Below are 72,089 nucleotides of genomic sequence, written 5' to 3'. Positions count from 1 at the left end.
CTTAATTAACTGTCCTCCCTCCATTATTGTTTAGCCACCACCAGAAATTGACTGCTTTACTTTAATTGAACCTGATAACTTTGTCACTGCAGTTGATGCACTTCACTGGACCATTCCACTCAAATGTCAAACCTTCCACTAAGAATCTTGGGATCATCTTTGACCACTATATGACTTTTGACTTTTGATTGCTAAACTTGTTCAATCCTGGTTTGTTCAGCTAACAAGCATTGCAAAAATCAGATGTTTCTTCCACAGATATACTTTAATTTTCTATGGTATAGAATATTGTAATCCTTGCTTTAAATTCCTTACAGTTGGCCCCAAATGCAACTGCCAGACTATTAACTAGAACTAGCTGTACATTACCTCGGATTTTGCATCCCTCAACAGCTTCCTGTAAAATTGAAAAACAACTTTAAGATCCGGCTAATCACATATACTGTAAGACACTGCATGGCCTGGCCCCATTTCTGAATAACCTCATTTGAATAACTAATTTTTTGAATTAAGTCTTCATTCTTTTGGCCAAACCCATCAGGAATAATCTTCCCTAATTGTTTATCTGAGGCTGTCAAACGTGAGGAAAAGGTCTCTTGTCACCATGCCTCTGGACAAACTCTGTAATATGATGAAGCCACATGTCAGTAAAATATCAATTTCCAGTCAAAATGCATTGACTCTTTCTTTTTCTATTAAAATTCAGCACAGATCTTAGGCCTGGAGAAATTCAGGTCATGCCTGAGTTGGAACCAGTCTTGGGTTTTGGGGGTATGATGCTGGTTGCCATTTGCTATCTCCGCCTTAACTTCATCCAGGTCTCCAAGTGTTGAGTTAAATTGGATTTCACAGCTCCAAACAACTGTCAATATTGCAGCAAATTAAATAAAAAGAACCTCCAGAAAGATATGATTCATGTTATATTATATATATATATATATATATATATATATATATATATCCATATTTTTCAACATTTTACAGGCAAGACAAACTGTGTGTGTAAACTGCAAGAGCTTATAATTACACTGCTTGAAGTCCTTACTTGTAGGATTTCTGTAAATAACAGTAGTTCCTAAGGTCTTTCAAAGTGACAACATATCCAAAATAAGTCCAACAGTGACAGCTAACAGTTTAGCTGCTTTGGTAATGATGCCTTATTATATCAAGAAAACTATGAGTGCACATAACCAAGGTGAGTACGGTAGATCAAAGTTGAACTAGGGAAGTTGGCATTACAGTTTTACCATTTGTCTTTATTTTCTCTTCCAGATAAGTTTGGTTACCTTGGGAACTAAAGCTGTAAAGGAAAATCAAAAAGTTATGCTTTGTTTGAAAGACAACGTTCCTATAGATAGAGGCTTTAAATATCACATGATGAAAGAACACAAACATAAAAAATAATTATGGAAGAATGAAAAGAACAACAGTAAAAGTCAACGCCACTAGAGATACTCAAGTTACAGGTATTAAAAATATATCCTCCAGAGCCTGGTGAACGTGTTCCTCAGATGGAAGCCCATATCTCCAACCTTCCACCTTATATAATTTGCTCGCCCTTACTGACTGTCACACGACGATCAAGGACCTTAATGCTGCTTGATGACACACTAATCCGGATGACAGCGTTAAGCTGCTATAGTCATCAGCTGCTCGCTGTGAAACCACCGGACATTTTCAGTTTTCCAGCAGGAAGGTAAAGTCATAAATTTGATTCAGTGCTGAGTTTTGACCTCTGCTCTCCTGCCTGTGAGTCACACATGAAGAGAGAGTAATCTGTATTACCTGCTATACAGCACAATAACACATTCGTTTGTGTGTGTGTGTGTGTGTTATTCTCTATTATGAATGTGATTCCAGGGCTTCATAGTGAACACTCTGGCTCACTAAATTCAGATTTAGCAATTGTTCACCAGCTAGTTGCTAATTTTTCGATTATGTTCGATTATTGTTATGTGATGATTCTCTGTGGGTCCATCATGAGGGATTTCTTTCACACGTGAGTAGTTATGTGATTCATTTGTGCTTAAAAAAATGCATTATATTTGTTTATTTGTTGTGTGTGTGTTTGTGCTTCTTTGCTACCTGCTTGATGGCATTTATCTGGACAGGTGTGTGTATGCTTGTGTGTGTGTGTGTTTGTGTGTTGTTCAGCTGTACTGGCTGTAAGCGGGTGCTCAGGTGTCCTTGGCTTGAACTTGACACCCGCCTCATGAATCAATCTCCACTCTAGGGTTATCTGGCAGTAGGCAAAGGTGTGTATGTGACTGAGAGTGTATAAGGTGCAGGTTAAGACTGGCCAGGAAGGTATTAACTTCTGATTGATTCATTTGGCTTTAATCCACCTCTCAGTGAAAGGTGCAGCACGACTCCCTCCTATTTGAAACATCATTTACTCAATATTCTCGCACCTCTCAGGAGTGGACATGAAGGTGCTCAAAATTCGTTTGCCGTTTTTGTCCCCCATGATTTATTTTCCAGCATGAGTCATTCATTATAATCCCTCTAGCCCACGTATTATATTGTTCCTGCAACCTGTCATATTTATTTAAAAAATCAAAAATAAACCTCTCAAGATGAACTATTTCTGTTCTTAAGGTGGTCCTTAGACACATATGACAAGGCAGTGCCCAGCAGCTGTTGGTCAATAAATAGCAAAGTAAGTGAGAATGCCTTGTTTTTATATTTCTATTTCTGCTAACTCTACGTATGACTGTTGGCACGTAGTTGGTCTTTATAAGCATATTGAGTTATCATGCCTGATTGTAACCCCTCCTTGTGTGTTGGCAATTCAATTGGTCATGTTCAATTCTATTTAATGGTTGAAGAGGCTGTAAAAACGTCACTCTGGATATTTTTGTAAATAATTCACATTATAGTTGAGTTGTACAGAAGCGTATTGCACTTGAAAAAAAAAAAACCTCATTTTTTTCTGAGTAATATATTTTTTGGGTTGTTTTTCGGGGTAATTATTTAAATTTTTTTCATGGTAATTTTTCCCCCCTGTTTTTCGTGGTAATTTTTTTTCCTGAATTATTGAGATACTTCAAAATCCCTTGAGAACATCCAACCTGCAAGTGACTCCCGTGGATCTATGGTGACTCCTGCCCCGCACATACATGCTCCATCTTCAACTTTCTACCATACTGGGTCAATAAAGGTAAGGCATGTAATCAGTTACAGTTACACACAAGGTATGATACTCTTGTTATGTTTTAGACTTTATACTTCTATTATAAGCCTATTGCTCAATGTAACAGGTAAGGGATAGACGAACATGTCTATTTCAGTTGTCAGGTAGGCTAACAGTTTTGTTTCCCTCATGCTGGACATTGTTGCTCATCAAAAATTAATCGCCTTTCAACAACAAACAACTTCTATGTTAGTATGCTCATGTTATGTCTCTATAGTGTTAACGTACTATTAGCATATAACTATAATAACATTATAACAAAACAAAAAAAATAAAAAAAATAAAACAAAAAAAACTTTTTTACAGATGCAGCAAACCAGTCTGACAAAGTGAAAGGAGCTAAACAGATTACGTTGAAAATGCAGGTTGCACTTTTCTCATCTTGACTTAAAAGCAATTAGTAAGCAGAAGAGAGAAAGATGAGATGGAGAGAAAGGGAGAACGAATTTTGATTAATTATCTGGCACTCGTCTGCATACAGAAGTGTTTGTGCGTGTTTCACACATACACTGGATTTAATTTGTGCACCAGCCTCTGTATGTTGTGCAGGCTTGTTGGTCTATAGAAGCAGCTGGCTGACACGTCATGTTTAACCTCTCAAATCATTTGTGACATTTTTTTCTCCATGCATTCATTTTCTTTGTTTTGATGATTAATAATTTGTCTATTTATGTCTCAAACAGAAGTCAAGCAAGCAAAGAAAGCATATATAACTCTGAAGCGTTTTGCTCATTCATTTTCTGTTCTGGGTTAATATTTATTGTTAACGAGTGAACAGGTTGGGATAAAAAAAATCAGCCCTTCCACAATGTGGTTGCTTGCCAGCCTGTGGACTAATTCATATGTAAAGGACAGATTTTCCAGGAAAATCCAAAGGATGTGATGTTTGTGCCAAGCGGCAACCTCCATACCTGGAAAATAAAGCCAACACAGAGTTGTACAGAAAATGGTTTTGGTCTCTATAGGTCATTTTCCCATTGATGAAAACTGTACTGACTCACCTGTTCAAACTATATTAACTTAAAGCTATGCATAATTGAGAGCATGCCATCAAACATGGCTTGTTTGAGCAACCAGTCTTTATTCAGCCCGCCTCAGCTGCACTCACGCTCCATGGCTTTGCCCACTTTTGGATTAGTGGGGAGCCGGCGGAGGCAGGACTGCCAAGATGGTGACGGCCAGAGCCACCATACTGAGCTTCACAATGGCTATTCAGAAACCTGCGGGTGACGAGACCAAGTCCATTTTTATTCATGCAGTCTATGATTCATAGCAACAGCTGACGTAGCTAGTAAATTGGTTAGTGGGCGACAGCTTATTATTCTTTTTGCTGATTTAATACCTGATAACCTATGTGTGTGTATGCATGTGTGTGTGTGGGGACAGGCGATTATAACTAAATTACATTTCGATGTGCGCTCATGTGAGCAGGAGATAAACTGATGCAGAGAATGAGGCTGGATGGAAGTTATAGAAGAGGAGCTGATGAAGAGATTCCCACTGATGACTTCATCTCTGTCGACAAAGGAGGAGAAGAAAGAGAGGAGGTGAGAGGGAGCGATGCTAACGAACAGAGTGAACAAGAGAGTCTGACAGAGAGCATGCCATGAGTCATTTGACTGACAGGTGTGGGCCAAGATTGTTAATACTGTCTGTGTGTGTGGTCCAGGGGAAGGTTATGACACTGACGCCTTCTTTAGATTCAAACAAGGTTTCTTTCTGAGAACACTGACAGGAAGTCACAACAGAGAAGGTGAGAGAAAGGGAAAGAGTAGAACATGACCCAAAAGGACCTTACCAGAGATAAAAATAAATAAATAAATAATGAAAAAACTTTGGGAAGACATACCCGACATGCTATTGGCTGAAGTGACAGCTGAGAGGAGACTGCATGGCCAAAACACCCTGGAGGGATTATATATATCCAATCAGGTGTGGGAATCCTTCAGGATTAGGAAACTCTGAACAACACACGACTGCCACACACATCTGCAAAGGAGAGGAGATGTGTTAACATTCAGAGTTTTACAAGCAGCATTTTTATTTATTTAAAATCGGCGGCGGTGTCATTATAATGACGCGGGTACAGATACCTTGTGGGCCTCAGACATTTTAATGACCATCCTAGCTGTGCGTTTTGAAGTTGGTTGGCCAGACTAAAATATCTCAACCATGGCATGATGCCACATTCCCCCAGAAGATGAATCCTCATGACTTTTTGATCCTCTGACTGCGTTTAGTGCCACCAACAGGTGAACATTTCAGTTTGTGCAATGCTTTTACTCATGGATGTGCAAAGACAATTCAACCACAGCTGTTCTTTGTTCTAGTTAACATCATCATGCATACATGCAAACTCTTCTTGGGGTTGTTTTCTTTCATGTTGAAATGCAGCAGATTTGAGAAATTGCCCATTTTGTCTTGGAAATCCTTTAGTTGATTTTTTTCTGATAACACTTTATTTATTTTACCATTAAGAGACTTAGACTGGGCTCTGTCTTGAATGTCACACCACTTTAGACAAAGCCAAAATCAATAATGTCCTTTAAAAGTTAAAGCATCACTTTAATATTCAACCTCACCTTGAAGTACATCACCGGAAAAACACAACGCAGGTTCATGTGGTGTGACTAAGGTTATGAATCATACTAACTATATGTTAGTTAAATGGGAAATTATTTTATTCACTCCAACTGATTTTCTTTATATTCATAAATTGCTGGTTTGCCAGGCGGCTGACTGTGTTTCCATTTGCATTTACCATAAATCTGCTCAATTAATGTTCATGCCATAAATTTTCTCGTGATTATCCATAATTTGAATGAAATGGGATCTTTTTCAAACTTAGTAATTATTCATTAACCTCCTGATAAGTGTTCCTGAACACGTATCAGTTATTTTCCTGACTGTAGCTTGACTGGCAGTATTATATAAAACATACCCCATTTGCTGCTCTCCAGGATACGAGGCAATTAAAGAACAGTATTTCCCCCTCTCATGAAGTAGGTCGCGGCTAATTGCATTTGACGATAAAGAGTGGGAACATACTGCAGCAGAAATTACATGCAAGGCTTGTCACAACAGCTGTATTAATAAACATGAAGATAAAATGCCTGTGGAGTTTGTCTTCGGATGGCTTTTGACAGGCTGCACATTTATATGGCTATTCACAAATTAAAAATACGGTTGATACTTTCTTGAATGTAGAACTTTGCATATTGTTACATAACTTGCACTAAAGCTAATTTATGTAGGGCCAACCTAATATTTCTCCATGTTAAGACCATCGGCAATCAGCTGCTGTCATTTTAATTTCCTGTTTAAGAAAGCATGTTGCACCACTGTGTGATTAAAAAAATTAATAATGTGATGTTTTAATTCTTTAATTGAGCAATGAAAAAATAAGATATCTCCTTTCATAAATGTCTGCTTGCTAAGCAGACATCAGCTCTGTTCTCAGATTGCAGTTTATTGTTTTTTTCACCCGTAACAGACCCTGGATGCAAACAAGTTTTGGCTCACAGGCAATGAAGTTGATATAAATGTTATTACGGTTGAATTTATTTAACTCTGTAATTAGGTTATAAAAATTAGTTTGGTCTGTAGCTGAAGAGATATTAGAGCGTCTTTGTTTATAATGAATTAACGGGTAAGACAGGTATTGACTCTCACCCACAGTCACCACTGGCTCCTTCTCATGGATACCTTTTTCTTCTTTTATTTTCCTTTTATTTAAAGTTTCATTAGAGATACAAATCTCTTTTTCAAGAGAGAGATCTGGCCAAGAAGACAACATTAAATCAAGGTTACAACAATGATACAATACGACTTAAACTGACAATGACAAATGTAACATGCTGCAAAAAAGCTTACAAATCACCACTTAAGATGCGAGTATTTGGATTATCCTCATAAAGTAAACCCAATAAAGTTATGAGCATAGGTGCATATATTGCAGATTCAAAGAGTAATAACCTGACATCTTTACAATACATTGTTAACTGTTGTTCCCCAATGCACGCCATACTTTTCAATTTCTGCACGTATACTCTGCATACATACTGAGGAACCAGCCCAAGTGGGGAGTTTATATATAGAACAAAATGATCGCAAGATCTGATGGGGTTGAAGGTCATACGTCGATTAGGAAAAAGTTCAGATTTTGCAGCACAAAAAAGTAATCCTTGTTTGTTTTAGTGTGAAATACTGGATAGTTTGCAGTTCTCTAGAAAACTACCTGCTCATAAGTCATAGGCATATGCAAACTTGGAGGACATGCCGCTTTGTTCATTAGGATCATCAGCCACAAAGATTGGAAACCGCTGGTATGTGTTATCCAATATTTAGAGCATTATATGTGTTCATGAAGAGCAAAAAATGCCAAGACAAAGAACTGGTACCAGGAAAAATTGTTCACAAGACACACAAACATGTTGTCAAAAACAGCAGCTTGCCAGTGTTGTGGCACTTGAGATGAGTCTCCACTTTTTTTTAAAGGTCTCAGTCTAGTCAAGGAATCGACCACATTTACTTGGTTTTATCCTGGTCTACAGTCTGTTTAGACACTGCACCCCATGCTTCAAACCGATAACAGTATAAACTATGGACAGAGCATAAGTGACATCATCTGTAGATTTCCAAAGTCCGGTTTTGAAGCAGAAAATATGGGCTGCTGGTCCGCACCGTGTTAGATTAGAAAACAGGCTGATAAACCATTCAGTGACCAAAGAAAAATGAGTTGTTTCCCTAATTGATAATGTTTTTTTGTAGTTTTGTTCTGTGTCATGTTGATGTGTAGTGTCTGTCACACATAGGCAGATGTTGCTAAGATACGTTGCTCCTGTTGTCTGTCCTCTGACTGTCATTCTGCAATTGTCCAACACAGGTTATGGCAATGGTGAGAGAATGATGGTGAGCAGCAGGTGGCTACATGGGTCCATTATTTGGTCTTTGACCCACAGAACAAAGTAATGGCACAAACACAGTTTGTTTCCAGGCAACATTTTCACAGCCCTTGCAGCACACAATTCTCAAAGAGGCAGACAGTGAAAGACATCAAAGTCTTGTACAAAGAAGCATTCTCAAGGTCCATGATTTGCTTGCTCACCTCTGATGTCTCATGACTCATTGCTCAGTCGGGCTTCAGCAGAAAAAAAAGCACACAAACTGTTTCATTGAGTCTAAAACATCAACCCTCGGGTTTTGGTGTCATTCCCTCAGCAATGCAGGGCAGCAAAGTGCGCCTTTTGTGGAGCATTCATTCTAAACTGATATTCAACTTTCATATAATAATAGTAATTGACGTCAGCGGCAGAAATAACCAGAACGAAATGTAGACGTAAGAATGGTATGACTAGTTTTGTTTGCTTCTTAAAATAACTAGTTTTAAAGAGGACACATTTTAGCATCAATAAAAAAACACATATTTCATTGCTTGTTAAATGGATTGGTAAGAAACAGTCTGCTCAGTTGTTTTCTCTGCTGCTTCCTAAATGTACATATGTGTGTTCATGTCAAAATGCAGATGACTGAAAATAAAGCAAAAAATCCGAGGCCCTGCCAGCTTTGCCTAGAGGCTACAGTGACTTAACTTAATTAAGACTTAAGTATAAAAAATGGTAAATGGTTTATTCCTGAATAAACCATTTACTTTTTGAAGTACGTGTGCTCCTTGACGAGAAATGAATACAGCTTTGGTGGATGGCTTATTGTTGCTATGGTTACCTGTAGTTCAACATACCTTGTTCATTGGGTCTTTGTTTTTGGTGACCTGTTCAGCCATTCAGCTAGTCAGGAACAAATATTTACCAGCGACCATAAACCCACAGGGTCTGCTGATCGGTGGGTTCTGTTTTTTTTTGAAGATTTCCATACTTCATACTGAATTTCTGTGCATTGAAAGAACTGAATGTCCTTTGGGCTTTCGGAAACTCTGCAAAGCACAAACGGGTGGTTTGCTGTGCAGTTGTAAGAAGCTAACGTGCTCTGGTCTTGTGAAGACCAGACCATCTGACTTCACTGGGGAAGGTCTCATTAGAGATCTGTCTGTCTTCTGGGTAGATCTCACACTCCCTCTTTCACATTTTGTCACATTGCCTCAATCTCTTCTGTCGCTGTGTTTTGAATATCTCAATCTTGCCTCTCAGGAATCAGCATAACACATTTTTGGGGGGAGGGACATGGGGATTTTGTCCTTGTGTCATCCTTTGATTCTTCTTTCTGCTTTAACAGTTTGTTCCCAATTGTAAGTCAACGTTATTTAAATAAAATATTAAAATGTAATATTTTAAAGTGCTCTCAGAGTGGTAAATTCAATAAAACACATGGTGGTGACTCACACTTCATACCATTTCGATTAGTGGTCGGCAACCTATGGCTCACGAGCAAGATGTGGCTCTTTTGATGACTGCATCCGGCTCGCAGACAGGGGAGAAAATAAGCCGGTACGGTCCGTAACTGCCAGTCAGTCATTCCGAATTGTTTCTTCTACTTCCGAACACAGCAGTTGCTATGGGGATCGGTGCGTAATCGGGACCATGCAGCACCAGAAGTCGCATTAATGTTAAGAAGTATTTTATTGGTTTATTGGTTAGCTTCAGTATAACAACGTTATTAAAAAGAATAAATTCAGAGACTCATTATACTCAAATTATTGGTCTTACTTAAATCATTGATTTGTATTCAGTGTTAAAAAATATTATATGGCTCTCGCAGAAATACATTTTAAAATATGTGGCTTTCATGGCTCTTTCAGCCAATAAGAAAATGTAATTGACTTGTCATGGCTTAAAACCAATGCACTGCCAATCTGAGTGCTAAAAATCTATTTTTAATAGAATATTGAATAGAATCATGGATTTGAAGAATCATGGCAGCTCTAATAATTAGTGTGTATGATTTTAATGAAATTCACCAAAGAAACTTGGAACTCAAGGATCTGAAATTTCAACAGCTGAACCTCTCCAGTATGGCTGTCACTGTGTTTGTTATATCACCTCAGATCCCTTCGTGAGGCTCTACAAGGCTCTCTCCTGTCAGCCCGTTTTGCTCTTCCTGTCTGTCTCTCTCTCCTTTTTAGCCTCTTTGTTCTCCATCGATCCTCATCGGACCGCTCGTCCACTTCAAGTAAATCTCCATTTGAAACCCACCTGTTAATCACAGACCTGAAGGGGCCGTGAACTCACAGCTGCTCTCACCAGAAAAAAAAAGCTCAACTGCTTTTCTTCTGGATTCACCAAGTGAACTGGAGGCTAACTCGAGTCATTACTAATGCAGTCTGTAATGCAGTTTAAAACTGAACAGATGGGGTTAACACAACACCCTAGTGAGAAAAAGAGCTGCTCAAAAGAGGTAAACTTTGTGAAAATGAAGGGCTCTGATGATTGACTTTTTCAGAACCTAATTATGATGATCATCAGGAAACTTTTTTTTAATTATACTGAAATGTAGACAACAAGGATGCATTGCGAGGCAATAAGTGAAAACAAACATGCTGCTAATCAATTTTCTAAGTTGAATCTAAATTGTTTTCTCTGTTTTTCTGTGTTCATGACTTAAAAAAGGAGAAAATCTAATTTCACCAGGATGATCTGTCTAAGTGTCTTCATTTTTATTTTGATCTGTGAAACAGGTGGGGAATAAAGTTTTGCCATGATCATATTTGGTGAGTGTTAATTTCTCCATGAACTCCAAAACCTGTTATGAAGTAATAAACTTAGAAAAGACTCACTCGCTTCACAAGGCTCCTGTAGAATAAAACTGCAAATTAACATTGACATTAATACACTTGAATGTTTGATCTCTTTCATCAACACAACCACATATAGCATTCAGTGTTAGATATACAGAGGCATAGAAGGATATTTATATCACAGGACAATACAGAAAAAAACATGTCTAAGTGAATTCTCATTACAGATACTAAGTCGTGAGGTAACATGGCCTTTGTTAAAGCAGTCTTCAAGTTTTAGATTATTAGATATTGTCAGCAGCTTTGATATTAAAATATCAATAGTATATGTTGAATTAAATAATCTTGTTTGATATCACAGCTGGCTCGATCTGCTCTGCATCTATGTACTACATGCTGACTAATTACCCATTAAATGAGTTTAGTATTTGTGTTAAACAATCAGCCTATTGATCAATGTGTTTTTATAGAAAACAGCTTGGTCGAGCAGCTTTTACTTTCAGGATGAAAGATTATAAATCTGCTTCCTGTGAAGAAATGAAAACCCCCCTCCGGGAAATGATTCTGCTTCTTTAACTCCACTCATTAAGGTTCCACTAAACCAATGAGATTGTTTTCGCCTCCAGCAGCTCTCCCTCTGAGAAATAAAAGTTATCAATCCTAAACATTTTTTAGAAGATTGTGTGAATAGATGAGCTGCACATATAATACAGCTGACATGAGTTTGCAGGTTTAGGTTCAACACGGTGGGCTGCCGATCCAGAGGGAAACTGTTATGCAGCAGTTGCATATTATAATATCCATCCACCCATGATGTGTAATCACTTATCCTCATCAGGGTCACGGTGGGGTTGGAGATATACACATATACAGTAACAGCTCAAGAGATGATAATGGTTGTTGGCATGAGTCTGCCATCGGGCGACTATTTTAGTCGGAACTCTGCTCCCCATCCGCTACCTGTGTGTTGTTGTTTTCGAAGTCCCTATATGAAAGAACAACAATCTCTGAGTTGGCAACCTACGTATATGCTTAAAAGGGAAATTTACCCTGACTCTAGCCTCATCACTAACAGTACAAGCACAAAGTAGTAGTCGCTGTTGCCTTTTAATGTAGCCATTCTAATGCCAGGGTGTGTTTTTTTTCTCACCTCAGCACTATGTGGAGATTGAATACTTAGAAAGTTTTTCAAACTTTTTTTTTTTAATTTTCCATTAGCCTATTACTATATTTATCATCTATCCAATAATTTTGGTTCTTAGTGTATACTGATTACAGCTTCACAGGGCTGCCAGCAAGGTTACAATCAGTTTGACATATTGCCCAATGAAATAAAAACGACTGCGACAACAACAGTAAAAGAACAAGATGACGAAAGCCCAAATGCACATGCAAGCAATAGAAGGTTATAACCCTTATGTAACTGCATAAGGTGTAACTGCCCCCTGTTGGAAAAAAAAAAGACAAAAAACAAACAAAATCTGGCACTGCGCACACACACACACACACACACAAATACATTACGCATAATGCTCCCTCATTGCACTCCACACTCTTAGCTCCCGTGTTCCTTGCTGCTCTCTTCCGTTGCCGTGTGAAGTGCAGAGCGGATGAAGGCGGATCAGGGCAGCGGAGAGCAGAGCAGAGGCCAAAACAGGGGCTTCTCACAGACAGATCCCTCATTCATCTTGACAAGTCTGGCAGTCTGAGCTGCGGCGCAAACAGCCTGTTCGCACGTCTCGTACTGGCTATTACACCCATCGGTAGCACTACACACACATACACAAACACCAAAACATGTATCACACAATGTCAAGAGCACACACACACATTCATTTTTTTTTTTAAACTTTTATTTATCCTGGGATTGCATCTCTTTTCAGCAGCATCTGCTTCATATCCACACAAACTCTTTCAGAGGGTAGAACCCCGGCTGGCGACTGGTAGCTGACGAGCAGCTTCCCTTCAAGAGTTGGCAGTTAAATGTGTTGCCCTAGGGCTCTTTAACAGTAGTGGAGAGCATTACTTATTGATGTTATTTACCCACATTTTTCCAGACACAACGGGAATTCAAAATGGTGAGCAATTTCTGAACCAGCAGTGCCCAAAGAAGAGCTCAGCGACTCCCTAGAGGTCTTGCAACTGAATATAAACACAACTAAAGTAAAATCCACACACAAAGTTTTACTCTGGTGTCATCCATCTCTGGATGGGATACCTATGATTTTGAAACACTCTGTTTATCACTGTCATCTTCATCTTTAAGGCTTTTTAACTTACACATAATGATATTGAGTTTTGGTTCAGGTCACATCCTTGGTCTTTAGTGACATAGGTCAAATGTGTGTGTTTAACCGTTTAACTTTTTGCAATGTGGTTGTTCCTTTGGTCACCAACTATTGATCACCAAGTGTAAAAGAGGCTGGGGCAAGATTAGTAGGGTTTGTGGATACAGTTATTTTAGTGAGCTGCAATGAGGCCTCCAAAGGGTAGTGTTCTTTTTAATTAGAAATTAAAGTGCACTCTGCAAATAGCTGAAACACACATACTACTCCAAAGTGTTTCTGATATTTACTGAATTGAAATGAACAGACCACAATCTACAAAAAAAGGATAATCAAAAGGCTAGGGTAAAGTTCACGGAGCAATAGCCCACTTGCCCTCTTTGGCTGTGCTATAGTATTTCTGCAGTTGTGGCTGTATGAACATGACTAGCTCAGGCAACCCAGAGTCATAAAACTCAGACAGAAACGTGACAAAAATGTGATGCCCCTTGCATCCAAACTTGGTATTGTTGTTTCCTCAAGTTAAGTCTTGAGCAGAGACAATGCATAGTTTGTCACATTTCCATTAAATCACACAATGTTGCCTTACAGTACATTGTGCACTATCACGTACTATCTATTAGGGTACCACATGAGCCATGATCCTAAATGTAGATAACTAGCCAGCTACCAAACATTTAGGCAGCAGTGTTAGGGTTATTATTATTATTATTATTATTATTATTTTTCTGGTGTAGCAGCCCTCAAAACTTGTGTACATGTCCCTGATGTATGGCATTACTGGTAAGAATGAATGAAGTTGTGCAGTTGTGAGTGATTGCTCGGAGCACAGGGTTAATGCAACATGTGAATGCAATTTAGTGACAAAATGAATATCAAAATTACACTGTGACAGCTAATCAACAAACCTCAGTGTAGAACAGAAATCCATAAAATCTGAGGGCCATGGTAAAAAAAATTAATTAAAAAATCTCAATACTGCAGCTCCAACCCTGATTTTGGTTTCATCTTTATATACTGTCTATGGTTGTAACCATAACCAAGTAGTTTTAGTTGCCTAAATGTACATATTGGATGGAAGATCCCAAAATATGGTCTTGTTGGAAATTAGATGCTTTAGAACGGAGTCTACTTTTCTCAAATCTGTTAAAACATCGGTATCTTGAAAAGGATTAAACCATTTTTGTCTGTCTGATGTGAAGAGAACGCATTCATCTGCCTGGTTTCATCTCTGCGTGAAACTCACATGTGGTCATGTGACTCCACAGGGCACTTTGGATAACAAGGTTCACTAAAGGTCATGATTATACGCTTGGCTGAAATTTCTGAGAAGACAGTTTAAATTTTCAATGAAACACACAGACACACATGCACACACCCCTGTCAGTTGGCTTCCCTGCCTCAGTTTGTCTTTGTGCTGGAGGGGCCGGAAACCCACAGTGCTGCCGTTCACTGTGTCTAAATTGAATAAAGCTGTGACCTTGTACAGAGCCATTGTGGGGAAATAAGGACATCAGTGCTGCCAGATGAAAATGTACCTCCAAAGTAAAGAAAAGTCCGTGGTCATATTACACACAATGTCATTTGTTTTCTTCATATACGAATTAGGACTCACACAGGTACATCTGGTGGTTTTGGGAACACACCTTTGGTGGTTTGATGGTGGTTCTCTAACCACAAGGTTATCCTGTCAAATTATTTCTAATACAAAAAAGATTTCTTTTCATTCTACTTCATTTTCCAAAAAACATTGAGGGGCCTTCATGAGTGTTAAGAAACCTCTTTTGCAAATGCAGACTTTGAAGAGAGAAAAGCAACAGTGAAAACACTGTCAACAGCATTAACGATAATCATTTCAAGTTATATTAACCCAGTTCTTATGAGGTATAAAGAATGTATGAGCTATTTGGATTCACTTGCACTCTGTCATTTGCCTTATCAGACAATGATGAATAATTCATTTCAACACAGCATTTGTGTGGTTCAAAATAACAGTGACTGATCCTGCAGGCCGTTGCATCATTTACATCATCATCTGTCTGCAGACAAATTCAAGTTTTTTTTTTCTGGACAAGTGCAATCATGAATATAGGGAACAATTATGTTTTAGTTAAAGGTTTAGACATGTTTCTACCTAATGGAAGCTCTAATGTCCGGTACATGGCAAGTGACGTGTTCTGTTGTTTAGGTATGAAAATGTGTTGGTATGTTCACACTTGAAGATTCACAGAACTTTAAAAAGACAGCATACAGACTAAAATTGGTAATTTCTGAAATAAACTTTTACAGGACACCGTGGTCCTACAACTGTGGTTGTTGTGAGTAAGTGTGTTATAAGAGTAGATAATATTTTGCCTGGGGTAATTGGTTGAATGTGTAGAATGTGAAGTAATACAGTTCCTCCTCCCTTCAATCCTCACCAATTTTCCCTCCACCCCTATGATTTTAGTGCCTGGCAGTCAAACATCTGAAAGACTTCCGTCATGGAGTTTCAAGGTTTTTACTTACAGAGATAAACACAAATTATTTGACTGGATGTTACATAATGAGCGTGCGACTCCTACATTTACGATTATTCCAAGGAGTTCCAGTGTGAATAAGAAAGTAATAAGGTATTTCTTGTCTTCAAACAGTTGGCATATGACTTCAATCATGAGAGAGTTTGATGGCTTTCAAATGTGAAAGCAATCAGATAATAGTTAAGTCTATAACCATGCCAATACTCATGGTGAGAACTTAAACATTTATTTGGATAAATAAATGGATAATTGATGGCAACTCTTGTTTCCTGGTAGTTTGTGGCTCCAGTCAGAACCATATATTCATAACACTAGTCCTAAAATCAATTCATATTATTATTTTTTTTATTTAACACTTTTTATTCATGAGTTTGTACATTTGAAAATGAGAGAAACAATCTTGTCCTTACATTTCACAGTGCTGAGGTCAGGCTCTTACTTTAATATCAATAACTCTTTCCTGTTTGCATCTTAACAATTATTATATATTATACTGTGGCCCTATGAGGACCACAGTATAATATATGTGCCTGTTCAAGCAACACAAAACATGCTGTGTTTGATTTCTGAGGCAAAAAATATGTCTTAACAACCCTTACTACCAAACAAAACATCTTTAAATGTTTGTCTTTACGAAATGATGCATTCAGATGGATCCCACGGCAGTCAGAAAACCTTCTGGATGATAGAAATAAAACACAATGGCAGGATGGTAAAATGAAACACACACTACAATATGTCGCTATGGTGATGCTGTATTGTTTGCAAAGAATGAAATAAAACATAAACAACATTATTTTATGTATTCTGGTATTTCACCCAGCACTGTGCTGATTGCCTGTTATGTGTCGGTTTTTCAGTAGCATTCCGAGATCTATCCAGGTTTTTATTACTATTATTTTCTTCTCATTGTCCAAATCTTTGTGTGATGGAGCTCAGTAACATTCACTTGCAAATTCTGTTGTGAAGGATGGAAAAAAAATAAAAATGAAACAAACATGACTCAAAATGAATAATACAATACTGGCCTCACAAAATTTTAATGTCCTTACTCCACTAAGATGATATCCGGTCTGACGTCAATCGTCTACTTGAATCCAGCATTTAAAAACTCTTGAAATGCTTTACATGAAGTAAAGGACATGTGGGAGGACAAAACAGAAGCAAACATATCTGCTAAAAATTGTGTGGATTGTTCTTATATACAAGAAAATGTATATAGATTGCTGAGTGGATAACTGGCGTACAACTGTTAAGTGTGTTTGTTTTGTTTTGCAAGTAAGGAGAACTCAAAGTCGGAAGTCCGTTTTAAAAAAAATATTTGAGCATTGAAGAATTAAAAGCACATGTACATGGACTCTCTTTGTTCTGGAAATCACAGTTCACTGACTCTAAGAGTTGGCGAGTTCCTGCAGCCATCCCAAAAAGAAGTGCCTAACTTACAGGTAACCATAGTATTTATATGCGAATGTGCTACTATCTTATTGGTCTAGAGGTGCAGAAGGGGAGGAGCCATGGTTTAAACTTAGCTCCCCCCTGATTGGTCCTTCTCGATGTCCGTCCTCTGCTCTGGTCTCCAATCGGAAGGGGTCAGCAACCAGTGGAGGAAGAGCCCTACACTTCCTGTCCTGACTATTAACTTCCTTTCACATTAAGAGCATGCTATTATGTTACACCCTGGGTGTGCAGATCTTTAACAACAACAACCTATGTGTAACCAACCACACCCTTAATGTGCCAACACTTATTATGTGAGTGAGCGCATCATGACACTTATGTTCAATAATATAACAACACTCATTGTTTTCTGATATAATGCAGCACTTGTATTACTGGTAAAATATTTATCCCTAACACAACACACTGGTTAAGTTTAGGACAGAAAAAAGGAAAAAGATGTCCTGATTCATGTCACTGTTTTACTGTTTTCACTTTTTAAAATAGATGCTGATCTTTCTTTAACCTAATTCATTCTTTTGTTACCTTGGGGTCAACGCAACATGCTCTAAACATATAATGTCGCCTCATAACGTTGATATGGAAATTCTGTTTGCCTGCACTTGACGAAGATACAAAGCCCTAATATTCACCCTCATTTAGTTTGAGTCTGCACAAACTCCTGAGATGGCCAGCTAGTCTCTAACTTAGTCTGTGGTCATTTGTCTCTGCACAGCTATTAAACAGTGGGTTCTTAGATATTTTTTTTTTTAGGAAAACAGTGAGAAAAAACGACAAAAGACTCTAAAATGGGTTTTTCTGTGAGTTTGTCTCTACAAACAAGTAGTCAGTTGATTCATTGTTAGTAATGATTTCAGAAGCTTTTTAGTATTTGTTTTTTTTTCCCAAATCAGAAAACTTCTTAACATTTCTTTTAGGTAGGGTTAAACACTATGTGTCTAATCAACCGCTCTGCAAAGACTCACATCACATCATCAGCTCGGTAGTATTTCAGCTCGACCACATATTTAACCGATTCTCTTCTGCTACAAAGCATAAGTGCCCATTTTGCCAAGACATAAAGCCACTGAACTCATCACTTTAAATATGACGCTACTGTTACGATGACAAGAGCCAGATTTGATTTTTATGGCCCTCCACGTTGCTTAAGTAAATGAGTTTGAACTATAAGTGTTGAGGTGTTTTACACTTCACCCTCTGCATATGTCTCTCATTTTAAAGCTGCTTACTCGACAGACTCACCCGTGAACTTTAAATTCACCTCGATATCGCATCTCAAAAAGGAAAAAAAAAAAAAAAATCTATTTCGAGCAGGAGAGAGGTAGAGAAAGGAAGACAGAGTGTAGGGGGAGAGCGTGAGAGTCTCAGCGTGTCAAACCCAAATACTATTATACTTGTTATAATTCATTATTATTTCAATGACAGGGGTCTTGGTCTGAAGGTGACTTCATTACATTACAGGTTATTGCCTCATATATCAAACTTGGGAGGCCCCAATTTTTAGGCAGCAGAAGTGTCTGGCTGACTGTGAAATTGACTGCTCTCCATCACAGAGTAATTAGATTAGCCTGCTGGTTATGTATAAAACAAGAACAGACAGAGCGAGCTGCTCTCCTGAGGCTGCCGGCAGGGACGAGGACGGTGATATAATGATGAGGGCACGCAGGTGTACTGTAGTATTCGTGTACAGGAAGACATGCTGAGAGGTGGGGGACGTGGCGGTGGGGGAGCCTGGGCTAAATCACATTTGGGGACCAATTTCAGGCTTTAAACCTGTTACTTGTTGACAATGGGGACAATTTGGGATCCTCGGGTTTGTTTTCAGTGAGGTAAAAAAATAAGCCTCTGACTAAAAATCATTGTCACAGTGGTGGTGTAAATTTCAGTAGGGGGATTTAAATACAAACAGACAAGACATAATGGATAGTTTAATATTTAGCAGAGTGAGGAGCAAACGGCCTAAGGTACATGTCCAGGTGACATAAGGTTCAGTGTCACAAAAAAAAAAAAAGCACATAATCAAAATGAACTGACAAGGAACAAAGGATCTGGGCTGGTACATGCCATATGTGGCTGATTAGGCAATGAGGAGCAGGTGAGGATTGGGAATGAGGAAGGCGAGTTAACTGCAGAGCAGATGAGCGAAGTGAAAACTAGTGTGGGACAGTCAGATGATGGGGAAAGGAGCGAAAGTCCGAGGGCACCTGGTGGATGTGGGGAGCCTGGAGAATTGAAATGTGGCTGCCGAGGAGGAAGAGGAAGACATGCTGTGACAATCCCGCAACCATAGAGAGGGAGAGATGAGCTCAATCGCGTAAATTTGGGTTGCACACACACACAAAAGCGACGAAAATGCTTGTGTGAAGAATGACAAATGAGTGAGTGGCAATCCAGAAGGCAATTCTGTGCTGACTTGAACATTCAGCTGCGGTTGTGTTGCCACTTTTGATGAATAAATAACAGCTCCTCTTGTTTACTGACAGCAAGTTATATGAAGAATTGACAAAGTCTTGAATTTAAATTGATTCCACTCACTGCTATGGCATTTACAAACAGCTTTAAAAAGAAGATTGATTAGTAGCTTTAAAAAAAAAAGAAGAAATTACACTTTTTTTATTATATTTATTTTCAGTTATCTTTAATTGCTTAAACCCGTCCATGTCTTAATTAAACCTTCTTTGCGAGCCACATTAATCAGTGGTATTTTGCATTATTTGATGTTGCATTTGCAGATATGATCATTTTACACACACAAAGTTTAAATTACATTTGCACAGAAACTTTACTCAGCCATATTTCCCCAGAGGAAAGCTATGCCATAGGTACTCCAGCACTGTGTGTTCAGTGTAAATTTGTGCGACCATGTTCCTGTGTGTCTGTGCATAGGTTTAATGTAAATGTATGTGCTGTGTGCCTACACGTCAGGTTTGTTTTCACAAGAAACTCACATTAGGAGCAATACTAGCTCTAACTAGCTCATGTATTTTGCTGAGATTGCTGCATAATTCAGGCTGGCTGTCTTTGTTCAGTACCACCCATAAAAACAAGATCGTTAGCCGGCCCTTATTCCGCTCTCTGCTGATAGAGACATCTTATTTGTAGTGTTTACATGATGTAGATGTCTGTGTTTGGTCATTAATTTTTCAGCACAGTGTCTAAGCTCTCTGGTACAGCCTTGATCCTCCATGCTTCATCGAACTGCCTGTCTTCAAGCCAGAGGGTAGCGAATTCATCAGGCGCCTTTCAATATACCAAAACAGCATCTTTAAAGATGACAGTTGAATGAGTACATATGTGTGCGGTATTGTGTACTTGTGTACAATTGTGTGAACAGGTGTGTGTTTATACCGTATGAATGTGCATGTGGGTGTATGAGATGAAACACAATTAATCCCTCACAGGAAAATTGTGCCATTGCTGAGGCCAGAGAGGGGAAAATCATTAATTTATGGAGAATTTCACATTGACTCAGAATGCCTCACACCTCTTACATCATGACCTCTTCTCTCATTTTGCGCACCCGCCTGCCAGGCAACTGTAACAATGATCCATCATATTCATTCTTATCTATTCATTTCTGTGGGGCTTCACAATTTTAAACAAATCCACTCAGGTGAAAGTAAATGTTCACTGCCAGGCTTTGAATGTGTGAGAAAAAAATGTTCATATTTAATGCATCTGCAAAGTATTCTTCACTGGTTGTCTCTACTTGACAACTCGATTATGATTAAGGTGTTTAAGACCCAAAGGCTATGTTCACACTGCAGGCCAAGGTGTTTAAGACCCAAAGGCTATGTTCACACTGCAGGCCTAAAATCTAATTTTTTTGTGTGACTTAGATCTGTTTTTTGTTTTTTTTTCACAGTATGAACAACACCTATCACATGAAATCTGATCTTTTTAATTCTCATTTGAGCCACCTTCACATGTAGTCCAAATCAGATGGATGGATGGATGGATGGATAGATAGATAGATAGATAGATAGATAGATAGATAGATAGATAGATAGATAGATAGATAGATAGATAGATAGATAGATAGATAGATAGATAGATAGGAAACTGCTTCTGTGAAGCATCATCATGCATTACTCCTCACTCCAAATCAACACACACCTCTGTACAGAAGTAGTACAGCAACTTTTGCTTTGCACATTTTTGTTATCGTCTGCTCACGAGTTTACTGGTTTCTACTGCACATTAACTTAGAAATGGAAAAAATGTAAATGCTTTAGTGACCTCATGGGACAGAGTTTGCGTGTGGCATTGTATGACATATTGTTGTTCATTTTTGCAAAACGAGCGCTAAGGCAGTTTGAATTAAGTCTAACACATACTTGTTGAAGAATAAAGAAACACTGTGGTCTTGAGCAGGTTGGAGCTGACCTGAAACACAAAAAAAACGGCCCACAAACTCAGATTTTATAGTGTCAAGTTCTTGCTCTAGAGACTGTGGGCCTCCCCTCAGACAAAGCTTGGAAAAATGCACCCCATCAACTCCTGTTTGTTTACCAATTCCTGCATGCCCGGAATCATGGGATTATGATTATTTTATTTGATCCCATAGACACTCTAATATTGCATTTCTGACTGGTTAAAACAGGAAAACTACTGTATCAATGAACGATCTATTTAACTAAATCCCAATCACATTTAGGATATTCTATGTGATCTCCTTTTTATAACTTTTTATAACTATAACTCTGTTTTTTTTTATAACTATAATATATATATATATATATAATAATATTATATATATATATATATATATATATATATATATATATTTTTTTTTTTTTTTTTTTCATTCCCATGCACTGAGCATCCCCTGAAACAGTTTTAACCCCCCATTGGGAGGCCCTAAACCTCTGATCTAGTGCATCCAGCCATTCATTAATACCTACTAACATGGGTTTGGCTGCAGTAAATGAACATAGTCAGATTACTTATTATTACTCTTGAAGTAAAAACAGATTTCTTACCAGACAAGGTCTAAATGATTAGAAATATGTGCTTAATTTGTGTCTGTTCCCTGTATCCTGCCTTTACTGACAAACAACGATTAAACATTATATTATGCCATGTCATAGGTCGCGTCTACGTGTGGGTGTGTTAGTCTATTTTTCTTTTAGAGGTCAAAAGGCTGTTTGTGGTAATGAAACTTTTTCTGGATGAAAAGACAGCGATGTTGTGAGGAAATGTATTGATGAAAAAAACAATAGAACTGTTCATCTTTCCTGATTCATTGGCCCGTATATCAAATTTGGGAAGCCTCAGTGCTGATGGGGTCACACTGCCCTTTTTATGATATTGGACCCCTCATTTTTCAACACACACATGCACGCACACACAAATACAAAAGTTTACAGCACTTAAAAATTCTATTATCAAACTCTACAACTACTTTTTACTTCGCATTAAATGTCTAAAATACATTGGAAACCATCAAAGGAATCATTTTCTCTGTGTTAAAGCATTAAACTGTTTGATCCCCACTGTTGCTGTGCTTTATGTGGTGTTTCGTTGCTAAGCAATAAGCATTGCATTCCTGTCCTGTTAAAATATTAACACTATTTAAATTTTTAATTTTAATACTGAAGTGCACCAACACGTTCTTCTGCCTAGTGACTAAATAGTTCTTTTTATGTACCTTCCAGATCAACCCATACACTCAAAGAAATGAAACATGGATGTTGCTGGCATTAAATAAATCTTTCAAATTAAAACTACTAAATGTGTCCATGTTTGATGATTAAATCAAGAGAATTTCATTTTATTAACCTAACACCATTAACTGTTGGGATTACTACACCTTGTTGTGTAAAATCAATAAAGTAACTACAACTACCTGGTTAGAGTCAGCTCTGTGGTCAAAAGCTTAATTTCCATCAAACACTCATAGCACACACAGAATACCCTTGAAATTGACTATGGAAATGCAAAACAATCTACAACAAACTGAACCAAACTGCGTGGCTAAAGTGACATCTTTTATAATAACCACTCACCCAGACCTTGTTATATCTTAAGAGGGTCATACTACCTCTAACCTCTGTAAGAAGATATTTGCATGACCTTCAGAGCCAGCTTTACAGAGCACTGGAAAGGAGTAATCATTCTTTTGTTAAGAACAGTGACCTTCTGCACTTATAAACCTGTCAAGTAGCTTTACAACCATTCAAACTTTACTTTTACAGTGAAAATTTTAGTGCTGGGAGTTGTTCCAAGAGTTCTTAAGTACCTTAGATTCCCCACATTTTTTTCTTTTTGTGTGGGTGCAATAGCAGAATACTTATGACAAGGCTACATTTATAAAATATGTATATGTAATATGTTAAAAGTTAAGTTGTGACCTGAGCAACTTTCCTGAAGTTAGTTGCTCTATGACCTGTCCTTTTCCAGTTTCCCCCTGTCCTACCCATTCTTACTTTTCACTTCTCATTCTTTCATTTTTTAAAAATCATTTAATTCCATTTTCTTTACTCCATTTTCTTTCTTTACGTCCTTTCCTTTCAGTTCTTCGCCTCCATTTCTTCGTTAATGTTCCCTTCATGCATTCCTTTACAGCCCCATCGCTTTCTTAAAGAAAGTGATTAAAAGAAGGATTGAGACATACAGTAGGCACGGGGGATCAAAGCACTGAGGAAGAACAAGGGGTGAGAGGTGAGTCTATAAAGTCAGCAGAGGGAAGGTGATGTAATGCCATTTTATTTTTTTTAGTTTTTCCTGTAACATTTTCACATTTCACATTCTGCTTTAAACCTGCACCCAAAGAAGAAGGACGACGGGCATGACCTTGAAGAAAAACTTTCCTGAAGACTTTCTTTCTCAGTGTATTAGATGTATTTGTAACCACATGGTGCTGAAATGAATACCGACAAGAAAATGCACAGTAGCTGTGACATTTTATTCAATTCCCTTTACTCATACTGTGAGGTGAATGAAAAAAAAAAAAAAAAAAAACGAGGAAAGAACAAGAAGAAGACAGATGAAGGAAAAGCAGATAAGAAGAGGTGAATGTAAATGAAATATTACACTTCCGTCTAGTTTTTCGTTTGCTCTTGACATTTATGCTCCCAGCTGTGCCTTTTTTGTGTGTCATCAGATAGTAGTCAATATGATATATTTTAAAGGTCTCTGGTCAGTTCACTCCACTTACTCTCTGTCTCAGCAACAAAATTAGTGAGACAGCGAAGGCTTCAGCATGATTTAACTGGAGGCCGGCAAGGGCTCGTGTGGGTTCTTCACCCTCATAACTTAACCATCTATAAAACCAATTGATGAACTTTTGAAGTGTCGAACAGAGAATTCACAGCTGAATAGTCCGGAGGCATTAAGTGACTACAATGACATTTTCTAATGTATTAAAGTGTATAAATCTAAGTAAAGCATTTGGAATTCACTTAAATTGTCACTTATTAAAGTAATAATCCATCATGGTTTTGCATAAACTTTTGATGTTTTAACCAGAAACTGAGAAAAAAGTTATGTTATGTAGTTATGTAGACAAGTGTACCTTTTGTGAGAGGAATTTCTCGCCCAAGTCTTCAAATGTGGCAGCTTGTTCAGTGGCCCTACACTTCAAATGATAACTTGACATAGTAAAGAATGAAAAATTCTGCATAAGGAGGGGTGGATTATGGGGTCAAACAAACACAAGCCTTTAACTGGAGAGGCTGCTATTCATGCCTGGCGTGAAAACAAAAGTCACCTTTTCATTACAGCTGTGTGCCATTTAACTGCTTCAGTTTTTCACAGAGTCACAGTTTACTCGGACACTGAAATTGAACGTTTGTGCTGTCGCCATATGCTATTAGTAACACCAATAACTGAGTAACTAGTAAGCGAAAGCAAAAAATGTTCACTCTAGATCACTCTGCTTTCAATGGGATTTCCACATGCTCACTAATGTTATTCTCCGGCAATGATGATGAATAACAACAATTATCCAAAGCCCCAGAAAACCATGTGTTATTGATGGCAGATGCTTAGAGGAGCAAAACAAAGCAAGAAAAAAAAAAAAAAAAAACCTCCCTCCTGTATTCATGAGTGCTGCTTTATCTGAAAGAAACACGCAGATAAAGGCCTAACGTTAAAGCCCAGTGAAAGAAAAATTGTTTCTATATACACACACATATCCACACAAAAGAGTAAAATAACAAAATAAGCAAAAAAACAAACAAACAAACAAACAAAAAAAAAACAATTATATCAGAGGAAACTCCAAAATAAGACCTTGTGTGCTGCAGTTGTAGTTGTAGTGGGAGGGAGGGAGTGCAACACAGTAATCAAAAGGTCATACACTCAATGACATCTAGTGTTTCCATCACCTGGTTTGACAATCATTTTTAATTTCTTGATGGATCTTTTCATGTACATACTCTATCTATCTATCCATCCAGAATTTCCGGCTGCTCACAGCGTATTCAGTAAAGTATTCTTTACTTTAAGTCCAGCTGAAATCATATTCATCTCATATCTTTTTGCAGTTTGACATAATGGCAGTATGGTATAAAATAAAATATTATTATATGTATTATAATTGTTATAATACTATATTATTAAGAGGAAGAAAAATATATTTAACATTAACTTTAGAAATTCTCCTCGACCCAGCAGCTGGAGGGGTGTGTCAGAGTCTTGTATGATTGACAGGAGCTGGCAGGCTGCAAAAGTAACGATGTTATACCTAGGGAATGAGAGACAGTGAACAAACATGCGTGTCATGGGTAGACAGTGTGTTAATGGTACTTGAGTAATGCTGCATTTCAAACAATTTCCGACCTTCTATTGGAGTAAAGTATAGTGGAATGCCACTCAGAAATGAAGTGCATACTTGTTGAGGTAGAAACAACTAAATGAAGATGCAGTTACACAACACGCAGCACCCATTGAAGTGGACATTGGAAATGGCAAATCATCAATTAAAACGCAATGTTAAGTATATTTAGGTAGAATAATACAGTCAAACCTGTTGTGTGTAATTGAATGTAAATCACGTAAAACATTTTGCCAACCATGTTTTTTGGCATTCTGCATCTGGAATGTTCGCAGGTCCAGACTTTGAAAAACTCAACTGGGAAATTACAATCTCTTGCTCTGGCTAAAACAAAACCTTAACAAGCACACCAGCATCTAACCGGACTCAAGTGACGTTTGCTCAACAATCTGTGGTTCAGGACAAAGACGTGTTCATGTTTAGTGAAATTTAAAACCACCTACGACATGAAAAGTGCAAAGGAGCTGTCATTCAAGTGGGAATTCCAAGTTGGAAATAAGATCTGTCTAGCCCGAAATTGCCTGGCACACACAGTAAGTATTAAACTTTTCATCAAATTGTTATTTTTGTTTGTGTTGTGAACCTGCAACTTTTTTGTTGTTGTTGTTGTTGTTGATTTGCCCTTGGTAGACATCTTTGCGGTCTCTGTGGTTCTCTTGCACACCTCTTGTCTCTTTTAAAGTAGATGTCTCTGCAGTTCAGTGTTTGCTGCGGCTGTCCAGGTTTTTCCAGCAGATGCTCCAGCAGATGCAATGGAATACATTTAGATAGAAAGAATGTGTGAGGACATTTTCTATTCTAAGAATGCCACATATGGGGATTCCTCAAGCACATATCCTGAGGTCATTGTAGGGACAGTGTTAAATGGGGACATGGACTTCTCTCCTTGAGATACAGAGCAGCTTTATGTTTGTATGTACGTTAGGGAAGCCTAGGCGCCATTCTGATCCTTACTATGGTAACTAAGGTAAAAGGATAGGGCTGTCTTATCTCCTAGATATAACAGATTAATAATGGTTAATAATGTAGAATGTCCTCTGGAGTACTTGTGGCCATATATATACGAGCCAGAGAGTACAACATCTTCAGAATTGAGGTGGCATCATATCATGACATGTGCATTAATAAACCCTTAATGCTTCTTCACCAAACTCCAATAAACCTTTCAATGTATGACATCTTGGACTGCTGTGCACTTTCTCTCCACTGACTGAACTGACCATTGAGGAATACAATTCTCTACAACAGTTGGGAATATCCTCTCGGAGCTATTACCTTCAGACTTGCAATGGAAGAAGAAGTGTGTCATGAAAACTAATGTGAGTGGTTGGCCTGTTTTAGTATTGGATATAATGTCTAATAATCTAATTATGAGTGATTGGTATACTTTGAGGTGAATTTTATTCTTATTTACATTGTTTATTGTTTTTTGTTAAAAGGATCCCCATTAGCTGTCACCAAAGAGGGACGAGCTAGTCTTCCTGGGGTCCAAAAAAACAACAAATGATTAACAATGATAATGTAAAAACAATGAAACACTGTAGACATCATTAAAAAATAATCAGAAATTATTCAAAATAAGTTACTACATTCATAAGTATTACATTCATCATTACATTTATACAGTCCCTTCCCTTCTCACAAATTTAAATATTGCATTCTCAGATGTACGTATATTCAGTGGACAATTATTCCAATGACTGATGGCACGATAAATAACTGTCCTCTTTAACACATTTGATTTAGGACATGGTAGCATTATCTGGCCACCATCGGCTGACCTAGTCAAGTGAGGCATAATGCATAATGTCAAATTATTTTTAACTTTCAACAACAGTACCTCAAGGAACAGTTATATTCAGCTAATATCTTCTGAAATCCACTTTGTCAGTACTATACCTGCAGCCTTCTTTTTTCTCTTCAATATCAAGCTACATATTGAGAGAAAATACAGTTAAGTATACTATAATCCTATATTCTTTTGATATCACCAAGGAAAACGTGACACACACACACTGCTCTGGACTGGCTTCTTTTTTCGTGTCTCGTTTTCCCTCCTACCGTCGTTTCCTCTGCCCTTTTCGTGGAGGAAGCACACCCACCATTAAGTGATAAATGCCAAGAGAGAGGGGATGGACGAAGGAGGGGAGAAAAAGAAGGAACACCAAAGGGATGTAGACATGGAGGATGGATGGATGCGAGGCAGGCAGATACCAGTGGTATGAGGAGGATATAACTGAGATAAAAATCCATTTGAGCTGAAGTGGGCTTGGTAGGAAGCTAACAATTTTCTGCATGAATTGGCTTGGCTCATCATAGCTGTCGGGGGAAATGTGTCGGTAACATTGTGCGTGTGCATGTGTGTGTGTGATATGATAAACATTTGCTGCTGCTTCCGTCCTTTCTCCTACATGCCCGCCCCCCCCTCACCTCTGCAAACCTAAGGCATCCGGCAGCTTCTCCTTTGACTCTCACGGTGCAATGTGGACGGACACACAGGCGTACAAGGCATGTACTGTATAAGTGATTACATCAGGTTTCTCCCCCAGCAGTGGGCTTCTCCTGAAAGCAGGAGGAGAGTTTAATTAATTTGGCAGCTTCTTTTGAGGACATCATCCAGGTTTGGCTGGCAGAGGAAAGGGCTGTGGGAGTGTGTTTACGCTTCTATTTGGTTCGTTTAACCACAGAAATGAAAGCAAGCGTAAGCGTCTATATTACTGACTTTTCTACGATGATTTATACTTGACTATGAATAGATATGTGGAAGAAGACGAATACAACAGTTGGATCACTTAAACTCCTGCCGGTGGATCATTAAATCTGGATTTATAAACTTGTGTCAGGGTCTTAAAGTTTGGCTACATAGATACCACTGAGTTGACAAAAACTGTGATTAGTCAGCCTTATGCTGAGTGTGTTTTTTAATTAAGTTAATGCAGATATCAAACTACACAACAGGCATTTGCATGTGACAACTTGTTTTATCCCATGTTAGTGTGTGGAAGTGAAAGATGTAGAAGGTGCAAGCATGTCAGAATTTCTCTTCCACTTGTATCACCTAGTTTCACAACTTCTATGATGTGTACACAGCTACATAATCCATTTAAATGCTATTTCATCAATTCGTTATTGAAGCAGCACTGAATAAAACATTTTGGGTCAGGCTTTCATCATAGACAGATATGTAATTGTCTAGATACCACTTTTACTCAACATTAACAAAGCATCCTATTGGATCACGTTATTTAGTGATCAAGCCATCACCTGTGTCACCTGGTTTCAAACTTTTACCTCTATTTGCTTCGTTAAAGAGAATGTTCCACCCTGTTTACACACAGCGCATTGTGATCAGCAGCTTCAGTCTTAAGTTTTTGTCTGCGCAGAATCCCATAATGGCCATAATCAACAGGCCACTAGAGATAACCTGGCCCATAAGACTCTTGCCAGTTTAAATCATTTCTATAAACAAATATCTGCATATAGATGTAGAATGTGGACCAAGTATTTGGTAGTTTTGGTAATTTCAGTTGGTAGTCAGAGTAGTATTGACCAGTCATGTTTAAATGGGCTTTGGCTGCATGCAAACAGTCCATGTGGAGAGCAAAAAAGGCAGAGCGCAGTAGATTAAATGCAATCTTCGAATCCATTGGCAACCAAAAATCATTTGCGTATATTAATTATGAATTATTATTATTACACATATTAATTATCATTATTATTATGCACAGTATATGTCATCCATTGCAGTTCCCCTCCAGACATGCTGTAGGTTATATAAAAAGACACATGTATAATTGTTCCACAAAAAAAGTTCAGTTACCTTGTAAAAATTCTTAACATTGCATCTACACCTTATTGCCACATTCTTACATTTCCATGTCTATCTCATTACATCCAGTCCTTTGGTACATTTTCTCTACAAATATCTGTTTTACTGCAAGTTTTTTATGAGGAAGACAGAAGATTTATCAGAGTGTGTAAGACTTAGCATTCAACATCAGTAAAAACAAGCACTTTCATTGACAGATCTGAAAATATCAGAGCCAAAAGCACACTATAGACCTCTTCAAGATGAGTATGAGTTAAGGGTCCTTTGCAATAAACATGACACCCTTCAAATGCACTTCAAAAACAGGCTCAGCTATAAGATCTTAATTCCATGAACATGAACAAGAGGACTAATGTGAAAGTGGTTTCCTCCTCAACTGTGAAGTCACCTGGGCGAAACCTGGAGGTCAAGTATTCAACTGAATACGAAATACTTGCTAGTGAGCTTGAAGAAAAAAAAAGAAGCTGGAAGTATTCTCTCAAAACGTTATGGAGTTCAATCACCAGCTCTTATTAGAGAGGGACCTGAGGTCCAAGGTCCAGATGAGGTCCAAATTAACTTATTCAGAAACTGGATGCTTGATGCTGAGCCTAAAGCAAAGGTGGAAGGCATACACTTGAAAATTATGTAGCTGAAACAGATCTTTCAGAAGGAAAACAAATCCAAGAGGCACTTTGCAAAGAAGCAGAGGACATGAAGAGGTGCTCTGGTAATGCCATGCAGACACTCAACAATATGGAGAAGAGCCTTGAAGATTTGGCCAACAGGTACATAGCAGAGAGAAAAGAAAAAGATGGTCTCCAGCAGATGCAAAACAACCTTAGGTATCAGTACAAGACATACAGCCCAAGGGACTTTGAGATCCTGGAAGCTCTTTGCCAAGAACTGGCAGTTGAAAGGGGACTCTGAGAACCATTCAGCTAAAGGGCAGACTCTCACCACCAGACTGAAAATGTAAGAAAAGAAGCAGAAAGGTCTCTGCCACAACATATTCTGCCTCATTCAAAGTTTAGAAAAGGAGATAGAGTGCCTAGGCAGAAACTAAGAAACGGGGAGATGCTAAAAATTGAAATGCAAAGTGTGTTCTACTCAGGTTTGAGTTAATTGTTAGTTGAACTATAATAGGGAGCACTGCTCTTCTTGCAGCAAACCTGATTGTTTGGAGTTTGCATGTTCTTCCCGTGTCTGCATGGGTTCTCTCCGGGTATTCCGGCTTCCTCCCACAGTCCAAAGACATCCACTTAATTGGTCAATTGATGACTCTAAATTGTCCATATGTGAATGTGAGTGTGAATGGTTGTTTGTGAATGGACTCTATGTGCCCTGGTAATGAGCTGGCGACTTGTCCAGGGTGTACCCCACCTCTTGCCCAAAAGCTGGGATAGGCTCCAGCCCCCCGCGACCCTGATGAGGATAAGCAGTTACAGATAATGGATGGATGCACTATAATACACCGGACTTCTTGTGCTTTGTGTAATAATTCTCACTTCCAGAGAGTGAAATAAAAGTTCCACACTGCACCTTTTTAAAGGACCAGTGTGTAGGATCTGCATCTAGCAGTGTCTTTGTGGTTTGCAACCACCTCGTTCCGCCCTCTCCTTCCCAGCATGTAGGATGAACTATGGCGGCTGTGAAAAAGTACCTGTCCAGAGCCAGTGTTTAGTTTGTCAGTTCTGGGACACGCTTGACATTTAAAGTGCTGTCGTTTTGAAATTGCATCCAAAAAAAAAGAAAATTATAATCTCTTCATTATTAGGTTGACTGCCAGTTGTTTTCATATATTAACAAAAAAAGCCACAATATTGCACTCTGTGACACATTTCTTCTTTAAAATAAACAAAGTCTCTAAAGCTAAATGAAACATGTAACTGAGCTCAATGACACAGTTGTTTCAGAATACATTACAATGTCCATATTCATTTATAATGAAGGTCTGCAGTGTCCCAATGCTACAATGAGACTCTTTAGTGTGTTTTTAAATACTTTTCTGGGTACTGTTGAGTTCAGTGGCATGAAGGAATAATTTAATTCAGGCTGTAGTTACAAAGATAATACTTGTTAGCAGGATAAATGTAATGTTGGCTTAACCGTCTTCAAGGGAATTTGTTGATATTAATAAGAAAAGATACAATAACACCAAGCTTATTGAGAAGCTGGAGGACGCATTTTCAGATATGAGAATCAAAACATGCACAGAGATGATAGCACATGGGGGAGGAATGGTTAATAACTGTGGCAGGAGACCGGTGAGACGGTGGAGGCCATGGAAAATTAGATGGAAGGAGAACAAGGCAATGATGGGGTTAGACAAATGCTGAGAGGTGAGAAGGGTGACTGATGTAGAAGAGAAAAGGCGTGAGGGAGGATGAGACTCAGCGCAGAGAGAAAGCAGAGGGTGAGAATGAAACAGATGAGAGGGAATAGAGAAGGAAAGAAAATGACAGGGGAGGTGGAGCAAGCAAGGGAGAGAAACACAGTAGCACGAGTGAAAAAAGATGAAATGAGGTGGACAGGAGGTGGAGGAATGAAGGAAGAAAGTGCAAGTTAAAGGAGAGAGCGAATGACATGGAGAGAAATGGGAACAAGACAGAGGAAGAAAAAAGAGAGCAAGCTGCTCTGTTTGTGGCCCTGGCTGAGCGAGGCCATTCGTGATCCAACCTGGATGTTAATGAGCAGGTCGGGTGGAGGGGTTGGAGAGGGAGGTGATGAATCAGAACAGACCGCCATCCCTGATCCTTTATCTCTGGTTTGACAGGCAGCATCAGAGGCCAGCATGCTGTCCTCAAGGACTACGATCCATTACAACTCCACCTTCATGACGATCAATCCACCAGGGAACAACTGTACAGGGGGTGGTGGGGGCACATAGGGTGCTGGGTTGAGACCTTACAGGATGTCATCATGCTATAACAGAAGGTCGTTTAACAGCACTGTATGTTTTGGTATCTCTATATTCCCCAAAGACTCTTCTAACCATCTAAGAACATTTCTATAGACAGGTATAGGCCATAATGAAACGTTTTCCCCTTTAATCTTCAAACTAGCGCCTCCTTTACTGCACACTGCTCAATGTTTGGTCTTTCTCTCACTGTGTTCTTGTATCTTTCATCATGTGATTGATATAGCATGGCCAAAGTAAAGCACCACAACAAAACATTAGAGGAGTTTACTCGCCAACAGATATTTCTGGTTTAGACTTGGCTGAGACTTAATTGGAAGCTCCCAAGATTCACTGCCAGAATGATGCATCACATCCAAACAGCCCAACACTGTGTGGTAGAAGAAGAGCTGGTTGAAATATCTGAGCAAATAAACATCTGTCTTCACTGGCAGCCCCGCTGATAGATGTTCTCGCTAGTTTTTGTTGGGTTGATGTTTTCACTACTACTTTGATCTTTTCTTGTTACTTTATTTTCACTTCATCTTCGTTTTTCTAACCCCCACTTTCTCTATTCCCATAAAAAAGTCACTAATTTTGTTTCGAGAGTCTCTCTGCTTGCTCTGCCGCCGCCCCCCTCTTGTTTTAAGTCTGACTGCCATATAATCATTGAAGACGTTAGAGGTTGCTCAGGGAGGTTTATGGAGTATTTAGTATCAGCGAGGGGCTCTCGCTTTTAATTTGCTTTTGTTTATCTGTTGTCTGGTAGCTTTAGCACTGCCTGGACTTAATGCCTGAGCTTAAATGAGAGAGTTTATGTCTTGGAGTCTGGAGTTTTGTGGTCTAAAGCCCCCACGGTGCTTTTCATTCTGTCAAGACGGTGTATGTCTGAGCTTTCGCACTCCGAGTGTGGTACCGTGTATGCAAATGCTTTGGTTGATGTGGTTCTTGTGCAATTTAAATAGCTTTGCTGCACACTCAGGGGCCACAGTAGGGTCAGACATTCTGCTGACAAAATGTGTTTACCCTATTGAAAACAAATCTGCGAATGGTTATTTATTCTCATATACATCCAATTTCAGCACGGCTGGTCTGAGCACAGTCTGTATAAATTGTGAAGTTAGAAAAAAAACTGTATATGAAGAGCTCTTAAACTCAAAGGATTTGTCTCACCTCCTTTGACCTATTTAAGAGAAGTAGGCAGGAGTTGCAGGCTCAAGTGGTGCAAAACGGTTTCTAAATGATAAAGGATGGAAAATCGTGTGCCTCGAGTAAATGTTATGGAGGTAATGTTTTGTGACTTTTGTGTTTTTTTTAAAATGTATCTGACTTTGCATAGCTCTTAAGAGATAAAACCAGGGGCAAAACACAACCATATTTCAGCACACATGTCAATCTAATCTGATGGAGGGATGGAAACATGTTTTTTATTTTTATTTTATCCAATAGAGATGGAGGAAGACGATCTGACGGTTTGACTGTTTAAATACGTTAATTGCCAATACCTTCAAGAACCAGTGCAACTGAGAAATGTGTCATCCTTATATTGCCTCTATCTGATAAATAAAAAAACAACAACTTGGTTGTTCAGAAAGTCATGCAAAATGTTTGCTCGGCCTTGTTGTTAGAAAATCAACAGGAAGGCTGACATTTAATCCACCTCACATCTGTTCTCACCTCCTCGCACCACGGTTCATGTTCTCTACTCTCGTCATATCTACTCTTCTCTAATTTCCTCTCCTCTCATCGTCTCCCATCACCTGTCCTCATCTCAGCAAATTCTTCTCTTTCGCTTTCTTTTCATTTCCTCTTGTCATCTTGTCGCTTCCCCCTCTAGCTCCTGTCATCAACTCCTCATTTATCCTCTCATTCCCCTCTTTCATATGTCTCTCTTACCAGTGTCCTCCCCTGTTGTGCCCTCTCTCCATGTTTTCAATGTGGCACTCTGTTATCTGCATAATGAAGTGGACATGAATAGACAACCTCTACTTGTTAGATATATTCAGCATCTAGTTTGTACCCTAGGACAACTGGAAATGTTTCCCCATTTATGACTTGAACATCATTATATATAAAATATATATTAGTGGTACACCAGTTAAGGCAGAGGACTGTTGATCCTGGATCTGCTTGGCTGAGTCTGCTAAACACCATGTTGCTGTAATTAGCTGCTTACTGTTGCATGTCATGTGAACTGTTACTCTCAGTTAGGATTAAAGTACAACACCTGAATTAGATCATAAATTGACTCGAATCTTTAAAAAAAAATGGTGCTTCACAAGGCAGTTTTTGGGCAAATTATCGCCCCTTTCAATAAAACTACAGATCCTCAGAACATAAAATCAGAGTAAAAAATAATGAACCTTCTGCGATGCTTTGAAGATTGATAGTTCTTTTTTTGTGTCACTAATTATAAATGAATGGGTGTTTAAAGGAAGAGGTATAAATGACTGATCAAACTAGATTGAAGGCAAAGTGTAAAACTGTTTCAGTTTGACCTGTCAGTGATTCAGTTTGAACACACTGTTTCAAGACTATTTACACTAAAAACTCACCAAATGCACTTTAAAAATCTCACAATTTTGCAAACACATACAGTTTAGAGATACAGAGATTCTAATGCCATGCTAATGGATAATCCCAGGATCAGACTACATGATTTCAGCCGGAAAATTCCAATCCAACAGATAGTTTGATTGGGATAGATAGATAGATGCTGCTTCAGGCCCATAAAGTATGTAATGGAGTAAATCAACTTTCTGGGTCAGATGATGAGGCTCCATTGTAAAGGCTAGCACATCATAACTTTTCTGCCCCCCCCAAAAAAGGAGGACACTACAGCCACTGTGGTTGATGTCTTAACCTTTACCCTAACCCTAGCTAAGACCTTACAGGACCATAATCAGTTCTGGATCATCTGAAAGGTATAAATGTGCAGTCTGATCTTGGACTCGTGGCATTTGTTGTTGAAATTCCATGGACTGAGAGATGCTTTGAAAGACAGGACATCAAAGAAAGTAAGTGGAAATTCTGTTTTTCACATTTGTTTTCATGACATCTTTGTTGGGACAGACAAAATGTCACTTCGGTTGCACATTGGCTACTTGAGAAAAACAAATGTCGTTGGCATCTCGCTCATTGATCTCTCTCTGGTCTTGTGCTTCCTGGCTTCGAATGACACTTTTCAAAGGATGATGAAACAAAGTATTAATGCCAAAATGTAGACACAGATTGACCAACTTTCTGTATCTGCTTGACAGTTCTTTTGACTGCTTTACTCACCAGTCTCACTCTTCTTGAAACTGTTCTCTACAAGGAATTCATGGCTGTTGGCAAACGATAAACATATTATGCACTTGGCTTGAATGTAGAACTTGGAAAAATGATCAGAGAAGAGAGTTTTCAAACAGACACTTTTCTATTGCCACATGATTTCTTTTTACATCTATGCTTAAATTATTTTGAATCCATATTTGCCTGGAAACTGCATTTGAGAGGAATGAAAATATGATATGAGGAAACCAAACCCCTCCAGGAGTTTCTCCATTTCACAGAGGATAAATCACATGAAGGGAAAAAAAAAGGCTAATCTCAGACTTCAGACACAATACATGACTGCGCCTTGGAACCCAGTCACCAGGCAGACGGCTTAAAGTTTACTTTTAGGGGTGCAATGTGCATAACATTATGTCAGCAGTATTTATTCCCACAGCCAGGAGTCTGCAGAGTGTGTCCTCAGAAACAGTGCCTCAGCAGCTAATGTATAAATTAGAGCAAACAGGAGCCCAGTGGATGAGCCAAGATAGGCACCCTGCTTGGGGTTATTTTTCATTCTATTTCAAATTTTGTTTTTTTTCTCCATCACTCTGAAGAAGTATATCAACAGTTGTCTTTTGCTCCCTTTGCTTCTCCTCCTGCTGCATCTATCTCTTTCAGTTCTGCATTCGGAGGAGATTTACATTTTTGCCAATGATGCAATGCAGCGGCAGCAAGAAAGGTACACTATATACAGTTTGTTGTTTTGTTTTTTTTTTCTTGTGAAGAGGGTAAACTTAAAGAAAACTTCCTAAATATTGTCACTGTGATTGTACAGTATGTCCAAAAGAGTGTTTTTAAAAGAATCGAGCAATGTGTCATCAAAGTTGGTATTCTGTTTTTATACATGGTCACATACTGGCATTATATTAATAATAACTTACTACATTCAAGCTTAAATTGAGTTTTTGACCAGTGAGTGTTGAGATGTGTTTTGTCAATCACTTATTGCTGCATCTGAGGCAGTACGTGCACGTACATGCATAATGTTATCATCAACTTACAGGTTACAAGGTTATTGTAGTTATGTGTGTACTCAGTTTTTCCTGTCGTTGGACAGATGTCCATGCTGGTGGGTGTGCATGCATGCCACAGCACTTTAATGTCATGAGCCTGGAAGCACTGCGACCATGCTGTCTGCTAAGGACAAGTCGAGAGGGGAGAGGAGGAGGCCAGGTGAAATTGTGCTCTGAACTGTCATATGATATGAGTAAGCAACAACAACAAAAAAATAATAATAATGCAATAACAAGTGAGTAAAACATCGTAAAAAGGTGAGTAAATGCTATTTAAAAAGTGTGTAATCATATCAACATGTCTATTTTTTTTCAATTTCTGCCTTAGCAGAAAGGCGGAACCAGGCCTTTGGTCTGTCAATTTATCATGTGAGTCAAATTTCAGATTGCCATGCCATTCAGTGAGTATATTCATGCTCCCCAGAGGACAAACCAGTTACATTGTAGTTACTCCATGAGTGGCCCATAGCCAAAATGTCAACCTTACATTTGGTATGAGCACATTAATGATGTCAAGAGAATAAACCCTTCATTTTAATGACCATGTAACCTTTCCTATTGTGCCAAATGCAGGAAAAGCAGCCTTAAGGGGCCCCTAGCAGTGCTTAAAGTTTTCTCCTTGTGCAAAACAACTTATAGCTTATCTGCCAACTATTACTGCTGAGAGGCTATTACTAGTGAGAAAGCATTGTTTAGTCTGAGGAGGCAAAGGGGTTGATGTCTCTGGAGATCTGATTGGAGGTCTGATGTTCATTCACTTGCAAGGCCCCTGTTAAAGGACAAAATATATGTAACAAAGGTGCCACCTTAATTACTACAATGTCTATATGATCAAATTAAAACAGAGTGCAAAATATCACTGAACTAATGTTCACTTCACTTGTTTTAATCACAGTCATTCAGTATTCCGATGAATCTGTCACAGCAAATTGACAGACTGTGCAGATAACAATGGCTCAGGGTCATACCGGATAGTGGACTATGAATCTATTTTCTGTAACTTTCAATAATAATCAATTTTCTGCTGCTTAACTAGGGTCGTGTCACAGTGGCAGCAGGCTAAGCAATGTTGCCCACAAGTCTCTCTATGCCACATTGTTTTCCAGTTCCAAGACCGATGAGGTAAATATATTTTTTCTAGCCCAGTTTTGGGCCTGACCTGGGGTCTATTATCAGTGGAAAGTACCTGGAAAACCTCCAAAGGAAGGTGTCCAGATGTATGAGCTCCTTGCCCTATCTGTAAGGGGGGAAATAAACTTATTTTGGTTGCCTGAATCTGTGATCGGGAAATGGGAATCCCTATCCCCAACTCTCCTCCATGACATGCCACAAGCAGGACATGTCGATAGAGTTCAGGAGTTCCTCAAAGGGCTGTTTCCACCACTCCACAAACCCCCCAATGAGAGTCATCCTCCAGTGCTAAACACATCCTGAGCCAAGCCCTAATTTCCCTTCCCGAGCCGTCTAATGCTAAACCAAAAGTCATCTCCACAGCCACCCACAAACTCCTCCTACATCCAGATTTTTTTGAAAGTTCGGTTGGCCTTCGAGCCTTGAATTTAGCTCCTTCACTATAGGTACCCATGACCTCTTGACCACAACGCCTCCGCAATGGAAGCTATGAACATGACCATGTTTCCATGCCCCTAACCTGCCCCAGGGTGCAAGAAAAATACCTTGTGGGGCCTGGGCCCAGTTCACCTTCTCTACATATTTGTGTGTACCAGGTCTGTAAGGCAGTCACACCTGCTAATCCATCTCACCACCAGGTGGTGATCTTCTGACAGCTCTGTACACAAGTAAAGGCATACAGCCACAGATCTGATGGTTGGCCTTCAATGTTATCAGTCTTTGACCCAAGGGGTTCTAGTACCAAATACGCTTATGAATAACTCTATACTTCAATATATATTGTTTATTGCCTAGCACATAGTCCAATGACAAAGCACCACTCAAGTTCAGATCAGGCAGGCCAATCACACCATTCCAGGTTTCTAAATTGTTGCACACACAAACTTTGTCATTTATATTGCTTTAAAAGTGTGAGAGCTCTTATAGAGGTGTGAATGTTGTAAAATCAAAGCACTATACTCTGTTTCTCATTATCTGATGTGTTATGAACATAAATTTCTGAATTTATTTGGACATAAAATAATAATCAAACATTCAGAAGCAGCTGTTTTCAATCATTTTCACTGCACGAATCTTAATGAGTCCCAATCACTCATAAACAGGAGTCACATTCACACGACCTTAATTATCATGAATCAGAACAACAGCACTGTTTCAGAGGCACAATTCTAGGCAAAGCGGCTCCTATTAATAATCTTGCATAAAATGACAATGAAAAAGTGATAAAGAGAAACGTTGTTGACAAAGTGAGTTAATTTGACTTCCTATGCCTTGATATAGTCCAATAAACATCTGACATATTAAACATCATTGAGCAGGCCATCAGCTACAAAAATAATATATCCCTGAAATATTTAAACATTATAATATATGATTCATGGTGTTTTTATGCACTCACTTTATTTCTATAAAGGAGAATAGGTGATTTAAATATTATTTGTTATGGTCAGTAATTTTAATCCCAATCCATGGTGCGTATGTCTGTATTTTTCACACCCTACCCCAATAATTGCAGATTATCTGCTGTTTTATTCGCTGGTGTTTCCCTAATTAATAATATGTGTACATGTGTCCAGAGCTACACTGTTGCAATTTGAAAGAGCATCTCTGAGTGTTTCTTGTATTGTGGAATACAACATAGATTTCTATTTTGAAGAACATTGGGTGATATATATCCGACATTTTTTGTTTCTTGTCTTGTGTTGCTAATATTTCATAAGTTCAAATACTCAAAACATTCATTGTTCAAATTTTCATGCACACATTTGCCGATTAAAAGAGTAAGTTTGTCGAGGCAAGCAACATGGCATCCATGTTACAGTAACATGGATGCCATGTTGCTTGCACTGCTGGAGTGTACTTTTGAGGCTATATTTGAAAGCGCTTTGTGACTATGCTAATAGAATTGCATCTCAGAGACCTTTTATGCAAAACAAAGAAGTTGTAATATTACAACGGCCGAGGATCACAGCAAATATTTTAAGACTGACCATACCATTAACAAAGGAAAAGACAGTTAGCTGTATTTTTACATCACAACAAGATCCACAGATAATTAAAATGCTCCTCTAAGTGTTGTGTTTGACACAGAAACAGCTCTGAATTGGTTTAATACTTATCTCACTCGCAGAAGATTCTTTGTTTGCCTCAGTGACCATGTTTAAGATGAGCATGGCTCCCTCTCTGGTGTTCCTGTTCCTATTCTTCTCCATTACTGTTTCTGTCGATGCTTCCAAGTTGAAAGTGAATTTTCATTTTTGTTGGCTACAGGTACCTGTATCCTTGAGGATTAGTTTTAAAATAGTTTTTCTTGTTTTTGAAGCACCTTCATATCTGTCAGAATGCTTATTAAGTAAGCTCCAAACTGTCAACTTGAATCACAAATGAAATGTATTTCTTTTATCCTTTTTACACCTTTTATCCTTATCATGACTTTAAAGCATCTTATGTAATGAAAAGTGCTATATAAATATTTCTTTAATTTATTTATTTTTTTTTTCATTTTAATCCAAATGAGACTGTAGGAACAATCTAACTCCCTATTTACATAAAAAAGAGGCTAACCAAACAATATCTAACTTATTTATTTTGCTGCATTTTTATTTTCTGGTTATTTGTTACAGTTACATCATAGTAAATTAGGAAGCTTGAAGCTGACCAGTGCTTTCAAGCAGCAACCTGGAAACTCCAATGTTTGAGTGCATTTGTATGAACAGGACATTACCATACCAGTTTCCCAGTGGTGATGTCTGCCATAAGTATCCTGCACAGACTTAACTGCTAAAGAAGTGATACTGCCAACCTCCTACTGCCGGTAAATCAAATAAACCTCCTCCAACATCTGCAGTCGCATGCAAATAATATGATCAATATTCTGCACAGCATGCCACGCGTGTCTGAACAACACCTCGCAGGATAATCAATACCCCCTGCAACTATCCAAAACTCCAGAAAAAAATGTATTCCACTCTCTCTGCCATATAAAAAACTTGGAGAATAAAAACTTTGTGAGAAGCCGTAGCGATGTGTGTCTCTGCGATGACAGATGGGAAGCCCCTGCATAGCTTTGGTTAATTACAGTGGCATACAGTATATCGTACATATAAAACTCTCACACGCAGGGATCTGCTCTTTCCAGCAGCACAAGGAAATAGCTGACGGGTGCATATGGTCTAATCACAGGGGAGTTATTCTCTGACTCTTTTTTTTTTTTACCCTCTGGCTGTTGTGATGTATGCAGGACTGATCTTTTTCTTTGTGAAACCAGCTAGAGAATTCACCACTGAAATGACAATGACATCTGGGATAACTTAATATAAGTGAATCTTTTCCTTGAATATGATAGAGTCCTCAGTAGTCAACTTATTAACATAAAGTATTACAGAAAAGACTATCAAGTCTATCAAGTTAGTCGAGCTAGTGATAATCAGCACTGCTGACTGTAGACGTGACACAACCTTCCAACTGGAAGCAATGTGATTAAGGAATGCTGCTATGTGCTTTTTGGCGCTTGCTTCGAAAACAAAGTTTACAAAATTTTGCACAGTTGCTCCATGTCCAAGCTACTAAAACAAAGTGTGGAAAGGTCTTGCCATGTGAGACTAGTTCAACATGGGCACGTGGGACATGTTTGCCTTCAGTGCTTCAGAGAGTGGGGGCGTTCTGCCAGAAACCATGATTGAGAAGCAGCATCCACAGCACCCTTTTTATGAGAATATCCTCAAAAACAACACAGTTTGGACAGAAAATGGGGAGTTTGGTAGGTATTGAGGTATGAGGTATTCTAATTCCAGCTCTTTTCTAAATCTATAGAAACAAGACTGACAAAGGTTGTAATTGTAACATTGCTCATGGTACATCTCGATATATATATATATAAATTTTTTTTTTTTTTTTTTGTTTTTTTTTTTTTTGCTGGAGTTCACTCACTTGCTGTTTGGTAGGCCACAAAAATGGGGGCTTGAGATCTGATTCTGACTTGACTGCTGTACAGCAGTATCCTGAGACTCCAGGAGGAAGGATTAATGGTGGATATCAGACCTCAACAGAAGTACAGACTGAGTTGTGCCTGGATGTTCAAAATCCATCTGTAGAAAAGATCACATTTACACCCGCATCCCAGTATGATCTATCTGTATTTCTTTTCAGTAGAAGGAAAAACACATTATTGCCAGGTGTAAATGCATGCAGAGCGCATTGCCATACGAATGCTATTGGACAGATCATACTGCATCTGGAGGTTTTTCTCGTTCACATTGTGATCTCTGCAGGTGTAAATGCAAGCATTATTAAGAAAAATCTCAGCAATCTCTCAGCAAAAGATCACCTAACTCCGTTTCTTCCTGCAAGCTCCCCTGGCCTGGACCACATCATGTTTGTTGACAAGATCTGACAATAACATGAATCCTTATTAATGGTCTAGGTGTCAATGCAAAGGAAGGTTGGATCAGATGTCATTATACATGCAGATAACACATCTAGACAGGGCTCACAGATGTTCACACCAGGTGTAAACCCAATAAACAGATATCTGAATATGAATGCAGAATCTGTAGGCACGGGAAGATTCATATGCGATATCTGTTTATATAGATTAACAGATTAGTCTCTCATCATTCTCGTGTATCAAGTTGCTTATCAGACTGTATGTTTTCTGAATATAATGGCTACACTGCATGCCTCCATTAGCCCATTGCCCCCACGGGCTAAATCAATGTCAGATGATTGGCAATGGATTCCAACTTTGCTATATTTTAATTGTTTGCATTTGCATGCTGGAAATGAATTTTATCCTTCTTTCTTTTTTCTAAAGAACCCCTTTTCTATCACTGGTTAAACTGTCAACCTCTGACAAAATGACATATTTTATGGATATTTCATATTATATATATATTTTTTGGAAGGGTTAGGGTTAGATGCTTACTTACATCATAGGCTTCTTTTCAGTGTTGTTTAAGACTTTGTTGTGTTGGTTCTTTTGTCGTTTTAACAAAAATCGGAACTGAGCATCAGTGTGAACAAACTTCTGGAATCTTATTACGTTTCTATCGGATATAATAACTTCTGGAAAACCAAAGTATTAACCACCTTACAACACTTCAGCTTCTATTACCTCAACAACTCTAGGGACCATGACCGCTAATAATAAAAGTATGATCATCCTAGTCACTACAAATAGGTCATAAACAGTGTAAGCATTATCCCACACTGCACTGGAGCAGCTGCAGCCTTTTTTTTTTTTAAATGGCTCCACTCTCGCCTCCTCTGCTCCTGCCACAACCAGTGTGTCATAAAGCCTTCACTTCGCATTTACAGCCTGCTACGCTGGGAAGCAGCAGCACAGATGCCTGCCAGTGTCTCCTGTGTGTGTGTGTGTGTGTGTGTGTGTGTGTGTGTGTGTGCACACGTCCATGTTTGTGCACGTGTGTTTCAGGCTTCATGGAGGTGACACCCTGCAGCGGAGTCGATGTGAACAGAAAAGGTGATTTGTTCGTGGTGTGAAAAAGGAGAAATGGTCACTTACTAATGAAATAATGAGGGTGTATGTCACTGCAGGGCCGTAATGATGTTCTCACACACACACACACACACACACACACACACACACACACACAGGAGCCCAGCAGCAGCAGTGTGGTAGTGGAATCAACACATCACAGGTAAGCGACAAGGTAAAAAGTGAGCACAGGGTGACATCAGCGTCAACTGACAGGACGAGCTGAAGAGACGCTGTCACATGGGAGGGTTGAAAGAGCGAGGCGGCAAATAAACTGAGGGAGGGAGAGCGAGTGAGTGACAAAAGCTACGACAACTGTGTCCTCTGTTGTCTGACAACGAGCTGTCAGCACAACAGAGAGAAGATAAAAATAGAACGGGACAAGAGGAAAGGATAAAGAGATGGAGTGATGGGAGATAGAAGGATGGTAAAAGGTGGAGAAAGAGAAGTGGGCAACAGAGGGATGGAGGAGTGGTGAGATGGAAGAATACAGGTATGATCAGACAGGGATGGGTGGACAATGTAGGATCATAGACATGGGTAGTTGGAGGGGAATGGATTGATCTGGAAAAATCTGGAATATATGTATGCATCTCAGAATATGGAGAGATGCATGATGAGAGTTGAAGGATGGTGGAAAGACGGAGGGAATGATGGGGAAAAATATAAAGGAATGGTGGAAATCAGGAGAAATACAGGGAAGAAAAGATGGTGTGATAGAGAGATAGAAAGGTGGTACAATGCAGGAATACAGAGGAGAGGTAGAGGAATGGATGGATGATTGCAGGTATGGAGAGATGACTGGGTGGAGTGAAGAGGTGTAATGATGGTGAAAGGATAAGGGATGGAAAGATGGAATAAACTAAAGGAAGGTCGAGAGATAGAGTTGCGTAGGGATGCATAGATGAAACAATAGATAGGCAAGATGATGAAGAAATGCAGGATGGGAAGATGGAGGGATTGAGGGATGGACGAGTCCAGTGATGGAGAAGTAGACGGATGAAGGAAAGCAAGGACATACAGATATAATGATGGAGAAATAGAGTGGTGACAGAATGAAGTGAAGGAGAGATAAGAGGGAGAAGAGTAATGCAGGGATGAAGAGATGGAAGGATGATTCATAGAAGGGCAGAGGACAAATAGAGAGATGGATTGATGAGGGAGAGAAGAACTCAAGGATGCGGAGGCGAAGAGGTGACCTGACGGACAGATGGAGGACTGTAGCAATGGAGAACGAGATAAGATAAAAAAGATCCTTTCATTCCTCCGTGTGCCTCTCCATCCCTTCATCCATCTTCTACAAGTTCCACTCCCACTGGACAGAACATCTGTCTGCTCGCTGAGTGAGACACCGGCTTTGGAAAATTCCTCCCCCTCTGTGATATACGTTCAGATTCAACACCGAATACAAACCACTCAGACGCGACATCATCTGTATTCACATGACAACCGGCCTCCACTCCCTCCACCCCCCGCCTCCAGCGGGGCTATCCGCCGAGCGGCTGACCGTGAACGGGATCACAGTGGGCGCGGCAGAGATTTGTCACTCCAGTTGTGGGCCTGAAGCTTAATGTTCCGGCTAAACTGTTACAGAATAGATGTTGACGCAAAAGTGGCAGGTTCAGAAAACTGACATGACCGCGGGGATTTGGCGGGAGGATGTCAGAGGACCAGCGTAAGTAAATGTGACGCGGCGCCGTAGATCAGAAAGACTAGAAAGAAACACAACAGAGGGATTCTCGTAGGAAGGGGGGAACTTTTGTTCTCTTTTTCCACCTCAGTCACACTTTCATTCTAACAGTTTGATTTCACACACACAATCCGGTCCTTTTTTTTCTCTCTTTTTTTTCTTTCACACACCCCCGTTTCACACTTTCCCCTCTTTTTCGTCCATTTTTCTTAGTTTTTGAATCAGTCGAGTTGCAATAGTTACTGTAGTAGTTCAAGCAGTGTTAGTAACAGTTATAATGGGGGAATGGAAAAAAAGCTAAATAAGTAGTGAAAGAAGCATTATACAGTATACTAAAATATACACCAGAGGTACTTAAGGTAAACATACAGATATTGATTGATCTGTCTGTCTTTCTATAGAAAAGTTGTTCATATGAAGCCACCTTTCCAAGTTCCATGAACCCCTTCTGATAAGAGGGCACACTGTTTTGTTATTAAGTAAGTTTGGTACTTGTAGTTTAGTTTTACACTTCAGTATGCATTACACCCTATAATCTACTTTGCTAGTTTTAAAATATAATTCACTACTAAGCACGAATTGTATCCAAACCTTTCATGTGCACTTTTGTAGCCAATCAGCAGGCACACACGGGAGGTGGAAGCCCCCCAAAGCGCTGCTCACTTCCTTTTTGGCACCCATGTTAACCAATTGTGTTGCTCACCTCGCAATCTGCAGTGATAGTTTCAGCGTCTACTCTATTTGGCACAAAAACACACTTCGGGCCAAAGAAAACATGAAAAAAAAAAAGAGAAGGAGACGGATTAAAGGACTGAAGATTTGGAGAAACAGAATTAGGCCATGGCCTCGCTGGAGAAATTTATATACTACATGTGTTCTATGTAGGATCAACAGTTTTGGTACAAAATTCCTGCTTTATCTGTTTTATTTGTTTAGAGTTTGATTAATTCATGCCTTTTATCATTTATCAGAGAAACATGCTTTGTGGAAAATAGATCTCTTCGTCAACGGTTTAAAAGTAACTAACCGCTTTGAGCTGTTTTGAGTATTTTTTCACGTAACACCAGTAATTTTACATGTGTAATATTTCAGTGATGTAACAATATTTCTGCTTGAGTGCAGGTTTTAAAGTATTCTTTCCACCACTAACGGAAGACAGCTTCTGCCTTTCTCCATTCCCTCAAGTCTGTCTACCAACCAGTGTGTTAGTTTGGATAATTTCTGTGTTTCCTGTCTTTCACAGCTAATTGATCACCCAGCACGCATAACGCAAAAAAAAAGAAAAATCAAAGTCATTGCTACTGATCTCCTTTGTATAATTGTGGACAGAGTCTTAAATCTTAGGGCATTGCCAGAGAGCATGGAGAAATGTCGGGATATACCCTCTGAGTTCTGACATTTAAAGCAGCCTGCTGTGTTCTTCAGGCCTAATCAGTGTAATCAGATGGTGTCCAAAGCCATTGAGCATGTTAGATTGAATGAGTCTTATTTGATAGCTTTCTTTGATTTAGGCATATCCTATCTCATTCTAAATCATCGAACGGAAAAGTTTTAATTTTTCTTCCCGACAGTTCTTAATGCTGTTGACTAGTGATAGTTCTAATAGTACTGTACTGTAGTATAGTAGTCGTATAAGTAGTAATATGTAATGACAGTAGTATGTAAATCCAGCAATGCAACACTTAACGAGACGGCTGGGACCACGCCTCACCCAAGCTACTTATTAGATGCCTAAGCAGGCTATATATTGGCTGGCCTTGGTCATGGTTCGGTCTTGCCCTGTCTTGATCTTAACTTGGTCTCAAAGTCTTGGTCATGTCTCAGTGCCAATACACTCTAATCTTAGTCATGACTTAGTTTTGGTTTAGGCGGTCTTGACAGCATTGCTAAACAGTACACTAAAATTTGAGGAAAGAAATAGTCAATGCGAATCAGAATCTGGATTCATATTTGATCAACACTGCCTAGTTTGACAGTGCGATCTGAGTTTCATGAGCCTGGTGTGTTGCACTGTATGGTCTCACTGATAGTGACATGTCAATGACAAGGTAGCCAGGCCATAAAGCATATTCTGCTTTATAGTTTATTTTACTCAAAATGGGACCATAATTTACAAAATGAACATTGAAACTACAGATTGAGACCATAAACTCATGAGGAAACCATTTACTGAGGGAATAAATCAAATGATAAGAAGGGTTCACCATCAAACTTTATTGTTGCAGCCAATGGAGTTGCTCCCTATTGGCTATTAGGCAGAATGCAGGTTCTAAAAATGTCCATTCTACTGACATATAAAGACATACTTGTCAGTAACAGCAGGTGTATTGTTGCACAAATATAATGTGACTGAAGTGTCTCACAGTGGTAAGAAAGGATCTCGTGTCTGGTCAGAAATATATTGACTTGTTTGTCAGCAGTAAGCAAACCAAATTTACAAAAACATAATGGAGTACCAGGGGCTGAAGCAGCCTGGTTTGAATAATCCATGATAAGTCTTAAGAGCACAGGTGAATGGGAAGTTAATTAAATGCATCCTATTTATTGGACGTGTGTGTGTGTGTGTGCTGAAATTGTACAATAGCGTAATATGGTCCTCATCTGCAGTAAGGCCAAGCAGTAATTGGGTCCTAATGACTCTCAAGAAAATTTAATAAGCTCAAGAAAAAGATTAGGCAAAAAAAAAAAAAAAAAAAAGAACTGTTTAGGCATATTAGAGAATTAAAAAATAAGAGAAAGATGGAGGAAGGATGAATGGAAGAAGAGAAAGACAGCTACATTTTGAGGGAAGAAGATAACACTTAGAAGAAGAGGATTATATCTACAGGGTGAGGGAGGGAGGGAGGGAATGAAATATACATTTGTGAGTGTTTGTCCCGTGTGTTGATAGTATTGTGAGTCGTATTATTCCAGTTAATCTCCATCTTGCTGGATCCCCTCCTTAACTGCCTTCCTTTCTTGTTTACGTGCTACATTTCCAGACATTTTCCATCTAATTGCTTTTTCCCACTTTTCTTTCTTGTGACAGAAAAAGTCCCCCGCCCTCCCTCTATTATTTTGCATTCCTAGCTGTCCTTGAGTCGTCAGCTAATTAGTTTTTGGAGTAATTACCTGCTTCACCGCTTTGTAATAGTCTCTCATATAGTTGGAAAAAAAACAAGGAAAAAAAAACAAAGAAACACCTCAAACACAGTACAGGTACAGTGGGGGAAATAGCTCTCCCATTTTGATCGAGTCTATATTTGTTTGTTAACATGCAGCCAGGCTGAATGTCAAATCGGAGACAGATGACAGATACAGAAAGGGCGAGTGAATGAAAAAATATTCAAAAAGAACTCATGTTTATTCTTACTTTACACGGAATACACAATATTTGGCTTGGGTTAGTCATGCTACTTCTGCCTTTGTTTCAAAAAGGCAAAAGTCAATACTCATGTGGCCATTAGAGGTCCTAGTCAGGAACATATAAACATAGGCTGCTGGACAAAGAGACATTTGAACACACGCCTTCTGCCGTTTAAAGCTCTGAAAAAAGTTTCAAAGCAGATCTGGAGTTCAGATTTTTTTTTCAAAACTTTCACAGTGATATAAATCATATTTGGACAAATTTCAGTGCACAAGCATATGTTACTAGACTACCCTGCTGTGGCAAAGAATTTATTTCTTTTTTGGGGTGCATGAATCAAAAGTTTAGTTCCCAGACAACAGATGTGGCAATTATTTCTGTCCTTAAATTATGTTTTCTGTTTACCTTCCAATATGCCCACACAGATATGTGAATTGTAAAATAAATAACAGTTCTAAATATGTTTAAATTTCAATAAATTCTCAGTAATCAGCTCGTAGTCTGCCGTTTCGTCTGCTAAAAGCACATGTGGGATAGGGATGTGCATTTGTGGACACTCCAGTCCAGTCAGCAAGAAATAAAACATTTTTTTCTTTAGCTCATACCCATTTTTTTCCCATGAACACACATGAAATAACACATTTTGCTGTCTCTCTATGTACTTCTCTGTCTGGACTCGACTCACAGCCTTTGTATTTTCCTCACTCAGCAGTGCAGTCACAGTGAGACAGATGACATACATTGTGTGTGTGTCTGACTGCCACTTGAACAAACATTGCTGGCACAGTGTGCAGTGTGTGTGTGTGTGTGTGTGTGTGTGTGTGTGTGTGTGTGTGCAGTCATAAATTGGCACTCAGGGTGTCAGGCACTGAAATGGACTCTTCATGAATTCAGAGAGTTACTAGAGCTGCTGTTCATTTATTCAGAGCGTCATACTGAGTACCAGGAGAGGAGGAAACAGAATGATGGAGCAGAGGAACCAACATGGAACCACTGTGTACTATGTGAGCATGTATGAACTGAAGTAAAGTAAATGTATATTGCTTAAAATTAAAAAAACACAAAATACAGTATGCATTTAAAAGTCCATTTAGGTGATTTTAATTATTTTGGCTGATTAGACGTCTTCTCTAAATGGTGTGGGCGTGTACAGACTTGATTGACATCTCCCCGATTCTCATTTTAGCTTTTGTTGTGCCTGTTTGGCGGGACTGCCCACCTTCAACCAGAACAGAAGTATAATTAGGTAGAGCAATTTAAAGTACCCTTGAGGTTGTGCAGGGTATTGAAATGTGAACCGAGTAGAGTTGCTGTACATCAGACATTTGCAGTTGCTGCAAGTAAAAAGCATTCTATATAAGTTGCATTGTACATTTAATACACAGAGAGGTCTGTGGTGTGTTTAGCCTAGGTCGGTCCAAGGCAACAACAAAGGCCACAAAACGTAGAGAAATCCACTTTCTAGAAACTCTATCATTGTCTCATTTACATACAATCTATTGTGCAGTTTGCATATTCATGGCCTACATCATGATTTTATTCCAGTACAATGGAATTTAATTCAACAACTCTTCGCTGTGTCTCTGCATAACTGTTACACAAGTACACATTTTCTTAAAGTATACATAAATTATTATAGCATGTATTTAATCTGGAAATCCCCTTATGATCTGAATACAGTGGAAAGAACATTATGTAACAAAGCTCTGTTTGCTAGCACACCACATAACGTAGCATAGATCCAAGAATAACCTGCGGTTTTGTTCAATTTGACTTCATATTAAGTTTGTTAAGCTAATAACCAAGAAAAAAATAACATAATTTGACTCTTAATCACAAGTCTCATTTTCTGCTCCTACAAGTGTTAAATCACCACAAAAAAGGTGTAAATGAGACACATTTTACAGTTGTTTGAAACCACCAAATATGATGGACCTAAACAATTTGATTGTTTTCAGTGCTTACATAGACATTTATCATATTCGGTCACGCTCATTACTACCAAACCTACAATAAAAACATAAACAATGCACCCATGCACATATCTGAATTCAGCTCTGATTAGTCCGCATGTGTGTCAATCAATGCGTCGCTGTCAGGGCTGTTAGCCCATGGCTCCTTGTGTCATAGGCTATGATGCTCTTTGACATAACTTGTCAGGTTGCTAACGGTTAGCTGACATTCAGAAGAGAAAGTCTGACTTGTCTAAAGAGCTCCAAGGGAAACAGTCCTTCAGAAAAAACTGCATATGATGTAGGAAGGTACACTCAGTAGATATTCTAAGTGCCAATAATCAGCCCTGTGTGTGAATAAGCAAATATGATTACAACATAGTTAAAAAGAGTTACTTCTTACTTCCTTCCTCCAGGTAAAGTTTAGGACAAGCTCATGGTTCAACAGTAGAGCTTTATGCTGCAAAGGTAATTTCTTGACATTTGCTGTAACACTGTATCTCCATTAGAACTGTTAACTTCTGCAAATCAACTGAATATAGTTGCAGTCCTCCCAAGAAGAACTTTTTGGACTGACGTTTCAGGACTACATAGGTGAGTATTATAAGATTTTTAGTGGAGCATTCCTTTTAACACAACTCTCTGTGGGTGCAGCTTCATCGCACAGAGCTGGAAGAAGTTCCAGTTAAAATACAGCCAGACATTGTTAACTTTCTGTTTGGTGAAGGATCAGTGTGTCCTAATTTCTGGAACAGACTCCCCATGTTTTCTCTTGGCTCCTCTCTTTCCTTCTTATTATCTTTGCTTCTTTGCCTTTGTGCTCCTCCTTCGGCCTCCTCCTCCTCCTCCTAATCACAGTAAAGAAAGAGGTCACCATCTGTGTCAGCAGTTAGGCCAAGTCAGACACCTCATCTATTAATCAGAGCTACGTTTACTAGAATAGGCTACTTATTAAAGTCTGCCAACTGCAGGCAGGAACATAATGTGAGTAAATATTTAAAAAGCTCACTGTATGTCAATTTGTGCCAGCGTCTCCTCCATTGAACTGTGAATGTGAACAACTTGTAGGTGTCTTGGAAAATCAAATAAGCAAACAGGTGAGGAGATAAAGAGCTGTTCTAGCCTGTGCGGTGAAACAGAGGAGATCCTGTTGATAAGTAATGATGAACACAGTACCTACAGTGCAGTTAGTGGAACAACTGCGTTTAAAGATTTACTTGACTAAAAGAACATCAATATTAGCAGCAAAATATAGTTCAGAGTTCAGGTATCTCAGGGTCTTGTTAAGGAGTGATGAGAAAATTGTGGGAGCTGGACCGGAGGGTTGGTGTGGCGTCTGTACTACGGACATTGTACCGAACCGTTGTGGGGAAGAGGGAATTTTTCAGTCCATTTAAATTCCAACCCTCAACTATGGTCATGAACTTTAGGTAGTGACCGAAAGAATGGATACAAGCTGCTGAAATGAGCTTCCTCTGATGGATGGCTGGGCTCAGAGATATGGTGAGGAGCTCGGACATCTACAGTAGAAGGAACTCAGAGTGGAGCTGCTGCTGTGACCCAACACTGGATAAGTGGAAGAGAATGAATGGATAGATGGATGGATGTAAACGAAGTAAAACGTGGTCGTTGTGGAAAGAAGATACTAAAAGCATTAGTATTAATCCTCCGGTGACTTCAACAGGTTGAAACTTTTGCACAGAGCTTAAGAAACATTTAATTTCACATGGTCAAAGCAGCACTGTGCAAATCTCAGTTTCATCCATCCATCCATCTTCTCCCGCTTAATCGTAGTCGGGTCGCGGGGGCAGCAGCTTCAGCAGGGAGGCCCAGACTTCCCTCTCCCCGGCCACTTCGTCCAGCTCTCCCAGGGGGACCCCAAGGCGTTCCCAGGACAGCCGAGAGACATAGTCCCTCCAGCGTGTCCTGGGTCTTCCCCGGGGCCGCCTCCCGGTGGGACGTGCCCGGAACATCTCCCCGGGGAGACGTCCAGGAGGCATCCTCACGAGATGCCTGAGCCACCTTAACTGGTCCTCTCGATGCGGAGGAGCAGCGGATTCTACTCTGAGCTCCTCGCAGATGGCCGAGCTTCTCACCCTATCTCTAAGGGAGAGCCCAGCCACCCTGCGAAGGAAGCTCATTTCGGCCGCTTGTATTCGCGATCTCATTCTTTCAGTCACTACCCAAAGCTCGTGACCATAGGTGAGGGTAGGAATGTAGATCGACAAAATCTCAGTTTGTATCCCTCTTAGATGGCATAAACAATAAAAATAAGGTTAAAGTCTGGGCCTGCAGGTTAATTGGTGACTCTGGGAATGTGAATGGGAATGGTTATTTGTCTCCATGTGTAAACTCAGCAACCTGTCCATGGTGCCTAATAATGAGCGTTGGCTCGTGGGTAAATCACTGACTGTTGATGTTCCCTGTAGGTTTCTGAATTGCCATTGTGAAGCTCAGAGTGTAGTCTGGTCGTTGCCAGTCCTGCAGTCCTGCCTCCGCCAGGTTCCCACTAATCCAAAATATGGGCAAAGATGTGGAGCGTAGGTGGATCTGACGCAGGCTGAATGAAGCCTGGTTGTTCAAACAAACCACCTGTCAATCAAAGCAGTCATGCTTAATTATGTTTAACTTTAAGCCTTAATATAATTTGATAGGCTGAGGCATATAATTAACACCTCCAGTACAGTTGTCATGAACAAGGAAATTGGCTATACAGACCCAAACGTTTGATTTTCTACTAGGCTGTAAACGTGTATTTCTGCTTATGGAGATTGTTTTGTATCCAGCCTCAAGAGGGCATTCGAGGAACTGCAGTTTTTGGTATGTCCTTATTGGCTTAATTCCATAGTCACAGAGGTTGATGTCTGCATTTGGTTGATGTTAAGCATTTGTGACAATTTAAGTATTGTCACGAATGTTATCCATGGTCCTGATCCTTTGGTGTCCTCAACTCCCTCCGAATTGTGACTTGTTCTTGCAGGAGCATATTCCCAGCAGTGAGTGACAAGTAATTACCAGACTCTGCACACAGCTATATATTCTCTACAGTCTTGAAATAAAGTGTTTAGAAGGTGCACATCAGAAAAAACAAAGATAGTCTATACAGCTGTTACTGGTGCCATTTGAGATTGATTACATTTAAACTGGAATTAAAAAGTTTAAAGACACAGCAGATAGGATCCTCACCATGAAAGGAAATACTGATCATCAATGGGTATAGTTGTGGTTAATATTCGTTCAGTGTTTCATATTCTGCATGGGAAGCTAGTTGTTATGGAAAAGCAATTATTCAGATTAAAAAAAAAAAAAAATCCATGCCATTTAAAAATATGACATATACATGCATGGATGATAAATTGATTACAGGTTGGTTATGGAGTTTCTCTCACCTTTTGTAGGTCACACAGCCAGAGGTTGTCTGGTTGGCAACAACCGTTGTAATAACGTGTTAATATTCACAGTGATCCTTCCTGTGCTCTGCTGGGAAATGCTGCTGTAATCTCTTCGACATGTTAAACGTCCCATAAAAAGATGACCTTTTTAAGAGTACCTGATTGCTTGACATTTACAATGACAAGTAAACTTGTGTTACTGTGCTGTTACAGGGCTGGATGTAAAGGAAAATCAATATCACATGTACAAGGGGAGCAAGCAACAACCTTGTGGCTCTGCAATTCCTAGAAGATCCAGTCGGATATGGGCACAGCAAATAAATGTATTGCAGTGATGCAATGGTCATTTCTTGTGGAGTGCCCAAACATGCAAGCAAAGTTGCATGATCACCTAAATGGACATCATACTAGAGTAAACAAAAAAATAAAAAACAAAGGATCACTTTTATTAATACGTCCATTAAAAATCTTCTGCATTTTCTACAACTGAATGAAATGTTCTTTTCTATCTTCCATTTCATCTGCTGTAGTTCTAGCTAGTGGTGAGGGGACTTGTGGAAACATGAGCATAGAAATGCACCAACTGGAAAGAGTTTGTTGTCTTGGAGAACAAAAAGTGTGGCAACAGGCAGAGAAGGGTGAACCAACTGGTCCAAGATTGAAAACTTGAAAAACTGGTAGTGACCCTGTGGGGGATGTGATCCTATACCCACAGGAGATATTTCAGGACAAGACTTCTCTTTGAGTGATGCTTGCCAGAGATCAGATAACAATCACTTTTGGTGGATGTTTTATTTATGGACCACAAAGATTATGCTGTAGTCTGTCTTCCAGATGCTTAATATGATTTTTTTTTAGACATTCATGATGCTCAGGTGAATGCAAATGGCTTTGGAGATCCCATACCACTTTTTTTTTCTAGTGCCACCAGCGGATCTAAGAAATTTTCTACAGACATTTGTGGTCCTGTTAATGAATCCAAGTTACTTTTCTGTTCCACTGGCTTTTAATGTTGTGTCACCATTTTCATGTTGGGCTGTAGACCCCTAGTCCTGTTTAGCTTTTAGAAGACAAAGTCTGGTTGAGTTTCGGTGTCCCAAGAAAAAAAATTGCTTAAAAAAGGAACCAATGTCAGCTGTTGGTAGAAGACTAACATGTTCTTCACCCTCACTTGTATGTCCAAAAGATTTGCAAACAAGCAATGCTACCTTTTCTGGTATGGACAGCAGTTTTGAAAGGACTTCCCTGCAACAAACAAGTCAGCGTATGTCCTCTACTAAAAAAATAATCTTTTTATGCTGCTGAGTTTCATGGTAGTTTTTCTCTTAAAAGCTGGGCCTTTTATACAATATACCAAGCATATAACTGCTGTATGTCACTATGGGCTATCAGCTACATCAAAGTGGCTCAGAGGAGGGAATAGGAGTGAAAAAAGAGGCACCAAAGAATCCTTTGATCTTAGAAAAAGTGAATGAGAAGCTTCTCCTCCTTCTCAATGCCTTTGACCAGCAAGGTGCTTCATTGGACTGAAGTGGCCACATGTGGACAGCATATACGTGATAAAGAGTAGATCCCTGCATACAACCATCAAAAAAAAAAACAACAATCTTTTTCAGTCTGTGGAGAAAATGGATTGTGCTTGTTTCTTTCCTACCCAGAGGAATTCAAAAATACCCCCCAGAAATCCACTGTTGTATAAGATTCCCGAACACACACGTGGAGCAGCTCCTGCCTGGCGGGACGCTGCCGTTTCCCAGGGGTGAAGAAGAAAAGGTTTGCCTCCTGTCGGTGCATCGCAACAGCTGTTGTAGTTGACCTTCGGGTCTTGATCAAAGAGGCCTGCTTTGTCTGGTGTTAATATCAAATGATGAACATTCAGCTCCTGCACTGCCCTTTATTTTCGCTGCCAAACAGACAGCAGGAACACTGAACACACAGACGGCCCTGATTGGTATTCACAGATGCTTGTATAAATGATTATGAGGCTGCTAGATGCCGCTGGACAGTAAAGACAAGACAGGCTTCTCTCTTTAATCTTAAAAGATCATGCCATTTTTTTTTAATTGTTCTTTTACAACAAGTCATACTCAATATGAGTGAAAGGTTAGTGATTTATTTATTGTCAAATGATTTCCAGGCAGGAACTGGTTGCCCTTCTCACTACAGCATAAAAATCAATAGATAGTTTCATTATTGACGTTATTTTACCCCTAGAAACATTCTTTGTAATGCTGTATTGGTCCTTTCTCCACGTGGCTTCAAATCCTTCCAAGACTGTTTTTAAAAGTTTTGTCCACCACACTTTGTTAACTGGCTCAGATTTGGTCATTTTTCCATGGTTTATGTGCTAAGTATGTGGGACTATGTAGTTAAATTGTTTCCCCTTTGGCTGTTACTATCTGAAGTTTGTGCATCATGTTTTATTTTGAAAATCATACTCTATGCAATTTGTGTGAGACAACTCGTCACAGCATCCATCTGTTATAAAAATTAGGATTACACTGCTATTTAGATGTTTTAACTCATACGATGTTTGTTCCTATGTATTACATGTCTTGAAGGCACTTCCCTTTATTGATGTTATACTGAGACTGGCAGGGTAAGGTAAAGTTCAGGTTAATGTATGAATAGAGGGATTCCAGACCAGAATGAGGCCCAGGGACAGGTCAGAGAGGTGACATCTGGATTGGGGACATACTGGCTGCTCATTAGGGGATATGTTGAAGAAAACCGTTTAGATGCTATATATGCAAATTGTCTGTTAACAATTGACAGGGGTTGAGACAGCTCATCTTTAGGAAAATGTATAAGAACCAACTCAGCGCTCCTCAGGGAGCCTTTTTCTCTGTAACCCCTTTAGTGTGTTGCACTGTGAAACGCTCCTCTTGTACAAGAACAATAAATTCAACTGAACCTTTGATGTTTTGAATCCGATCCTCCTTATTTAAGGGTTTTTCTTTAAAATTCCCGTAACACCATCAAAAATAGATCAGCTGCATATTCTCAGCAGATGAGATCAGAGAAACGCTTCTGGTGGGCTCCCAAACATTGACTAGAACGGCCTGGATTTGGCCACTAACTTGTCATGTACAAGGGGTGGTACCTTGATAGGCCTACACAACAAACTCAACAAACATTTCAGTACATGTTAAGAAAGTTAGGATTGTTCGGGGATGAGTGTATGTGATCTTACTAAAGGCATACTGATCTAAGTGAAGAGTAAACAGTTTTCTCAGTGTTACAGGGAGAGTGATTATAATGAGACATGTGAAAGCAAAAGCTATCAGACATCACAAAGATTGATTAAGCCGGAAAATGCTTTTTCTGTAAAGGATATCAGATGAAAAGGGACAAATAATCAATGAATGAGGCATAATTCACACCAAGTGCAGATGTTCAAATACACGCACAAACACACAGCAGGATCGTGCTGTTTACATTTCAGCCCGATTAAAACCTAGCCAACCACAGTTTTGCACCGATCAATACCTCTGCCCGATCAATCACGTGAGAGGAAAACAAAACCAGCGGCCGTTGTGTTAAATTTTCTTTTTCATCCTTGCAGCCGCTGCAACGTGTTACGCACAGGGAAGTGATTCGCTTTAGGAGGATGCTTTCAAAAACATGTAATAAATTATCACAACGCAAAAAGACACTACAGCAGCCGAAAAAAATCTTTCGAGTCTATCAGATCTTTCAAAAATGCAGATTCCACAGAGAAAGCATGAGATGAACTTCACAAACGAATGAAAAACCATGTTATGTTGGAACCTCCAGAGGCAGTGGGGTATCATCAAATGCCATACTGTATGATTAACACGTCAATCTGGTTAGTCATTTTGCATTTTCACAGTACTTTTTTTTTTGCTTTATGTCCACTCCAGCATCTACAGAGAAAATTTGGTAATTATTTCCTTAGTTTTATGTGCTTCTGCCTTGAGTATGTCACATTGGTAAGAGATGCTTCTGAAATGCATGGCATTGTCTAGGATGGCAGCAAACAGCTCCAGCACCCATGCCAGTTTAAAATGTGAAAACACAATGTCAGCTGTTCTCTGTATTGTGAAGACCCTCTTTCATCCTCTCTCTTTGACTCATCTTCATTATGTTGCTCCATTTCCAGTTGAACTCTAAATGGCACCTCCTCACCCCAGGAAAGATGTTCCCGGTAAGTTGAAAGCAAACTGGGTATTGGATCCACTGAAGGCAAGTTAGACTCTTTACATGAACCTTTGATACCCTGCGACTGACTTGTTACCATGAATAAACCAATTAACATAATTGTCATGTTCACAGGTATAGCAGTGTACCAGAAAATTGGATGAAACAGATGAAGACAGCAGCTCCTGCTGAGCACGATATTACTGCTAGTACCAGTACAAGATATCAGGATCCCGGACCAGGTTTTAATAACCAGTTCTGCACACCCGCATGTTCATTTGTTGTTTTAGTCTTGACATCAAAATCCAACTTTAATGCCTTGTTTTGCATAGGCAGCAAAAAAAAAAAAAAAAAAAAAAAAAAAACTGTGTTTCTAAGCAGCAGGAACACATTTAATCTGACAGCATGTGAAGCATGTGTTTTATGAATAATTTGCTTTTGTTTTTTACCCCTAAAAATCTGGCAAATGTGAATAGCCTCTTTTTTATGATTATGATTACAAACATGAACAAGTAATTTAAGTCATCATGTCTCACGTCAAGTCAAGTCAAGTCTTCCTCCTTCCTTCCAAGTACAAGTTGAGTCTAAAGCCATCAAGCGACTCAACTCAAATCGACATCTCTCCTGCAAACATTTGCATGCATTAGCATCAGGAACCACACAATCTATGCATGGTTCCACATCCACCATCCTCTCTTCTTCTTCAAAGTGACCTGCTGTTCATTCAACAGGGATCTCAAAGTAGAAACCTTTATTGGTTTATTGACATCACATGAATAAGACCATAACCAGCATATGCAGTGGCAGGGTGACTCATTGCATGTTAATGCATCCAATATCAGAGTGAGTCATGTAGCACTTATTTAAGTTATTTCCCTCTGTACAGAGGTCTTCATCACAGCAGCTGATGATCATCTCCAGATAAGATTTGATGTCACTTTTTCTGCGTTTAACATTAATTTAAATTTCCTTTTACAGGGCTGTTCCTTATCATCTCTGCTGCGGTATTAAAAATCCACTTAACAAGTTCAGAGTCCCTTATTCGCTTTTCATTACAAGATAGTGCACTTGCTCTCTTGCTTTCATCACCTCAGTCTCATTAGTATGTAGGCCCTGTCCAGGTCTTCATACATGCATCAGTATAGCAGACATGATGTGCAATTTCCTTTGACTGTGGGCATAGAATGTGTGATCACGCATATCTATGGTTTATATGTCTAACATGTATTTATGTGTGCGTTCAAATCCATTGTGAGCAGCTGCCTCAGATCCATCACACCCATCTGCAGATTAGAAAACCAAGTCATTACTGCGGCTGAATTTATTTCATGTCAGCCACCATTATGAGGAAATGTGTTGACTGTAAGTAATTCCACAACCCAAAATGAAATTCAGAGTTGTGTTATATATAACAGGTAAAGCAGAGAGAGAGAGCTGTCATGGAATACATTAAGATTTATATTTCGCACCATGCTATGCATCCATTTTGGACCAAACTCATTACCCTAAGTTCATCATTCAACATCAAAACCAGTGGTACAGGAGCTTTAGGCTATAGGAGATTTATCTTATATAGTGGTGATTAAGCTTATATTAAAACTAAAGATATGACTTTATTAAAATGTTAATTTTTCACAGCAAAAGTTAGTTTTCACTGATAACTGTATCTATTTTTGGGAGAAAAATGCATTAGTTTGACTTTATAATATTATAAAATCTTAATTTGGAGCCAAGTTCTTTGAGAGTGACACGTGAAAACCAACACTGTCATTGTTGCAGGTTTATTGAAATATTAAGTGATCTTGAAGCAGGTGATGCATATTCTCACTGGCAGGCAAAACACATCCATGCACACATTCCTATTCACACACATTGCTATAGTGTTTTACTTTCTTACTAAAATGGACCTGACTGTACATAATCCTATTTCCTCTCAGTATAGGTAATGTTTAATCATGACGAAATGTAGGATAGCTGGGAGCGACACAGAAGACGGAGGTCAACGAGGAGTAACTGATTTTACCTGGATTCATCTCAATAGCCTAAAAACGCGGGTCAGCTTTGCTTGAAAATCCGAGTGTGCTATCATTTCTCAGAGGACACGCAGCAGCTCTGCAGTGAGAAATGAACTCATTGGCTCAAGATTAACCTGTAATGTTTCAAACTGTAAGAAATCCACAGTTTGATACATTAGGGTACTATATTTTTGTATCAGCTACGCCTGCAGGGAGTCCAGAGCACTTACCGACTTGCTTTTAAAGCCCCTGCACACCCCTAATCCACTTCCACAGGGGTCTTCACTCATGTTCCCAGATTAGATATCTTCTCAGGACTGTGCACAAACTGGATTTGATTGACAGTTACAGTACACTCACTATTTTGTATCACTTTTTCACGAAAAATGACACCATATAGCTCCATCCTTCAACTTGATTGGAGGTGTATTTAGCCATTAACACCAGTAAGCACTCTAATACACTTCAAAGATCCTTGAGTAGGAAACTCTTTTCAAGAGGAAGAATCTGGCATAGACATAACTGGAGGAGCTGGCTTTGGGATAAATGTCCTGCTGTGTGAATTCCTTGGTCACTGATGCATCCATTCCCTTTCACACTTGTCCCCTTTTCAGAAGTGGTTTACTCTATGCCAAGGGTTGACTGATCTGTCAACCAGTCAACCCTTGGCATAGTCCTTGGCATTAGTGACAGCTAATGTTTCTGGTCTTCCAGTGTCAATATGGTGTGGATATCTGCGTATGAATAGAGATAACTTTAAGGTTTTAGCAAATAAAAAGCTAAATTATTGTCAGACAATAACTGATGAGTTTTGTTGTAGTAATTCGGCCAATGTGTTTTGACCCTTTACTCTCCACATGGATTGCTGTTACCAAAGTCTGCTGAAACGTGTTTGTTCAATATGCCTCAGACTACAAACGGCAACCAGAACATGCCAGAACTTTTTATAGCTAGAGATTCCAGACAGTCAAGATAGCCAAAATGCATGTAAGCATTGTAGGAGAAAAGACATAGTTTGCCAGGAATCAGTTGGGGAAACTTAGCTGTGCAAGGTGGAGACACTGACCCAAATGTTTCACACTGCCACTCTGTACCTGCAAGAAACTGGACTCACTGGAACTCAGGTTATGAATTTCTGAGTTCCTGTCAGTGAGAGTTTTTAACTTGGCACGCGTCATATCCAGGAAGACTCCTCATTTGACAAAATGACATGTGAGGAAAGAGTAACACAAGGCCAGAGTGACACCTTACGTGAAGTGTGGTTAAATAAGGAGATGAATAGTGGCTGTGGGATGATTAATATGACAGTACTCTTCTCCATCTTTCCCTTTGGATCACTTTTTGCTCAGCTCTGATCAGTAATAATATATATTAAATGCATCTGTTGGACGAAAATGAATTTAAAGTTCCCATGAAAACGGAGTGCTATTCGCATCTGCATATACATGTGTCCTGTAAAAACTTGATTAGTATTTGCAGCAGCCAATAGTACCAAGTGTGATCCAGAAACTAATACAACCACCAGAACCAGTAGTGGCCAGTTTCACAGGGAATACAGTAGCCTACTGAGGAGGCTGTCTTTCCGAGATTGGCTTTTGGCATCCATCCAAAAATATTTGAATATGTCAGTTTAGGTAGAATTTATCATCAGCATAAAAGTACTCTTTATAAATTGTAAACTAAAAGTAAAAAATAAAACAATAAATGTCTGTAATCAGATTATTTTAACAGAAAAGTTATTCAGAAGAGGACAGAGATTCTCTGAGTTTATAACAAAGGAATGAAAATTCCTGCAGTAATTTTTCAAAGGACATGCAGATTTCAAGCTCAGTCTCTCTGCTCTGTTCCAAATTTGATTCAACACCGGCCCCCCTGACAGGACTGATACTAGATTCACAACGATTTCAGAACTACACTTTCAAGTGTCAGGAATCAAACAGCGGGCCGTGTTGGGCTCTGCGTTTGGATTTTCACATTGAATTAACCGCTCTGGTGGAACACCGACCTTCGCTCTGTGTGGATCGAAACTCCTCTTGATTCGTCTCTCCTGCCGGGAGCCATGCGGGACCTCGACTGGTTAAACATAGTTGGGTTCACGTAAGAATAAAGGCTAAGGTTAGCTTTGATGGCACATCTCATTTCTCTTTGCAGCTGTCAGCACTTTGAGGGCTGGAGGGAAAATGAATTGTGGCACGTGTTGCTCACCCTGCTTGAGTTGAAACGACAGCTCTGTCATTTATCACAAGAGCCTCAGCAGGAAGTGCTGAGCTCTCCACGGGTTGATGAGTAAACTATACAGAGATAACCCCATTTTGTCTTTGCTTCTCTCAGTGTAGAAAGAACATCAATTAATTCAGCATGAAAGATACATGTAAAGGAATCACTTTCTGTAGGGAGAATCCAACACACAGGCATTTATGAACCTTTGAAATACCTAGGGCTGAACCCTAAAGGGACCCACATGCAAAGTTTTGGGAGGTAATTAATTAATGCAATAAACACACCCTGGCTTCAGTTTCAGTTTTTACAGCCAAAAGATTTAAAGTTTCTCCTCAAAGTAATCCTGAAGTCTATAAAAAAGTAGCTCACACCAGCTCATACATGTAAGCCATGATAAAGAAAAGGAAACACACAGGGAAAACTAACTGATCATACTACTAAACATGTGGAAGGGTCATGTGCTCCCAGAGGTCTGTCATAAAAGATCGGGAAACAATAATCTTCTAAATAAATGATATTACACAATGTTCTGGAGTGGATACTTCATTTTGACTGGCTTCAGGGTGTCTATGAATTCTTGATAAAAGCCAGATAGCTCTACTGAAACTGTCCATGCTAAATTAATGCATTGAAATAAAATTAAACACTACTAAAATAATAAAATGAAAAAAAAAAAAAAAAAAACTTCCTCAAATTTTATTCAAGTGATCATCTCTATCATCTTTCGTGGACCATTTCATGACGGAGCTTCAGTATCAAGAAAACCAGTGAATCTGCAAAATAAAGTTAAGAAAGATACACAAATAACACTGATGATCATATATTGATACTTGGTGTGTACATTTTCAATTTTTTTTATGCAACAGTTTATGCGCTATGTTGGTGACGTTATGTCTTTTGGGATTTGTGGATATCTTTAACGGACAGTGACTGAATATATAAAACAAAGAATTGCACTACCCATCGTTTCTTATGTGTACGCACACACATGCACACAAATCAGGAGCTCCGTTACCTGGAAGAAAATGAGAATAAATTCTGTGGTCGAGCTGAATGCAAGCTCTTGTTTGCTGCCCCTTCTTTCCTAGCGACAGCTACAGGATTTATGAGCCCACTCCTCCCCTACACTCAACAGACAAGGAGGGCAACAGTATAAAGCCACAAGTCTTGGCTAATAAAAAAAAGTTAAAAAAAAAAAAAAAAAAAGTCTCTCTGGACTCATGCAAAGGTTAGGGCAGACTGCAGCCTGTTATGATGTCGCTAGTGAATAAAAGTTCAAAATTATGGCCTGAGCACTAGTTCATTGTTTGACTTCTGTTTAAAGAGAGCACACTATTCAAATTCTGCTGTGTAATATTAAAGCACACTATGTATGCAGTAGTAATGAAGGAATGAGGAGAGCCCGATACACAGACTTCCACTGTAACTGTCAGCTAACAAGCTCAGGGTCAGTGTGGCTACAAGACCCTGGACTGCAATTTGACAAATGCAGAATGTAAAACCAGCCCCAGGCTTTCAAATGAACTGGACTTACATAATGTCCATCTGTATGTGTGTGTGTGTGTGTGTGTGTGTGTGTGTGTCCATGTAATAAGATCCAACTTATTATGACTAAATAAGGGGGGATTTTATATCAGTGTGAATCTATATTGTGCATGTACCCTGAGGATAACTGAACTCACTATATTCCAATGTGTGTTTGCTGTGTGCATGCGTGTGTGTGTTGAAAGGGCAGATTGAGGTTGAGCGAGCTCAGTGACAGAGGCGTCGGCGAGCGGGTTTGGCGCATGCAGAGGCTGTCTGTGATGAATGGGGTTTACTAGGTCAGAAGACAAGGGCTGCAGCCAGTGACATGAGATGCGGAACATGGATTTATCTACAGCAACAGAAAAATCAATTAGACCTCAGTATAGTGTGTGTGCGTGTGTGTGTGTGTGTGTGTGTGTGTGTGTGTGTGTGTGTGTGTGTGTGTGTGTGTGTATTTGTGTGTTTCTGGTGTGAAACAGGCAGAGACAAAGAGCAAAAACTGTGGTTAAAGTCATACTAGAAGTCATCTCATCCCCAACTTTTCATCCGGCACCAAATCCCTCCGACTCCGTTAGGAAGAATTAGACCCGCAGGAGCCGAATGTGCATTTTCATTTGCATACTTAGAACACCAGATGGGTGGGATTCACGCTGTACAGAACCAGAGATACAGAGGTGATATCAGTGCCAATCTCCGTGTCACACATTGGGGTAAGGTGGTCAAGGGGCCAAACTCCCAAAAATACTGGTGAAAAGTGTTTAAGGAGACACAATGATTGATTGCAGAGCTTCTTTACAACCAGACAAGGAGGAGGTGAAAAGTTCAATGTAAGGTCACAGCTCACCACACATGGAGGATAAAGTCAACATCAGGCTGAACTGAAACATTTTTTCCATGCTCGAATACAACAGAAAGAAATAAAAACAACTGTTAGCTGGAAAGAAAGTAACAAAACAAAGTAACATATATACTGTATAAAGTCAACCTGGAAGCACTTTCCATATAAAAATAATTCAATTCATACCCATTTGTGCTATAGCCTTATCAAAGGGAATTGCCATTTTATGTCATTATACTGCCTGACATTGTGTTTATGGCGGCAGATTTCTATTGCATGGGGTTATTTTCTTTTGATGTGCCCAACACAATCAGGACATATCCGCCCCGGATCGTCATCATCATCATTTTCACTCAACAAAGAAACTGTGGTCGAGGTTTGGGAAGTTTTCTTTTCCACAGTTGAAGAAGTACAGCTGTGCCTGTCTCTGCAGCCATTTGTTGTCACTATTTTTCTTGGATGTAGCTGTAGCTTCATGGCTGTTTAATCCCAACTGACTGGTCGATTTTCATCTGACATGTCTGTCTCTGGGCAGATCTTTGAGATGCTAAACAAAGACTTTCTGTACAACCTGTTTTCAGGTTCAGGTTCAAGGTAACTGTCTATTTTCTCCATATACAATAGTAAGTATGTTCTCCCAGTGCAGCAGTGTAAATAATAAGAACAGATTCACACAAATATGAGTAGGAAGGAATTTCAACAATAAAGTACCAAGCTGAGTAGTTCAATAAATGAAAAGCTATCACACATCAATGAATGAAAAGCTATCACACGTTTCAGATGTGCTGCATTTTATCAAACGGTGAAGTGTTCAAATGGATAAAAATGTACATAAAATACAAATAATAATAAGGCAGCACTTGTCCCCAGCCAAAGTAACCACATATAAACAATTTATAATCTAAATATCTATCCATATATTCCTAAAACTAACGATTTATCTTAAGTGTGTTTACCTGTCCGTATTTTTTTTATTTTTTTTTTCTCTCATGTTAGAGAGATTGAAAACGTTCCATCAGACTCAAAACTCAAAGTCCATGTGTTTCATGAAATTCAAGTTCAACTTGCTCATATAAAAGGTTTTAAGATTTTTAACAGTGGATAATGTTTAAGTATAAAAAATATTGTCATTATTGTTATGTAACAGCTGGTTATAACTGCTGAGGATGTTATTTTTGAGTGTTTCTTCTCGGGATCCTGGAGGTATAGTATTATGAGCAATTATTTGTGGTAATTAGGTCAGGAGGAGGCAGCGGCATGCTGAGGGGGAATCACAGCCCTCAGCGATCCTGCTGGGAAAACGTCACCTCGTGACTCATTATTTGCAGCTCTTTAAAAAAAAGTGTCAAGGAAAGAAGATGGGGTCCGTCATGTGTCAGGACGTTTTCTTGTAAACGTTATTCAAACCAAATAAATGTTGGCTGCAACTGGTAAATCTGCCACTCCTCCTAACTTTTTCAGCAGTTAGCTCTCTATTCCAGAGCAACATTGACTGTACAAAATGTCAGTACCCTGGTGAGTTAGACTTCAAATTAAGAAAATCCTATTTACCAGTTATTAGTTGATACGTATTAGTAATGTGTGATTCATTAACTATAGCTTTTCTTTCAGCTGTCTCTATATTTTGTGCTTATTAGCACCCGGTTATGAATTCTCTCAACAAATTAACAGACTTTTTTCTGTAAAGTACATTTAATATTTCAGTATCACAACAATACTTTACTTTTTGTAAGTTGAATGTATATGAATAATAACACAAAACTGCAGGTATTACTAAAGTAAAGATTGCATGTTTTCTCTGTTCTCATAACTAACTACACTTCATTGGACATAAAAAAAAAACAACATAATAAGTATGTTATTATACAACAGAAAACATGCAATATGTATAGAAGCCATCAAAAAACAAAAGCATGGAAACAAATAAAACAATATTTTAAATGTTGCCATGGCTCAAGCTTTGGGGCAACCATTTTACACGCTGTTAATTGCACTAATCATACAGGCAAAGGGCCGAAATACAAACATATGCACTAACAGAGGACCTACAGAATATTGATTTTGGTCACCCCTTGACCTTTACCACCACTCTCATGTCAAAATTCCCACTCAAACATAAAGTAATGTCCAGATTTATGAAATATCCTGTGGATATTTAATGTCCCCAGAGCATGCATGCTATTGTTTTTGGTAATTAGCTGAATTACCTAAATTTTCTACTTTTGCACAAAGAAATATCAAGTATAATAAAGTATCAAGTGTAATTTATTTAGGATTTTGATGCTTCTTTAGAGGATTAAAAATGCCTAATTTGCACATTATTTGGCATTTTTTTGGCACAGCTATTAGAATAAACCCTTCTGGTTTGAGAAAGATCTCAGACAAATAGCTTATCTCAATAAGTGACAGTTCTGGACAAGATTTGGGTCCAAATTGGGTGGCATGATAGAGGATGATGGCAAACTAAAGCCAAAAACAATGTACCTTAGCAGCAACAGTCCCTGACAGAAAAGTTAAAATTAAACCTCAGTTTCTTTGCAAAAAGCTTGACCAACTCTTCTACAGAACTGACATGTTATGAAGTTATATATATATCTCAAATATTTGTTCTTAGAGGGAAGGAAAACAGTGTAACTTGGGGTATGCACAAACACATCACTGTCTGATGATATGAAAAGTACAAGCGCCTTCAAAAGGTAAACAAATTAAAATGCCTCACTGCAGCGTTCACCCACCTTGGAGGAAGGAATGATGTCACCTCAGCGAGGCAGAGTACACAAGATGCTGAATGTAATATTTTAATGTAGATATTTAATATTGCCTGGTTTTAAAGAAGCGGGATGAAAATGTGGTGAATGAGGAGGGAATTTGAGGTGTATTTTTGAAGCGTGTGGTAATCTCCCTCTGCGCTCTGCCAAGGCAAATCGCAGTCAATTTGCCTTTCTGTGTGAATCCAACAGCGTGTGAAGCGCACTGAAACACTTGCAGTGTCTTGATGTGCCTTTTCTCCAAATGCAGCAATTTAATCACATCGATCCAAAGATGTTGTCAACTGATGAACATCAAATGACAGTAGAACTTTCACTGCCAGACATTCTCAAGTGCAGCAGAGAGAAATGGACAAGTGGAAAAAGTGTTAAGAAAGAGGCGCATTGGCAAGAAGAGACAGCAATGAACAAACATAGTTAGGGTTTTTTTTTTTCAGCATTTATTATTTATTATTCATTAGCACTGTCACCTCACAGCAAGAAGGTTCCTGGTCCGGTTTCTGTTTGGACTTTGCATATTCTCCCTGTGTCTGCGTGAGTTCTCTCCGGGTACTCCAGCTTACTCCCATAGTCCAAAAACATGCACTTAATAGGTTAATTGGTGACTCTAAATTGTCCGCAAATGTGAATGTGAGCATGAATGGTTGTCTCTATGTGCCCTGCGAACTGGCGACTTGTCCAGGGTGGCGACTGGCAACTGCCGACTTGTCCAGGGTGTACCCTGCCTCTCGCCTAATGTCAGTTGTGAGGAACGCGGATACAGATAATGTATGCATGTATGTATGTATATTTTCCTGTATTTTTATCTCAGCGTGTACCAGAACTAATTCAGCTTTAAACATTTTTAAAGCTTTTTGTACCAGAACTAATTCAGCTTTAAACATTTTTAAAGCTTTTTCTTCATTTTTCTGCATTTTACTGCAACTACTGAATACACGTTTTTTACTTTTTTGTACCTCACCAATGAATCAGTACCTTATTGTGGTAGTGGAAACTGTGTGTCCCTGTGATGCTGGCTGCTATGTTGTCCGAGGCAATAAAACCTGGTAGGGTTTTCCCAAGGCAAATCGGTCTGAGGGGAGGGATCAGGTTAAGAGTGATTCACAAGACCCTTATAAATCGACTCAAGAAGGACTTGCAGTACCAGAGTAGAGCTGCTGCTCCTTGACATTGAGAGAAGCCAGCTGAAGTGGTTCGGGCATCTGATCAAGATGCCTCTCGGGTGCCTTCATTTGGAGGTGTTCCAAGGAGGTCCAACAGGCAGGAGAACAGGCCCAGAATTTGCTGCAGGGGTAGCTGGAATGCATTGCTGTGCAGAGGAACATCTAAACCTGCCCTGCTAGACCTGCTGCCCCCATGACCTGACACTGGATAAGTGGAAAGAAATGGATTGCTAGATTAAAGTAGTTTAGACTATAAGGTCACCTTCAGTGAATGCTGTGACGGATAAAAATATGTATATATATATTTTACCTGCTACCCACGAGAAAATGATTCATACAGGAAATGGATGCAAATATCAAAAAAGTGCCAAGGGGCAGTAAAACGTTTGGAAGTAGGCAGTGACTCTTGAGACTTCTGAATTGTCTGATGGTGTTTGGACTTTTTTTTGTCCAGCAGTAACTGAAGCTATAGCTTGAGTTGTTTTATGTATAGTATTGTCGCATAATATTCAAGCTTATGTAATGGAATAGAGTAAAATTGGGTCATGTCATTATATATGTACCAAAATGTGTTTTGCTTAAATCAAATGATATAATATTCCTTTGATGCTATGTAGGCGTTGACTTCCCTAATTGCATCTTTTCAACCAGCACTATTCGTTCATGAGTCATTTCTCTTCCTCTTAATTACAGTGCAGGCTTGTGCAAATCCTCCATTTCTTATTCGACTGGCAGCTCCGACACCAACCTAAATTTCCTATAGACTCGGCTTTGTGGGTGGCTTGAATAGAAATCCCTCCCCCGCTTTGTTTGCCCCTGCTGGGCTTCCGTCTACAGAGAGAAACATGGCTTCGGGGCATCAGGCAGCTCTGGTAGCTTAATAATTCATGACTTGTCATTGTGAAACATGGCACATTCCCCCACTGCAATCACCAAGATCATTTGCTCAGCAAACCCTGCTAAATGCCTCTGCCATTTGTCACAACAATAATTAAATGTTTTACATTGCTCCTGCCACCTCTGGTTGATACATCTGACCTGAGACAAAACACACAGGTGGCATTGTTATTGGCTGGCATGTTGTGTGTGTGAGTAAACAGGAAGACCTGTTCAGATTGGTTTAGCTCAAACTGTCACACTGAATATATCTGTTACTAAAACATATGGAAGGTATAGAAATGCAGAATTTAAAGCTTTGCTTGGACAGGATATTTGTCCAACGAGGTGATTTGAATTGTCAGACTTCAGGCTGTTCAGAGACTTTCAGTAGAAAAGTTCAGACTAACCAGCTGTATTTCATATATAGTCAGTTTCATATTCTCATTCCTAGGGGTGTCATTTTATAACACCTCTTGACATCTTATACAGATCTACAAGGTAAACACACTGTGCTTACGTCTTTTGCAGTGTAAACCATCTGCATCTGGTCACTTAGTGTAAAGAGTGAGAAGTCCGTAAATGGAGAAGGTTGTGGTGGATGGATGTACTTTTTTAGACCCAAATCAGGATATTTTCTTAAAGTTTGTGTAAAGTAAGAATAAACAAGTTTATCATACCGAATAAGAAAGTGTTATTAACCACCCAGCCACATTTGATGTGATGTTTAAAAATATCGGTAAGTTTATGAAGTTAGGTGTCAAAATGAGCAGTATTCACAGCTCAACGCCCACTCGTGTGAGCAGTCAAGCAGCAATTTTGAAGTGACTGGAACGTGTCAGATGAGTTCAAAAAATGATATGACTAACTTTGAAATACTCTTGACGAGATAAATTAATCTCTATCTCTCTGCTAGGGTTGCAGGGGTATGCTCGGGGTGGCTTCATTGTCATTGAGCCACCCTTTAGGACTCCACATTTCAGTAATATATCAAGTCTTTTCACATGTGTTTCAGCAACTATTTTCCAACATGTTTAATATATTTTGAAATAAATCTCAGAGTTGCCTTTACACAGACTTTTACCTAATCAAAACGTCTTGTTTCCAACACCTAACCAAACTGTGACTGTTTCACATGGTTAGCCATGTGTTTAAAAAAGGTTCAGTAATCCTTGTGGTGGGTTTAATCATCTAAAGACAAAAACTACAAAATACTCTTAAAAAGAGAGGTCTAGGTTCACTGATAAACAAAACTGGTGAGAATGTGATTAGGGAAACTATGCTGAAACACAAGAGATTACGGGTAAAATAAGACAGATGCTTACCTCTAACTTCCAAAAGCTTATAATGAACAAACTCAACTGAGGCAGACTGGACTGATGCATATATCCAGATCATCTCTCACATTTCCCCTAATTTCACAAAACAGACTGGAGAGAGAAGGCCAATTACAGCAAAGAGCACAGACAATACATAGCAATTATTCTACTGGCATCAGAAAACTAGCTAACACTGTGACAATTGCCATGTCACCTGACCAGGTTTCTTGTTTATGATTTGTTGAAGCTGAAACCTTGTGGTTGAAATAATATTTGAATACACACAGGAAAATCAGTCATGTTAAAATGAAATGTACACACACATGGACTTGGAGATAGCAAACAACATTAAAAAAAGACACCATAAACAACAAGGATGCCAATAAAAGTACAAAGAACTGAAGGTAAATCCATACCTACAACCTTGGATTCATGTCACATGAACTTTATAAACAAGTATTTGCTCCCTGGACCTTACAAGTAATAAACAGTGTGCAGCATGAACTTGGTCTAACAAAATATTGGAAGAATTGCCTGAAAACTGATGAAGATATGTTTGTTGTCCAGACAAATTAACTATAGGGATCATCCTAACTTTTTCTAAATGTTTTGGATGGATTATTGTGTAATTTGGTGAAGACATGGAGATGTTTTCTGTGAACTATGTGATTCCTGATTTTTCATTTAGCTTAATACTGCTATCCACATCTCTTAAAATGATAGACCCCCTGATACAGGTCTGCCATTTTTACAATTTCTTTGCAATGACTGGTAAAGACTAGAAACTCATTTTGGACCTTCACCTTTTTCTCACTATTTGGTTTTGTGTACAATTAACATTACAACATCACAGACGACTTTGACATGGGTCATGCCATGTAACGGCAGATGTGGGCAAGGTTTTGGCGTCCGAACACCTCAAGTAATGGAATTCACTGGTTTCCCGTCTCTCTGATCTAAAGTGGCACACATTTGACACTGAAGAAAAGCATTTCCTTCGAGCCGGAGTTGAACCAGCGACCTTTTGTCCAAACAGACCAAAGAAGGAAATGCACAGCTCTGAAACATATGCTTTTGCTTCTCTGGAATCTCAACAGACACATATTGGACACCAGCAAAAAGGACATCCTTTAAACAAAGTGACAAAAGACTGAGGTCAGCCACTCAATGTGGGGCAAAAGGCAAAGGCTTTTTGTTCCCTAAACTTAAAAAGGTGACACTGCCATGGTGGA

The sequence above is a fragment of the Larimichthys crocea genome, chromosome XXII, assembly GCF_000972845.2.
Source record: "Larimichthys crocea isolate SSNF chromosome XXII, L_crocea_2.0, whole genome shotgun sequence".
In the NCBI taxonomy this organism is placed as follows: domain Eukaryota; kingdom Metazoa; phylum Chordata; class Actinopteri; family Sciaenidae; genus Larimichthys; species Larimichthys crocea.
The sequence above is the reverse complement of the archived record's forward strand: the minus strand, read 5'-3'. Positions refer to the sequence as shown.